General features: G+C 38.5%; 4 protein-coding genes across 4 annotated transcripts; 2 read left to right on the top strand and 2 right to left on the bottom strand.

Annotated features, from left to right (window-relative positions):
- Positions 1-1,904: 1,904 nt before the first annotated feature.
- Positions 1,905-12,285, top strand: lrrc75ba (leucine rich repeat containing 75Ba; the record flags this gene model as incomplete). Its single annotated transcript, XM_079251961.1, has 4 exons — positions 1,905-2,186; positions 4,849-4,977; positions 5,724-5,836; positions 11,679-12,285. The coding sequence occupies 4 exons, from the start codon at positions 1,905-1,907 to the stop codon at positions 12,283-12,285; spliced, it is 1,131 nt and encodes a 376-aa protein (XP_079108087.1).
- Positions 12,286-16,383: 4,098 nt separating this feature from the next.
- LOC306764549 (glutathione hydrolase 5 proenzyme-like) lies at positions 16,384-22,898 on the bottom strand (the record flags this gene model as incomplete). The annotated part of the gene is made up of 12 exons (XM_079251723.1): positions 16,384-16,530; positions 16,630-16,740; positions 16,922-17,028; positions 18,764-18,855; positions 19,116-19,297; positions 20,179-20,309; positions 20,538-20,684; positions 20,920-21,080; positions 21,178-21,364; positions 22,027-22,122; positions 22,203-22,330; positions 22,732-22,898. The coding sequence occupies 12 exons, from the start codon at positions 22,896-22,898 to the stop codon at positions 16,384-16,386; spliced, it is 1,656 nt and encodes a 551-aa protein (XP_079107849.1).
- An 8,410-nt stretch (positions 22,899-31,308) lies between these two features.
- On the bottom strand, positions 31,309-41,562 carry LOC306764404 (glutathione hydrolase 5 proenzyme-like; the record flags this gene model as incomplete). Its single annotated transcript, XM_079251569.1, has 12 exons — positions 31,309-31,440; positions 31,542-31,652; positions 31,834-31,940; positions 34,161-34,252; positions 34,961-35,145; positions 37,325-37,455; positions 38,140-38,286; positions 38,522-38,682; positions 38,775-38,991; positions 39,613-39,699; positions 39,780-39,907; positions 41,396-41,562. The coding sequence occupies 12 exons, from the start codon at positions 41,560-41,562 to the stop codon at positions 31,309-31,311; spliced, it is 1,665 nt and encodes a 554-aa protein (XP_079107695.1).
- A 7,291-nt stretch (positions 41,563-48,853) lies between these two features.
- On the top strand, positions 48,854-50,595 carry asphd2 (aspartate beta-hydroxylase domain containing 2; the record flags this gene model as incomplete). The annotated part of the gene is made up of 3 exons (XM_079251967.1): positions 48,854-49,718; positions 50,151-50,268; positions 50,469-50,595. 3 exons carry the CDS (start codon positions 48,854-48,856, stop codon positions 50,593-50,595), a joined length of 1,110 nt encoding a protein of 369 aa, XP_079108093.1.
- Between the last annotated feature and the right edge of the window lie 2,848 nt (positions 50,596-53,443).

Here is a 53,443-nt window from a genome sequence, read left to right as displayed (position 1 = left end):
TTTCTAGATTTTAGGAGATTTTTTTTTTCTTCCCAAAATACACATACTCAGATTGAGGACACCACTGCTCATAATCAGTATTTTAATCCCTATAAACTACTGGGGCATCCAAGAGGCACAAAAAAGCAAAGCTCATCCTTTTGTCACGTTCTGCATGATTTGCGTGCATTTTTCACAAAGCTGTTTGTTTTACCCTGACACAGGCTTTCTGTTCTGTCAAACCATGAACATCAGATGACAACATAAGACAGAAGCTAGAAAAGACCTGTACAGCTGTTTCCCTGTCTTAGTTTTTATTCTGATAAGTAAGCTGATAATTTGTAACAGCATGTTTTATGAAAGAAAAAAAATAATAAGCCTGCCCAAGGCTGAACTCCAGGTTGGGAATCAGTGCTTTTTAGAGTTTGCAGCACTCCATTACCATTTGCATTTGTAAAACGTCTAAACAGGGAGGAAAGAAAGAAATAACAAACATTGCAGACTCCAGATGGTCAGGTGAATTGGCCAGTGGAGTCAGTGTGTCTGGCTGTGTCCTGAATCAGCTCAGCCATGAAAAACTGGCTGCGATCAGAGGTTTGAGAAGCGGTTGTTGACAGGTTTGTGCTGAGAACTGGCAGATTTGGTACAATTAGACTGACAGAGAGATGACATGGATTTCTTGCAATATAAGCCCAAGAGGTGCCATTCATACCGTATATGAGTCAAGTTATTTCCTATGGCTGTCCAGATTTGGGACATTACACAATGCAAACTTTTGACTTCCTGAAGAAGCTGAGAAATCTAATGACTATAAATATACAGCAAAGACAGTTTTACAACATGTAATAGAAACAGACTGATTTTTATCAACATTGCTTGGAGAGTAAAAGATCTGAAAACACAAATTAGTGGCATTAGGATGATAAGTAAAATAAAAGGCAACAGTCATTCATAATAACTTCCTGGAAAATGCGCTACAGGACAGATCATGAGACATTTTAACAAACAAGGATAAGCCTGAATCATGCCAGAGAATAAAGTCCTTCAAGCTACACGGGGTCTACAAATAGATTAGAGGGTTAAGTAACTCAGAGATGTCATTTCATTTGCTGGATGCACCCTTGGGCCACCTTTATGGTTTTTCCTCTGGTAATCCAACATTAAAACTAGAAAAAACGGTGACATGAATGTTCCTCAGAGAATCATTCGTCTCAAGATGGAAAGAGAATCTGACCATTTGTGCAATGTTAGACAGCCAGCAGAGAGAAGGCTTGTGAGAAATGTCAGATTTGAGCAGCTGTAGATAAAAGGCTAACTTTTATTTCTTTTGACTGATAAATCTAAACCCTCCAGATTGGCCTGACCACTCATACATAAACAAAAACATATTCCCAGAAATATATGCAGCATAGATGCTGCATATAATATAACACTGGCTTTCAGATTCATCCAAGCCTGTCGTGGATTCAAGCCTGGGAGGAGAGACGCTCAGCAGGCACCGGATGATGTGATTGGCTGAACGCTCCACGTACACAAACCTAAACAGCAGCGTAACACAGACACGGCCGGAGGATGAAGCCGGAGCATCTTTCCCATCTAAGTCAGGCGCACGTAGCTCACGGTAGAATCAGAACTGTGACTGTGAATCAGAGAGTGCTGATTGATTTGACTGTTGGGGGATAAACTATTGTGTAGCTCTGCACCGGATCCACAGTCTGCTGACAACCAGGCAAGCCGCGCAGCGCAGCGCCAGACTGCACGGCGCTGTTTTCCATCATCCACTGAGGAGCATCCACTGGCAGCAAGGGGGAAAAATACTGGGACTGATCATGGGTTTGTCCTTTTGGTAATACTGCCACAGGAGCGTCTCAAACAGAGCCTTCATCTGTGGAATAATAACAACAACAACAACAAGAAGAAGAGCTATGGGCTCCAGACTGAGCAGGCAGAGCAGCCTGGACAATGAAAATTTCTCCAAAAAGCGACGCAAGCTTCTGGATAACACTGGAGAGGGTGACAGGAGCGGTCGGGGCGGCGGGGACTTTCTGTTTGCACTGATGCTGAAATCAGACAAACTGCCCGGGATGCTGCGGAGGACCAACCACAGCCCCTACATGAGGAGAGTCGCGTGGATTAAGGAGATACAGAAACTGCTCCGTGATCGAAGGATAGAGCAGGCGACCGACGTGCTCAAATTACTGAGGAAGGTAAGGGCTAAAGCTGCACGGTGAAGTCAGAGCAGTTTGTACACTGAACGTGCACGTTTGCACGCCAGCTATGATGGCCATGACAGAGCAACAGATGAGAAGCTGTTCATGTGTAATCGAGTAGTTTGTCTTCCAGGGTCATCTTTAGGTGTAGTTTCTGCTACTTGCCCTCTGACCATTGACCTCAGCCTAGCTCATCCTTTTTTTTTTTCCTTCTTCCAGATGACTAAACATGTGTGGCTTTGCCTCTTGGGCCACTTCCTCTTGGAGCATTTGTTTTGTGTGAAAAGTAGGCCACTCTCAGAGCAGTGTACCTGTGACACACTCTTTTCAGTGGCGGACACAGCATGTGACTCATCCCACTCTCACTGTGGGTAAACGTGCTCCGTGTTGACATTAGATTTAAAAGGATAGCCTGCACTCTAAATGAGGAAATGGTCAAGCTGCACGCTGTGTGTCATCACATTACCCCAAATTTCACTGTGCCAAGATGGGATCTGGATCTTTCTGCACACATTACACACAACTTCGCAGGGTCCCTTCTACATCTGCCTTTGTTTCTCCCAGAACCAGAATCTCATCTCTCCTCAGGCTGTTCTAAGGCTCTCATTGCCGCAACATGCCCCCCGTTATTGTTCGCCCCTTAATGTTTTTCTCTTTCAACAGCAGCCATTTAACCCTGAAGTTCAGTTTCTAGTGACTTCATTCCAAAAGGTTTTTATTTACTCTTACAACCAGGAAGGTCACAAAAATACGGATCTAGGATATGTCAAGACTTCAGTTTTCCATTGTTTATTTGTTGCTCAGGGTGTTTCTGGGACTTTAGTCTCATTCGTTTGAGGTGTTTTCTAGCCTGTAAACCAACCAAATGCATCTGAAACACAAAGGCATCAAGCCAGAAAAAAAAATACTGCCATGATACGTCTTCATATCATTTAGTGCCATTTCTCTCTACCAAGATAACAACTACAAGCAGGTATTGTAATCGTGACCTAGAAAATGTTGAAATAGGTTGAGTAAACAATGTTGGATCTTCATTAGATGTTTGTTTTTGAAGGCTTTTTTCATCTGCAGTGGCACGACAACATGCAAAATAATAAGTAGTTGCATCCTAAATGGAACGACATCCCTGGGGATCTTACTTGTTTCCTTGCCCTCAAGGCTCTTCTCTGTCTTTTAGCTATCAAACTATCCAGCGTTAATTACTCTGAAGTCTTGACACAGGAGAGAGTGGAACCTCCTTAATCAAGGCAAGGAGATAAACTGGCCAGACTCGGCTCCATGACAGCCACATCACAGGATACCTGTGCTCACTGTCTATAAATGAGCTCTGCTTTTATTAAATGAGCCTTATTTTATGTTTGCATTGCAAGCAGGTAGATGTCTGAGAGATTATGCTTTCTGAATCTGAAAGGCGTTGGATGCAGAATTAATTGCTGTGCATCAGTGAACTGGGTTCTGGGTCTGAAAATGATCTGAGTTGAGCTGCAGATGTGGGAAGGATCCGTGGCTTTGTGACACGCTTGCAAATGACAATTGATCGTGTCTAAACACAGACGGGAGATATTTTTATACCCTGCTTCTCAGAATGGCAGAAGCTGTTTCTTAACCCACTTCTGTGTTTACTGCTGCCCTTGTTAAAAGGGGAGCCCATAATGTGGATTTGCCAGCCTCCCACTCAGACTACCTATTATAATCAATGCTGAACGTGTTGCAAGGCTAAAATATGTGGATGCTTTGTGCATGTGTGTTTATGGAGACGTGTGTGTACTGTATGAAGTGTCTCAAAGCTTTCTTTTCCTTTTAAAGCTGCACAAGCTGTAAATGGCAAGTGCTTTCCATTTGTGTCATTGAGGGAGGACATGTTGATGAGGGCAGGCTGTACAATTTGGTGCACAGAGTTACAATGCTGCCTGTTGCTTGTCTCATCACACGGGAAATGTCTCGTCTCTGCAGTTGCTTGGTCTGTTTAGCTTTTTTTCTTTTACTGCCAACATTTTCTTTATCTAATTTTATGAGGAAAACTGTGATGACATGTGGCCCAAACTGGAGCTTTAGTGCTGACCTCTTTTAATAAGTGTTCATGCAGCACATCAGAAATTTACCAGGATTTGCAAACATTTTGCACCTTAACTGTCAAATATGTTCAATGACAAGAAACCAAACATAAAAGCTTTTTTATTCATTGCACTGATTGAAAATAAAATCAAGCTTCAAGATCAAATTTATTTGCCTATTTCTACAGTGAGATTTTCTACAATTAAGGATCATGTGGTTTGTGTAAAACAAAGTACAACTGGATCTAAATGGTGAGAAGTGGTTTTAACAATATATTCTGTGGCATGTTGAAAGGGCACCATGACTCTGTGCCATGGAGATGAGATTATATATGCCAAAACATCCTCAGAGAGTCCCACAAGCCCTCAACTGTCCAACTGCAGATGAAAGGCCTCCTGTCTCTTTTAATGAATATTTAAAGCAAAACACTCCTTTTATCTCTCCATTTGGAGTCACAGTGCCCTTGACACAGAAGGCACCTAACGTTTCCTTTTTTAGGTGCAAGGCTATACTGTTAGATTCTTGATTGTGTGTGTGTGTGTGTGTTTTTTTCCTTGTCGCTTACTTTTGCTGTGTATGTAATTCCTATTTTCTGCTTTGGTAGGATCTGGGCTTGGAAGGGACCTCACTCAATGACATCTTGTACAAAAATGCTGCCTTCCTCAATCTGGTGGATCCAATCTCACACGAATTACTGCTCAGTTTGGCTCGAGAGATGCAGTGTCCGAAGAAGGTCAGTTGTTTTCTGTCTCAGTTTACACCAATAAATCAATATTGATGTTAGCATTCTGGGAAAAGAAAGAAATTTCTTTAAAACAAGCTTTCTATCTTACTTGAGGTATGTTATTCTGCAGACAAATATTACATACAGGGCTCATGAAAATGAATCCTAAAAACGGACTGTATTGATACATTTTCCTGCCTAAAAACTCATAGAAAACAGAACAACTGGTCAATATCAGCAAATCTAAGCAGCTCATCAAACAGAAAGTGCAGCGCTCTTTGCCCTGAAAATAATTCATAATTCTGTATCACTTGATCACTAACAGTTATCTTGAAGTGTTTGGATGTTAGAAATGGCCACTAGCATCCGCAACATGGCTAATGAACTGCAATAACTGTTTATCTTGCCTCTCCTGTGTGCTTCCTGTGTCTTCCTCGTGCATTCTGCATGTGATTAGATTTTCTCGCTCCAGCAAGGCAACAAAATTGTGTTTTTTTTTCAGGACTAGCTGAATGATACAAGAGTAATAAAAGGCCGCTTTCTCTGTTCACTTAAAAGATATCACAAATGCAGGTTGACAGGCTTCAGAAGGTGAAAGGAAGCTTTTCCTGATTTAAAACTTAGTGATTAAAATAACCGTGAGATTTATTCTCATGTACAAAAGCAGAAACTCTCATAGCGAAAGCAGCAGCTTCGTGGTTTCTTTGTTTTTTTTTCTGTAAACCATCAACACTTTTTTTTTCTCTCTTCGACAGGATGCAGACACTATAAAGTCTTCTGATAAGATTTGTAGACAGCTGATCTACCACCTGACTCCGCACTCAAAGTGGCTGAGACAGAGCATGTCCAGACGGAAATCCCAGGCCTGGTAAGCCCTTCTGTGCAGACATACAGTCTATAATAAATCTGCAGCTCTGCACAACAGAAAGCAACATTGGGCTCAAGCAGTGAAGATTTCCATCTTTGTAGCTGACATTGAAATAGGGCAGAGCAGGCCAGGGGCTGGCCTGTCAGGAACGTCACAGCCGCAGCTGTCTGTGATATCTCCTTTTGTGTGCTACTGGCTTTGCTCTCTTGAAAACTGGCAACAAATGAGTCCATCTGCTTACAGGAGAAAATCAAAGAGATTTTAGAATCAGTTGCTCCTTATGTCAAAATGTAAACGCAGAATTAGCTTAGGGACAAATTAGTTTTTTTTTTTCAATGCTCTAAGTACCAATATTCATAAGCATAAGCATGCTATCAGGATTCTTTCTTGTATAATCGGGTATGCTACAGATGACACGACACATTCATATTCTAGGGAAGAAAACAAGAGAAGGAGACACTGTGAGCACCATGAGATCAGACAGGTTCATTATAAGTCAGTTGAGCTATCAACACAGAGAGACAGGGGTAAAGCTAAGACAACTTTGTAGGGGTTGTGCAGAATCATACACATAGCTTTTGATCTGTAAGAGCTGTTCTTTGTTTTGCTTTTGGACATTTAATTCCACCCAGAAAGGAAAGACACAGAATTTATCTGACACTCTGTATCTCTGAGACTGTGCAGACACATTACATTGCTAAAAATCCAAAAGCCCTTTTTTACTTAGTCATGTAGCCGGCTTCATAAATCAGAAGAGGGATGGTCTGACAGTGTGTGAGACAGCCAGAGCAACATGAATGATTAAAACAAAAATCCACCTTGAAACAGAATATTCAGCCAGAAGATGCCGTGTGGTCTGACAGCTTCATCTACCATTGTGTTCACGAACAAATAGCTGTCAAAGCCAGAGAGAGATGAGAAAGGGTCAGTCTGCTGTTGACTGTGAAGAGGAAATTCACTTCACAAACTCAATTTATTTGCATTTGTTGTCCTTAAAGAGAGAAGTCAACCTCAGGTTGCAGGGGTTGTCTTTCACATCTAAGGTCAGAAGACTGGTGTTATATGTGGCCATATATTAGTGGTAAATATAAAGGTACAGTCAGAAGAGAGATGATGTAGTTGATCATTAATATTGAATAACAGGTAAACAGTTATCATGGCTCTCTTTAAGACAACATCAGTCTACTGTATGAACTGTGTCTTCATAATTAACACAGATATGAGCATCTTTCCTAAATGAAAGGCTTGCAAGTCAGTCATAGTTATTACCTTTTTGGGCTGAATTTTGACTCACTTTATCATCCAACTTTATTTAGCTGCAGGCATCTTGTCTACATCTGTGCAAAAATGCAACAATCCCCACTCTGTGAGGTTTTTCTCTATTCAGAGGAACAGAAGTGTCTCAGTTCTTAGTAATGCCAAAGGATTGGTCTTTCCATCATTATCCAGCATTAGCTTAGTAAACTGACTGCTCCAAATACAGTACTGAAATGCCTCACTGATTTATTATCTAAATCTCACTAATTCTGCTAATCTATATAATTAGTTTATTTGGAATAGGCTTAATTCTTCTCTTCTGTTTTTTCCCCATTTGGCCATTTTAACATTTAATCAAACAGCCTGACTATAGACTTAATAAAAGCCATGACCCAAAATTGCTGCCAACTATTCTCATTCATTTATGTGAGCTTGAAGACAGTCAGCACTGTGTGACTTTTTTGTTGCTCCTTTTCCACATCTGTTCATTCATTTAAAAAAAAAAAAAAAAAAAAAGCCTTTTTTTTTTAAAGCATTCTCTCACTCAAGCAAATTATTATTGTGTTTTTTATGTATATGCACACATAATCTTTATTGTCAGTTTGATCTTCAAGTTGTTTGATGGAATGAAAATACAAATTAATCCCCTGTGCAGAGAAAAAAAGAACAAACTGCTTGAACCACCTTTTTGGGTCATGTTTGTAAATAAAACATCCCCACAAATTGATATCATACTGTCACGACTGATGTGGATTAGATGTCCTGCAGCACACAGGACAGCTGATAGTGTGGATGTGTGTGTGATTCCTTAAAACCGCACAGGTGCACAGTCTGCTGAACAGAATACAGCAGAAAATAAATTGAAAGTCTAGGTTGCATATCTGCAAGCAGATGTGATTAAATTGCTCATCTCACAGAGGGTTGACTTAACCCATGAGGACTGAAACTGATTATAAAGCAATGACTGAACATAAATGGTGCAGCAAAAGACAAGACTGTAAGAGCAAAGTAATAACATCCCAGAGGGAGACTCAAAAAATAAACTACTTGAAAATGAGATTTTTCCTTTTTAATATCAGCTCTCACCATCCACTAACTCATTAACACACGTAATTTAACAAGGCGAAAAATATTATTTTATATTCACACACAGTTGTTATTTAAAAAAGAACTTGCTTTACACTGACAGAATTCATATACTACTTTTATTAATTGACTCAAATGTGAAGACTCCTGAGCCAAACTGAATTCATTCGATCTAAATGTGATTGTTAATTGTTTTAATCTATATTCATTGGTATATTGTGTTGTTATTGGATCATTTCTATCCCTGCAGTACTGAGGACATATTAATTCACATTCAGATTTAGATTTATTTGTCATTTAGCAATGTCAGAAATGATAGAAAGCACAACTAAATTATAAACGGGATAAAAAGACAAACTAAAGGAAAGAAGGACCACCAAAGCAAATATAAATACAAAATTATACACATTTTACGGTTGAAAAGCTCTTGAAATGCATAACAAGAGTATGCAAGAAGTATTACTTCAGTGCTAAGTGTAGTGCAGACAGGGATTTGTTAGTTTGTTTGTATTTTTTTTTTTTTTTATTTATTTTCCTACCTGTTATTTTGGGTAGTCACAGATCAACCTTTTCCTATAGGGAAAAACATGTGTTAGCTCTGTTTTTTTTGTTTTTTCTAACACTTTTCTGTGAACCAGTTCACAATGAACTTTTGCCATCAATGTTGTTGTGGGTGTAAAAACCACATATTGCCATCTCCTCTAAGTTATCAATGCCACTCTTGTTTCCTGGTATCAGATTAAACTGGAAGAAGGATGAAAGACAGGGCGCCTTGGACATCCATTATTCCTGCTTCCTGAGCTCAAAAGGATGAGCCTGTCTGAAAAGAAGAGAGTTTTGTTATCAGAACCTATTAACACCTGCAAGGAAGCCTCTGCCATGGCCATTAGGATTTTTGTGCCTTTAGTGGAAATGAGCTTTCTGTCATAAAAAACTGACTTTGATGAAGATGCAGTGGGGCTAGCAAATGTTTCATCTTTAGCAGCCGATTAAATCCATTCGGCTTGGCTTCATAAGCAGATTTTCTGCTCTTTTTTTTTTCTTTGACTTTTTCCATTTATTATAAAATGCTTGTGTTTATCGTGATTTACCAGCTTTTAAAGTGAAGCAGAAAAATGCTGCCGAAGGCACATCTTCCTTCAACGTGACCAAAAACCACTTCAAAGCCTCACAGGTGACAGGTACTGCAGTGGGTGTCACTGTAAGTGCAAGCACCAGAGGATGCTTTAATTCACACTGGCACCACATCAGCATTACAGGCCACTTCAGTAACAGCTCAAGTTAAATGCACCGGATCCTCCTGGGTGGGCGGAGATGGGCACCAGTAAATGGAAGTGACTGAGAATAAAGGGGCAAGGGAGTGTGTAAATAATGTATACATTTTCATCTGCAATGTAAAGCAATAACCATTGCTATGGGAAGGGTACCTTCAATCTAGACATTATTCATATACTGAAGGGGTTTTTAAGCTTTTCCATGGATTACAGCTAAACAGACAGCAGAGCTGCATGAAATACTATGTGCTCAAAGCTAAAATTTAGTGTTTTCAGACACTGTCAACCTAACCAGATGACATGCAAAACACACACGTCTTAGCCATTCCTCAAAATGTGTAATTCATATCCTTATATAAATATAAAATCAACATTTAAATCTGCATACAAGTACATGTTTTGAATCTTATGTTGCGTAACATAGCAGATGTGTGTTAGTATTGCAGGATGTATTGTGAGTTCCTGTTTCTCACAATAATCAAATCTGAATTAATACAGGTGGTTAATACTACTATCAGTTCATTTCACTTGATTCAGTAAGATTTCCACCAAGATACCCTCAAGTCTGTGAATTTAATGAGCTTCTCTATAAGTAGAGCGCCTTGTGAACAGATGAACATCATGTTGCATGACCCATTTATCTACAGCAACAAGATTTTCTCTGCTGAGAGCTGGGTGGAGATATGTGATCATGGCTATTTATCTGCCTGTCTGAGCATCTGTCACCAAGATTACTGGGCCCCATTTTATGGCACTTGGAGATATTGAATGGGCAGCAGAGTATAGGCTTTAAATTTTGGTGCTGATTTGGGGCTACTTTGCTTGAGACTGTGATTTAGGATGCCAGCGTCGCCTGTGCACTTTAGGATCCATTTTAAGTTGATTTTATTTGCTTTTAAATGTTTAAAAGGTGCTGTACCTCAGTGAGCTCCTCCATCCCTATGCAACCTCTCAGGCTCTCAGGTCAGCTGACCAACATCTCCTGACTGTGCCAAAGATTAAGCAGAAGCTCAGAGGGGGCCAGGCCTTTGCAGTGGCAGCACCTAAACTATGAGCTGCTTTTATGTATTAGACAAACCTCCTCTGCACCCGCTTTTTAATCTCTGCTTAAGACCCATCTGTTTACGCTGGCCTTTTAGACAAAGTGACAAGTTGACATTTTAATCTGATCTTAGTTTATTGTAATTATTTTACTCTTCTTTCTAGTATTTTACATTTCAATGATTTCATTTGTTTTTCATTCTATTTAGTTTATTACTGTGTTGCACTTTGTTGGTTTAGAAGTGCATTAGAAAGTTGCATAGCATTGCATCGCATTACAACTTCAGTGGAAGATGCGCACACAGACTGCTCCTCTAGTTAATATTGTTGACTAGACAGTGTAAAATTCATAATGCAACAATAAGACTAGTCTTTCTTCTATCACTTTATTAAATAGTTAATATGAACATGGTGTCCATTCTCCATAGATTTGTCAGCTGACACCGTGCTAAATATGTAATACTTTACTGCACCCTTGCTGCTATCCACTTCTTCATAGCAATCATGAAAATAACATTTTTGACCTCATGTTTTATAACTTGTCCTTGCAGAGATTCTCATGGGTCCAAAACTAGAATCCAGCACTTTTTTTTTTTGCCACAGGCTATAAATTGCTGAAAGACTTAACTGTGCAGATTTCAGCATTAATTTATTTTCCATTCATCATCTTTAATGCTTTAAAACCTCGCTTAATTTGTAGCTTTACAAGTGTTATTATATTATTTCAGCAAGGCCAACAGTTCTTCATAACACAGAGCAAACTAACAAAGACATTAAGCAAATTAATCTCTTTTCTGTCCACCTCTTTGTAAATACATATATCAAAAAGTGTCCAGAACTCTTCTTCATCTTCTAAAACACAACTTAATTTTGTGTGTTAGGTTTAAACTGGTCTTGCTTTGTGCTCTGAAGACACCTGCGCTCCTTGTCCTCCATGCATCAAGCCCAGATGCCTTGGCTTCTCTGTTTACATGATGTTAAATCCCCATGCTTCGGTCTGCGTCAGCCTCCAAGCTGCACTGATTGCACCCTACTTTATTCTAAACAGGAAGCACAACATGTGGAAAAAATGACAGGCCCTAGTCAACATAAAAAATCCTCTCACTAAAACCTCGTTTTTGCATGTTTGTATTTAGTATCTCCACGAAGTCCAGTAAGATCTTTCTCTTCTTGTTTCCCAACAGTCTCAAGACAACTCTACAGAAAAAGATGTCCAGTGACACCGTGGATTTGTCAGGAATCCCTCTGTCCACTCGTGATGTCCGGCAAGTCGCGTTTTACCTCCAAAATAACAGAGACAGTGTGGTGGCTGTGGACATCAGCTTTACAGAACTCCAGGATGAGAATCTGAAGATGCTCCTGCCTCTTCTTGCCTCTCTGCCCAAACTCAGCACCCTGGCTCTCAACGGTAACCGCCTCACCCTGGCTATTCTTAAAGACCTTACAGAAATGCTCAAAGACCCCAAGAAGTTCTCCAGCCTGGCATGGATCGACCTGGGAAACAATGTGGACATTTTCACCATGCCTCAGCCGCTGCTAGTGGCGTTGCGTCGACGCTGCAGCCTAAAGAGCAGCCTGCCTACCATCTACGAGTACACAGAGGGACAGCCCTACTGTTACCACCTGGAGACTTCTATAGAGGAGCCCAGTCACTATGAAGAGGAAGAGGAGGAGGAAGAAGAGGCAGATGAAGATGAAAATGATGTGGAGAATAAATTTGAGCTGGAGCCATGGGGTTTGGGAGAGAAGCAACTCTCTAAAGAGTTCACCCTTCACTACTGTGAGAGGTGATGGAGTGTTTTCTCCCCGAGGCTCCTTCAACTGTGGTTGAAATGTCGTCCCACAGCACTCTGTTACTTCCTTCGCCTTCTTGCCCTCACACCACGAGCCCAGTCACCCTTCGAGGCACAAGGGAGACCCGTGCCCACATTGTGAACTTCTCGTTCTGACACAGCTACCAAGCTATTCCTAACCATCTCTGAGTTAACCCACATCAGATACAGACAATGAAGCGACTGCCATGACGGCGGACTTACTGTGTTGGTGGATGGTGCTCTTTGGAACGAGGTGCGGTTTCATTGGAGGGGGGCTGGAAGAGTTAATGAACCAGTGCTCTCTCTCTCTCTCTCTCTCTCTCTCTCTCTCTCTCTCTCTCTCTCTCTCTCTTTCTCTCTCTTTCTCCTCCTCTATCACTCTAGCTTTCGCTGTCTTTCTCTCTGTCTCTCTGTGAAGGTAGCAGCTGAGGAGCCAATCTCAAAGAGATGTAGATCAGTTAGTTGGAGGAAGGACCAGCATCCCGGCGGCGGCTGATGCTGAACTGGTGTTAGTTGGGAAACACTGGCTCCCTCTGGGTTCTCTACCAGGACTGAGACTATCTCTGGCAGGCAGGGCCTAGCTCTACATTGTGTGTTCTCTGTTAATCTCTCAACAAAAGCTATGACACAAGTTCAACAGACTATACAGCCGACAACCCATCACGTGACACTGGCAAAACTGCTAAGTCGACTTTTTGCGTTTTCCCCCCCTTTCCAAATGTCCACTTGTGAATGCCCATGCAGCCCTTGTGTAGATGTAAATGAGGACACAAAACATGGTTCTGTTGTGTTTCCATGGGGTGTTTTTTGCACTTTGGTGAACAAAACAATCTTAGAAGACAACAGGTAGAAGTCAACAATGGGTCACTGTCACTGATTGTTTTGGTACTGGCAAGCTGATATTCAACTCTGTAGTTATTGAGCTGCAGAGCTCATTAGCCCAGAGTCTCAGTGTATTTAGGACACTAAGTGTTAATATTGTCCACTGAGTCAGAGCAGTGCTCAAAAAGCCTTTCCTATTGCTATGTATCTTCACCAGTGTGTTGCCGTTTCTTTTTCTTGTTGCTGTACCTCCCCGACCCTGTGTTACTACACTCTTTCATGATTGTTATCTATTGGTTGTAGGCCGTCTGCAGTAGCATAGAGTAATTAAGTTAGACTTAGTAAAACACTGCGACACACTTAAGGGCACTATTGTTTTAACCTTTCAGTTTCACAACAGCATATACTCTGTATATTGTTTCTAACTAGGTATTAGCAAAGCAGAGGCTGAAAGTATACTTCTTTCAGGTGAAATGATTGTTAGAAGGATCATTTAACACCAGATATGTAATTAATGTTTAATGTGTGTTATACGTGTTTGTAAAGCTAAATTGTCTGATTGCTTCAATGACTGTTTATGTTATTGTTTTGCTGTTCTGTCTCTCGTCCAGCTCAGTAATTGTGTTAATGACTAATGACTATGAAACTAAGCCCAGTGACCTCCAGCTGTAACTTTGGGCAGCAGACTAAAGTGGGCGTGTCTGGTAGGATTACACAAATTAACAGAAAATACTTTAATAATGTAATTCACAGTCAGAAAAGACATTGTTTATGAGGAATGCACCATCTGAATGTCCTCTTGGACTTAGAATCCCTGACCGCTTGGTTACGTTTCATGTGTCAATGTCAAACCTTTCCTTGTTATAGCTTGTGTGTATTTGTCTAATGCCAAGCAATGACTGCCAATAAAAGAATTTATTCAATCTGAGAAGTAATGTCTGCTTTATTTTAGCCATTATAAAAGAAATTCACAGAATGGTTGAAACATCTGGGTCACCACGAGAGCGTGCAGCTGTTCCCAGAAGCCAAGCAGCAGATTGATTTGTCCAGATTAAGCTGTAAATAGGGCAATAAAGGAAACCAGCTCAGACCATGCTGTTTGGGATTGGTAGTTGGAGTGCTGTAGTTGTGTATAGGCCAGTGGATCATCTGTGCAACTGTGTGCTGTCAGGGAAATGCCTGAGCTTGCCGCCATTTGCCACGAAAAGGCAGGGTGGTCATCACATGAGGCCCTGCCCATGATCCTCCCTTGGCAACCTTTTGTTCACGCTGCCAGACATGGTAATGTGGCATTTGCAACAGGTGGTTCCTATAAGGTCAGGGCACAGTGTGGCTGTCACACCCCCTGAGGTCCAAATACCATGTGGCAGGGCAATGCAATTCACCCTTAAAAAATCATCACTTTATCATCTGACATTTTTTCCTTCCGATTTTATTTACTTCTCTGTACAAGAAAAGAAAAACTTTATTTCCTCCACTGTAAGTTCTATGCAGACATAGAAAATGCATTAGAGAGAACAATCAGAGACCTCACATGGAAACATCTCTGAGTTTGGGTACACAGTGTAATCATAACATCATTTTAAAACAGGCTTATAGAAGGTTACCCTTAAGTGTCTGTTGTGTTGCTATAGGCTCAAATTGCTGAAACCACCCACCCATGATGCAATGAACAGCTATCCAGACTTCCTATGCATTCTCTATGCACTTGAACGAGCATTACATGTCAGATTGTGTCTCTTTCCTGTAGTTTATGCATTTTCCTCACGGTCATTTGTCTCTACAGCTGCTTGTGGTTCCAGAACTGCATGTTTCTGTTTGCCGGTTACTGACCCCACCAATACTTTTAGTGTTGACAATTGTTTATGCTTCTGCGCTCATCTGTTCTCTTTCCTCTGTAGGTGTGCTGCTGCTCATCCTTACTCTGGTTTTGGCAAAGATTTCAACAGTTTTAGGGGAGTTTTTTTCTTTTCCCCTCTCGTGTGAAGTGCATGTTTCAGATCATTTCAACAAAAATCAACTGTTTACAATATTACATGAAAAGCCCTAACATGATTATATTAGGATTTGTCAGTACATAAATAAAATTCAGCTGAACTGAATCTGAACTATTTAATCTGATTATCTTGCTCCAGTTGTTGCATGTTCTGGCCCAAAGAAAAAAAATCATTATTATAAAGAAGCACAGAGAAGTCACGGACGGTGGAAGCACAGAGTACACCGTAGAGCCGAGGAACTGATTTTCATAACGGTGATCTCAGGTCACTGGCATTGACTGACTGACTGACAGAATATCACTTTAGTGATAAAACAAGCATTGTTAACTGTTAAATAAACTGTACCACCAGGATATTCAAGTTTTTGTCCTTTAATTTATGCAATCTCTTTAACAATAAATGTATTTAGCCCCTCATCCAATAAATCTTATAAGTCACGAATATTACCTTACACAGTAGCCCCAGTTACTTTATGTCCATCAAGTCTTGTTAAGTAAAGCCCAGTTAATACAGATTATTACAGATTATAATGGCTCATTCATATTTCTCTATCAAGTAATATTTCTAAAATGAAAATAGCTCACTTGTGACAAGTTACCCTCTAAATATGAACAGTTAATACATTTTCAGCAGAAAACATTCATTCTGAAAATACGAAAGCTATTTTTAAATGTTCATTTATTATGAAAAGTAAGAAAAAAATAAGGTAACACATTTCAAATTAAGTCAAATTTCAAACAAAGTCAATTTCACATTTGCAGCATTGAACATAAATCTAATGGCCAGAGTTCAGTTATGAAAAATGAATAAATAATTCAAGTACTAAAAGAATGCCAGATACCAGATAAAACAACATATTCACAAATAGCTTGGAATATAGTGCATTTAGGACTTAAAATGACTTACTACTATAAAGCAACTGATCACTAGTGTCCCAATATTTCACAATAGAAACATGTTGCAACAGGCAAAAATGGAAAAGAAAAACTGTCAATGGTAAGGATGTGTAAAAAAAAAAAGATTATTGAATGGATTCATTTCGTTTAACCCTCAGTTCTCTTCAGATACCATGTGTTTACAGAAGCTCAAACATGTGACAGCATGTACAGCTACTGGAACTTGTTTTGCAGTGTGTTGTCAGACAACCATTCAGCAGGACAGATTCCTTCCACTCCAGTTTTTGTGTGTTTTTAAGAAGGTCTTAAGAACTTTCATGACATCCTTTGTATTATTGCCAAAATCCTTGAATATTGGTCTCAGAAACCAGCTGCCTCTCCCAGTTTTCTGGCATCAGACACTGCACAGATGCATCCATCTTCTTTCTCCACAGCGTTAACCACGTTGTAGAATTTTTTTGCTTCTGCATGATTGTGTCCCAGAGCTTTTATAGCCTCAATTATATGCTGAGAGAAGAAGAGGGGAGGGAAATCAAATGATGCAAAAGCAGCACAATGTGTTATTTAACCAATAAAAAATAAAACATAAACCCCTCAATTTATTACCATATCAAAGCCAGGTTCAAACTTTACAGCATTTTCAGAGTCAACAAAAACAACAGGGGCTGCAATTGCATCCTTAAGGCTCCTTCCAAACCAAAGGTGGTTGATGAGCGCCTGAAAGAGAAATACAGTTATATATTGTAATATTATGAATGAGGAAGTGATGATTGTAGAGCAGGTTACGGGAATGAAGAAGACACTTGTAATGACAGTTCTAGCTAAGACAACAGTAAAGGTCATTTGTGCGCAGCAATTAATCTTAATGGCACTTAGCATGATTGCCTTTGACACATACTGAGGCCATCCCAGTCGTGATCATACTCCCACCAGTTGATCCAATCACCAGTATTTTTGACTGAGACTTCAGCACAGCGGGAGCCATGGATGAGGGAGGCTGCTCCCCTACAAACACAACAAAAGGTTTGATTGACAGGACAGACAGCTGTGATTCATACTGATCAGAGTGAGAGGAACAAGAAGACTATGACTATGAATGCAATCAATAGAGGAACTGAATGCAATGAATCAGATAATGAATGGCATCTTTTCTAAAATCTTGATGTCTTCCCTACTTTGTTCAGTATCTCATATCAGACTTTGGTTTACTTGGAAAGTAAAATTTAAATCAAAATCCAAGTTTTCCACTGCTAGCTTTTAAGTCTTTCCAGTTTGCCATGAAGTGCACAAAATGTCAGAAAATTTCCATCCTCCAGAGATTGAAAACTGGGCCTGTGAACAACCCATTCAGGTTAGAATCTGGTCGTGACATCAAAGCTGGATAAACACTGCTTGAAGAGATCTGCACATGCACCATTGATCCTCTTCTTATATTCTAAACAAATTGCTGCTTTGCAGTCAACCACTGCTTTTTCCACTGCTGGAGCTGCTTCTGCTAACTTTGACATTTTTTAAATATACAATCACAGCATATGCTGGCTGATGGAGTCATAACCAAGCCCCAATATCAGCATAGATGCCACTTTTATTATCTATGGCAGTGCCTTCACAACGATATAAAAATCGCTAAAGGCATATATGTATCACACAAACGGCTGTCAAATGAAAGCATCCTACAGATCTGAAAAGTGAAGCCAATACTGACGCGCTCTAAACCAGCTGACAGCTGAATATACTGAATAACCAGGTTATTCCATCAATTTTTTTCTCCCATGATGGCACAGGCTTATTCTAAGACAATACCAGGATTCATCAGACTTCACATATGGATTCATCCAGACTGGAAACCCCTTAAGAACCTTTGGAATGTGCTAGCAACATCTTCGCACAGCGGTCGGACTCTCCCATCATCTATACATAATCTTGGTGAAAAATTAATGCAACACTTCATGGAAATAAATCTTATGACACTGTAGATTGTTATTGAAAAAAAGCTAGACGAAATGCATGCTGTAAAAGTGGTCCAATGAAATATTAACGTGTGTGACCTTTTCTTTTGATGGCAACTGTCGTTTTTTGCCAGGCAGTGTATATTGAGCTGTTTTGAAAGCACACAGTCTTGTCGGAGCTTGTCTGTAATCTGATAAAGAATTGCTTTGGGTTAAATGGTAACGTTTGTCAGCAAAGATGACTAACAGGATGCTGAACAGATTTGACAGGAAAAATACAGGCTGAAATATTAGGAATGAAAGCTTGCTGAAAATTATCCACATATTTAAGAAACTAAAGCTTTCACACAATCACACAGATATGTAAAGGTCTGGGTATTATAGTTGGTATAATTCTTTTAAAAAAATAATTTTAATTGAAGTTATACAGAATATTGCAGACCATATTGATTGGATTATCTTTTCATGTGGTTATTCTCTGTTGATTGCAGGCTGAAAAAAAATGTGTTTAAAGGATCATCGCTTTCATTCTGGAGCCTGAAACTACTACATAGCACTGTACCTGAATATAAATAAGGACCATTTCAACCATTTTCATTCAGCTGACAGTCAACTTCTAAGAAAATACAATGAAGATACAAAAATAGAATCTAATAAATGATATCACTATAAAAAACTATAAAAGAAAGCTTGTTTTAATTCTGGAGCCTGACAGTATCACTCTGTTCGCTACCAGTATCGCTTGGTAGTTACGGAAAGGGACATAATATGCATCATGTTAAAATGATTACCAGGATTTATGCTGTCAACTTTTCCACAGAAGTCAGACAGCTCATTGTTTAGGATGACTCCAGTGCTCGGAGAGAAAACCTTGGAGCCAAAGCTGCCAAAAAAAAGACATAAAATAGGTTATTTTAATCTGGTTTTGACATCAAATTACTCTCTGCATGTAACACACCTTCACCAAACTGAACTCCCAAATGGTGTTGTCATTGAAAGCTTTTTGTTTGTGATGACTGGAGTCTTCTTTACAAAAGTCAAGTCACTTGTTCCTTATTTTTAAATCTCCATAATCTTTGTACTTTCAGACTAACATTGATATGTGTTGGCTGATTTCTGAAGCAGAATCATTCAGATACTGACATGTGGTTAATTGTGCTGGTCACCGATACAGATGATCCATCTGGAGCCAACACAGACACATGTGAGGTGCCAAAGCTGTCCAGATGTGGGGTGATGTTGTAATACTGGGGATCATGTGTCTTATCATTAATCAGGCTCTGTATGTGGTTGGCAAAGCTGTCCTCTGTGACTTTCTTTGCCATCTGTAAGTAACAGAGAGCATTTAAACACACACATACACACACTCAGAGGCACAACAAGCACATAAAAATGACTAAATCAGAACTAAATTTTAAAGGGATTTGCAAGCTATTTTAATAATTTCCTTCCCAGTTTATGTACTGCTTAAAAGAATATTGTTAATATTTAAAATATTATAAGCTTTAATATTATAAAGCTTGAAGAGAATTTAGTTTCACCGTGAAACATCTAATAACAAAAAATGACACTATCTGAATATGACGCTAACAAAACCGATTAAATTTGAGCCAAGCCAAACCATGTGATGACTTTTCAGCCCTAATAGGGTTCATTGGTTCAAAACCTGCAAATTTTACCACTTCATGTGCATCTATCTTAAATAATTATCACAGCAACTGTAACTTGACAATGAAAAAACACCAAAACATTTAGATGTAAGCCAACCAAAATACTAAATGAATTTCTAAAACAGAGTCATGGGAAAAAGCCTTCAGTATTGATTATGAAGCATTTGCTATGAACCTCACTTCAGTTAAAGCTCAACAGATACCTACACATTGGTTATTCAAATAGATTTTAATATATTTCCTCTCTATTCAGCTTTTGTTGCGCAGCGCCACTTCACAACATCATCTCTTAGACACATCAATTCTAGACAGTTCATAATAAAAAACATTGTTAAGGAAATCTTTTACTTGTAACATTAAGCTACTTTATACTATTTTATGCCATAACATGTACACTATTGCTTGAGTAAGGATCCATTTCTCCTACCATCAAACACACTTCAACTTCACTACAACAAAATAATGTTGATTAATACAACAAGAGCATGTATAAAGTAGTGGAAAAATATTTGCTGAGGGACGTTTTTGATACTTACTTCCTCTGAGCCAAACTTTGGATCCCGGATGTGCCTTTTAATTCCATTGGCAAATTTAAAAGCTTCAATATAGCGGTGATAAAACCGTGTCTTTTCTTCAGGAGTCTGGGGAGCTACTTTCAAGTTATATCCTGCAGACAAAAATAATGATTTTTCGTTAAACGGACCATTTTTAGTGTACCCTTTGTCCAAAGATTAGTTAAAATAGAATTACTTTTATTTGCCGTAAACAGAAGTCAGATCATAATCAATGCAACAAACAACAAATAAAAATGTTCATCTAGTTTGTCTTATTCAACATGTAAATGTTTCGTTTTGTGATTAGAGCAGCAGCTCTGATGTCTGTGTCCAACAAGAACCTTTCAAGATGTTGAGGATGAGGCTGAGGGTGATTCCTCCTGCTGGGGGTGGGGGAATGTACATCTGGTAGTCTCCCAAACTGACAACCCACGCATCAGTCACTGTAACTTTATATGATGCCAAATCCTGCAGTGTCAGTCTTCCTCCTGTTCAAAAACATTGAAACAGATGCTTCTTGCTGAGCAAAACTGAACAAAACCAATCTCAACTCCACATAAATCAAGACATATTATGGATTAGAGCTTCCCACTTTGGAGTCAGAGTGATCACTGCCATTCTTTACAGACCCAATTGATTTGTTCATTTATAATTAGATCATTGTGGTGGTAGGCACAGAAAATGCCTGGAAAAGAGAGAATGATGAAAGCTGCCTGACAATACCTGCCTCCTGTATGTCATGGATTAAATCCTCTGCTATTCTTCCAGAATAAAAGATCTCTGCTCCATTAGTGGCAATCTTCTCCAAAGTGTCTGCCAGCTTCTCAAATTTCACAATGTCTCCAGTTTTTAACAAGTTCCCATTTTTATCTAAATATAACTTCCTGAAGAAAAGACATGGTAGAAAATGGTCAAATGTTTTTATGGGGGATTAGGCCTCATATGTTTCAGGCACATAATAAGTGATTCCCTCTTCAGTACCGTAAGGATTGTGTCTCATTCGCATCAATGTGCTGGAGGTATCGACCTTGAACTTGAGGGATGGGGAATCCTTCTCTAGCCAGCTTGATGGTTGGCTGGAAGAGGGTTGCCCATGGCAACTTCCCATAAAGCTTGTGTGCCGTTTCATAACCTCGAATTTCTCCTGGAATTCCAATCCATTGGCTACCTGCATGGAGGGATAAAAGAGCAATCAATGCTAGAAATTAACCAGAATAATGACTCAACCTGATTTAAGATAATGATTTCTAATTCTCATAATGTTCCCCAGCAAACTTGTTTGTCATAATATATAACACAAACCATATGATATTTTGCATTTTTAATGTAGCTCAGCCTTTTGGCTTTACACTTCTGATTTTACTGTTGATCTCTGCATGTTTTTTTTCCTTCTTGAATGTTTTTTTTTGCACTAAAAATGTCTTAATGGTGTACTGTACTAGCAATTTAAATGGGCCTCATTGTATAAAATATGTCAAGACTTGATTATTTCTGGTCTTTCCACCGAGTGGTCTTGGCCCCAAGCTTAGGCTTCATCTCCATACTGGTAGGCCCCATAATGTAATCAAACTCAACTTAATAAGAATCAACACTGAGAAAAGGTATTTCCAGCTCTGAGAAAGGACTGTTAAGATTTGCTGGTTTGGACAAATGACACAAAGTATTGTTTCCTTGTCCTTTTCCAATAAGCCAAATCCCTCAAAAGCAAATGAACTACTTAATAGCAGACAGAGCAGGGGAAAAAAGGATTTTCCCTCATATAATGGGGGGTAAAAAAAAAAAAAAAACACACACACACACACACATTTGACACACCACAGCAGCAGATACCTGCCATCAGCTGAAAGGTCTTTGGACAGGAATTCAGCAAATCAGATTTCACATTTGCAGGTGCGGTCTCTCTGGAGTTGATTATTTTCACTTTACCTTTAAAAAGATTACATACTATAAGTCAGTGTTGTCACTTATTAGAATTATTGGGTTAGCTGCGTGAATATGTATGTTACCAGAGCTGTCCATCACTGTGAACATGGAGCCACCTCCGATCCCCATACTCTGCGGGTTCATGAGGGATGTGCACAAAAGCGCAGCAATGGCGCCATCTACCGCGGAGCCCCCTCTTTGAAGCATGTCCCTGTAAGATTATATGCTTGTTGTTTGCAGTAAACGTTTGTTTTGGCATAATACCAGGTAGGGGGGGAAAAGTTTTGTTTACATTTTGCATTTGAAGATAATTTTCCGGTAAGGCTGACTTCCTTGTTAGTGAGCTATCGTACAAGTTTAAACTTGTTCTACTGAATCCAGTTTATTATCATTTGCCCAGAATATTCTTTTTAAAATTATAAATATAGTTTTGTAAGAAGATGTATACAAACACGACTTGATTCTGATGATCTAAGAGGTGGTAGCATTGGAAGGCATGCGGTTTGACCTTAGTAAAGGATTTTGTGCGTAATGATCGGCTGTACTTACACGTCATTCTGTTTAATTTAATTTATTTTCTTAAAAGCCATATCAAAAGTGTTAATCACTTACCTTCCAATTTCTGAACACTTCTTTGAATCCGCAGCCACCGCAGCTTTTGAGAAAGTGCCATCTGGGCACCTGCGCTTCACGAGCACAGCTATACACACAATTATGGCAACCAAGCAGAGCAGCATTAGTGCGCAACAAGTGTATACTCTCGCCTTTGACCTCGCCATGGCTATTTCTCCTCAGTGTAGCCGAGGAATTATTAAAGTTTTTTCGGACCAGATTATCTCATCTGAAATATGACAATTTAGCCCTGTTAATGAATTGGTGAGTGACTACTCTCTCAGAGAAGGCGTGCTTGAAACCTGCTCCACCTCCTGCATGCGGAGCATGATAAGGAGGAGGAGAAAGTCGTTATAAAAAACAAGCAGTGATGGTTTTCATATTGTTTTAGTTTGAATGTATGCAGACAACTATCCCTCACTCTGGTAATAATTTGCAAAGTATCCATTCATTTATTACCGAGACATACAACCACTCACGCGCACACTCACTCTAAGAGAATATTTGAATTTTTTTTTTTTTTAATTTTACATTTTTCTATATTTATTTGTAAATATATATTTTAAGTTTTTCATTTCGTGTTCAGACTTGAGTCTGTAGGTTTAATAATTAATCTGTGTTTTATTTCTGCAATTCAAATAAAGCCCAGGGGGGCGTAATAGAGAGTTGGGGGACTCGAGCATGACAGTCAGCTTGTGCTCTCTAGAGTTGGGAAGCAGAAAAACTTATTGAACAAATTGCTGCACATTGTCATCAGGTGCGGACTTACAATTATAAAACTTGTCATACACTTATGGTTAGTTACTTATTACACTCATAAATTAGGTTTTTTTTATTAAAATGCTATCGCTAAAATGCCAGCAGAATGCTTACTATAGGCTATTATGTGTGTATCTCAACCACCCTCAGTCTCCAGTATATTGGGTCAGTCTATCGTACTGCACATGCGTAAAGAGGATCCAGGAAGAAAACAAACCATATGAAAATGCACAGCATGAATGGCAAGAAAAAAAAAAAACCAAGCAAAGAATATGAAAAGGAGCTATCCCGAAACAATACTATAAAGTGAACAAAGAAGACGAAAAGAAGAAAGCTGCCCTCAAAGTTATGTGAAGTAATGATGCCTTCTTCCCTGCGCACCAACAACATTGACGTGTGTTGGGTAGGGTCTGCCATGTGAAGATGAATGATTAGTGAATGTTGTATAAAAGACTGTTATTCACCTGTTCAGCCCTCCCTTTATAGTATATTTTAGTTTTGTGCATTTACTTGTAGTTAATATGTTCTAGGTGGCCACCCAAAAGCACTAATGTGTCATTTCTGCACACAACGTGGCTCTGAGAAATATCGTCATGACACGGACATATCGGTCAAATTGATATTGTGCGTATATAAAAGGAAACCACACCCATACACACCGATACATTCATACCCTTAACCTTATCGACATCTCTTATCATGATGTCCATCTGTAAATAAAGGACAAGCTCAACGTTAAATCCTAGACCTGGACATTTTGTTATTCATCTTAACTCATTTGAACATAATAATTGCTGTCCTAACCCGACACCCTGAAGTGACTGCTAATCCACATACAAACTAGTTACAATCCTCATTACAAGTGTGAAATATTCCTGCTATATAAGGAATATTTATTTATTCCATTTAAGACAAGAAAGCCTATTGGTCATTTTAAAGAAAGCTTTGAATTTTATTTCTATTTACCACAGAGGATGGATGGAAATCAATTATTTAGTAGTTGTTTTTTTTATACATTGAATTTCCAGGAAAACTTTCGGCTCTTTCTAAAATCATGGGTGTTTTAGCCTTTATTGTGTTAAGTTATGCATTCAAAGCAGTAAAAACTGTGTAACTTAAAGAAGTTATTAACTAGGACCTCACTGATATATCAGCTGGCTGCTAAAATCGGCCGATGATAGCCTTCTTCGAAATAATCGTCATCAGCCATAATTTTGCAGATCAAATGCCAATTTTTCCTTAATTTCTCATTGAACAGTAAATTCTGTTCAGTTTCAGGTTGTGCAGGATGATATCCTTGCAGCTTTTGTCCACTAGTTGGAGGTCTAACTCCATTCAAACCTCTGCGCTTGCTGCTGTCTTCTCAGTAACATACAGAAGCTGCAGTCAGGCAACATTACAGGAGTGAGCGATCTACATTTTACATATGACAAACTTTGTCATGTCATACATGTCATGTATCATGACCAGTGAGTGCTCTTCATTTACGTTGCATTGCTAACTTAGCTAAAGTTTCTCCCCTTCTGTGGTAGCCTATATAGTACCTATGGTACATAGTACATTAGGTATGGTACCTTATGTGATCTGTGTGTGTGCCTGTGTGTGTGTGTGTGATGCGGTCAGTGAGTTGATCTGTAACTTAAAGGGGTCATCACCTGGAAATTGCACTTTTTCAAGTTAAAACGTGTGTATTGGCGTTGACTGGAAGTGGTAACATCCCCGGAAGCCTTTTTGAAGACCGTCAAGTTTTTCTGTCTGGGGAGCAAAACTGTCCACAAGGCTAAAGTCTTGCAAACGTGTTTCTTTTTTATTTGCCCCCGGGTTTTTTGTCATCCCAGAGAGCTAATTGCGTTAACCCACCTCTGTTCTAGTCCTAAACACACCCCTCTTCTACAACTAAATACACCTGCTGGGCCTGCCTCACTTGCAGTTATCAACAATTTGTGAGAAGAAGTGGAAACAGCGGTCCCATGTCCACTGTTTGGTTGTCTGTTGCTAAAACCAACACCAAAAAGTTTTTTCTCTCCCTTCATCAGCAGATCAAACTACCAGGGACAGATGGATTACATTAATTTTTGCTGATAATGCACCTGCATCTTTGCGGGCTGCGGCCTCTGTTTGGGCATTTTGCAAACATGAGGGAAAAAACCAGGTGAAAATGGCATCAACCCTACTGCTGCTGAAAAGAGGGGCATTTGTAACTTTAAGCGGCTTGTTGTGTAATTTATCTGATGAAAAATAAATCTAGAAATTAATTGTGTTCCAGTTTATTGACAATGCACAGTTGTTGCAGCGAGAGGTCTCTAGAGCTCTGCTTGCCGCTCAGGGTGTTACAGCTTACTTTAGGCATACACAAACAACCTTCGCCTGGCAGCACTAGTCAAAAAAAACTACCACCAGAGGATGATAATAGTCAAAGCTGAAACAGGCCTTGAAACAGAACATTCAGTTTTTGCATGAACTTGCTAAGGCAAGCTTTCTGAACTACTTTCAACTATACAGAATATATTTTGCACTACATAAAAGAACTTTAATAAAGGAGTAGCACATTAAAAATATGCTGTCTGTCCAATTTCCACTGCAGGCTCACCATCAATGCAATTGGTAAGTTTTGCTACTGATATAAAGTTGTTTTTTTTTGTGACTGAGACTTGACTCAACCTCATGCAGATAATGCTAACGCTAATGCTAACGGGACAAGCCTAAAGGTTTAACCTCCTGCTGTGTACAAATGAGCCCCGTGTTTTATTTTCTTGTATCTGCCACATAAATGTTTGTAAAAGACTTATCTATTTTTTTATTCATGCCTGCTACCACACAGTAAGTACAGTATTCATGATGGTTAATTTGTCATAATGCCAGGGTTTTCTTCCAAACAGACATGGCAGTTGTTATCATGTAATCTAACACGGTGACATCATATCGTCTGATGCTGGCATAATTTCATCAGGGAGGATATGTATTTGTATAAAAAAGTGACATCTTACTGCTTTTTCATTTCCAATAGCATCAGATTTGATCACAGAACCATTGCCAATAACCATTAATTTCTCTGATATTTTCAAGTAATGTGTGTAAAACGGGAGCTGTGCAGGACGTAACATCTGCGGATAAATTCTACTGGTAACACAGGTCAGAAATGAGCCTCCTGGAGTCTGAAGCTGGGGAACTGTCTGTGTTCCAGAGGCTGAATTGTGTGTAGTCACCATTTACTTTTTTTCTCCCATAAAGTCCGGTGGTGGAGGGACCTGTATGTTACGGCTGAGATGTGGACCCCCACCTGATTTTATCTGGGCGGTTGCTATGGCAAAAGTCTCTGTGACTATGACGATCAGACTTCTGGCATGCATGGATCTGAAATAAATGTTTTGTTACATTCGCATCAAGCCAAATATTTATTACTTTTATTTTTATATATTTTTATCAACAGGAGGTTTGTGGGGGGGCAAACGTTGTCTGTGTATAGCAGTGTGTGAAATAAAATCAATGTGTTTTTATTATTCTGTTGTATATTTTGGTGTGTGAAAACCTGTTTTGTTTAATATGCTTTAAAAAAGAAAAAAAAAGAAAAAAAACTTTGTGTTGCCTTCGGCAGGAATGTTCTTTATAAAGTTTGATTTAATCTATTGGCATTTGTAGAAAAGACCCTCCCACTCAGTTACTTCTGCCTAGAGACTGATGACTGTTTTGCAGCAGCCAATCAGAATTCGGCTTCAGCCCCAATAAGTTGTATTACGTTTCAGTTTGTTTTTTCTATCTCAGACTCTCAGGGTGTTTTGGTGTGGTGGGCGCACACATATATCCGAAACCTGGAATATGAGCACCTTGAATAAATCCTTGAAGAATAGACATCTGGTTCAGTCCTTCCTTTGGAACACCCTGCAACGGGTCAGATCCATACAGCACCCACTAATTTCCACAGTATTACAATATTTTGATGACTCATTAACTGCAGCAATTTATACCTACGATCTATTCATGAGATGATCTGATATTTTTCTAACTTCTATTTGCAGATTTTAGTCCAGCACATCTCATGCCATGTGTAGCACCAGCGGTATATAGGTAGATGTTGGCTGATAGACTGACCCGGCAATGCAGGCAACAACTGGAACACAGCTGTCATCAAGGACTTTCCACCCTCACTTCAGAAGTACCGGTCTGTCGTCATTTTCATTCATTTTAAATACAGAAAATGATAATTAATCAAACACATATACATTCCGGAAGCTAAGAGGCACTTTTATCACTAGTTTTGATGTCAGTATCTGGTTCTGTGCAGAAAAGGAATGCAGGCGACAGCAGTAAAGATGATGTAGGAGTCTGCACATCTCTTGATACCATAGTTCCAGCCATCCCTGATCCTAACAGCCATCCCTGAAGAAGCCTCAACTCAGTCAGGAGGAAGAGAAAGATTTCTATGGAGACTTGCTCAGTGGTTCCAGAACCACGAGACATCAAATTTAACCACATTTAACCCAAAAAACTCAGCTACTATGTTCACAGAATCAATAACAAAGAGTGAAAAATAAAATTTTCATTTTATTACATTAACAATGAGCATTGATTTTATTTCTGTACACTAATAAAGACAATGTGTTTTAATGAGCTGTTATTTTTTACTTCAGCTTTACATTTTACATTCAAAAGTCAGATGCAGAAATGTGTATTTGTTAAAGTTGTGTATTTACTTTAATTCAATTGCTTTTGTTCTAAGTGACTGCAGCAAAGTTACTATTTGTTATATAAAATGGCAAGAACGTATATAATCATCTTTTAAAGTTATTTGCCTTTTGATCAGCTTTATTTCTGAATTTTTGGGTATAGAAGAGAAACCTCCCTGTACACAATCCTGCTTATAAATGTTTCTTGCATTTTGTAATGAAAACGCATTTAAACAGACAGGCTCCATGACAGGATGTTGGATCAGACACGGGGGAGTTTGGATCTTCATCCTTCCTTCTGAGCACCTGAGAAATTAAAAATAGACATTTTATTTTCTAAGCACAGTAAAAAGTAATATCTTGCTGTGCCCCTGTTCTCTTTCTATTAGCAAAATTTCCACATGTGCAGCTTAACAGAGAAGATGATTAGAACAACATAAAAGATGGTTGGTGATGCTGCATATATAAAACACGGGTCTACATAGGCCTCATCAGGTGTGCTTATCTGTCTGTCTAACTGCCGGTAAGTTTGGTGTGGTGTGTGTGAGTTTGGTAGGGAAATAGATGGAGCGGTCAACATTTTTTTTACATCTCTAACTCTGGATTTTTTTAAAAAGTACATTCATAGTTTAAAAAATGATCCAACACAGAATAAAATTGAGAGGTATTAACATGAACGACATGCCTGCATCCGAGGGCTGCATAAAAAATTTTCTTCCACAAACTTATCATTATGTTGCTTACATAAAGCAAAAAACTTCTGGTCTAAATGTAAAGATAAATCCATCAGTACAGCTGCCAGTCAGAGGTTTGATGCTTTGTTGCATGTTTTGGAACCTAATTTTACAGCAGAGAGGAATTTTTTAGTTAATTGTTTAGGCTATAATTGATATTTTATTTGTTGTAAGAGTCAAACTGCCCCCCCCAAAGAAGAATTTTTTTATTCATTATCTATCCATCTATCTTCTTATCCACTTAGGCCAATTCAGGATCGCAGGAAGCTGGAGCGTATCCCATCATTATCAGCAATCATTGAGCGAAAAGCAGGTTACACACTGGACAGGCTGCCAGCCCATCACAGGGCCATTCATTCATTTATTCATTCATTATCCACACCGCTTAGTCCGATTAAGCGTCACGGGGAAGCTGGAGCCTATCCCAGCAGTCTTTGGGCAAGGGTATACCCTGAACAGGAAGCCAGTCCATCACAGGGCCAGTTATTCATTAATTATATTGTTTTATATTAATTGTCTGATTAAATCAGTTCAAAATGTTTTTCTGTCAAATATAATCAGCTTTAGCCTCAAAAAATCTATATCAGTTGGGCCACATTATTACCACCACCACATTTTACATTAAAATTATTCCTATCATTCCTATAGCTTTGTATTAATATCGTTTTAATGTGTTATATAATTTACTGCTGTAGATGTTTAACACTGAGTTAATTCTAAATAAATTAATTTACTGTTGGGCAGTTTAAGCATTTGTCATATATTTGCATTTTTCCTGTGGCATGCAATCTATTTCATGATACATTTTCCAGCAGGGCCTAGATAATACTTAGAGTTCTGGCTTAAGAAATCCCCCCTCAAAGGATGACTCTTTCAGTTCATCACAAATATCATTAAATCATTATTTTGGGGAAAGTTGGTTTCCACTGAGCAGGAAGGGTTTAAAATATGTAACCAGCAACGATAATAATGTAGAGTAGTGGAGTAGAAAGTGGGATATTTATTAAAGGGCCCAATGCCTGCCTTTGCCTAGGGCCCCAAATTTCTTAAATCCACCAATGATTGTCATACAAGATCAGCATCAAACTACTGCTCTGACTGCTGTAGTCAACAACCATGCTTGTTGTGGTGCATCTTGGGAAATGCTGTCTGCAGTACAAATCAAACAGCAGTCAATGGGAGAGTCATTAATCATACGGAAGGGTTTACTTGAGCAAAACTGGATATTAGAAGATGCTACTTTTAAAGTAAAATAATGTAAAAAACACAACATGTGGGTAAGCCTAAACAAGATGCTGGAGGCTATACCACTGACAGGATTTTTTCCATTGCCAATAAACCTTTTAGACTTAATTATTTTCTATCTATATAAATTGACATTAAGCTAATGAATTTCTAAAGAAGGTATTTTTTATTCATGAAAATCGTGTTTTATTTATACATAATTTTATACAAGTAAATGATCATTTTCATCTTATACGCTAAATAATGCTTAAATATTCTCCATGGAATATTTACAGAGCAGTCAAAATGCAATGTATGGAGCTTTTTGACAAAGTCCAAAGACATTGGTAACAACTTTTCATTATTTTTAAGAGTGTTACTGAAGTTTTAGTTTTTCTGTTTTTGTGCTATAGCTTTTTATACCAGCCTTTTCCACGTTACTTTTAAAGGCGGTGGCAGCGTGGGCTGTCAGATTTTTGTACACACTTCCAAAACCCAAATAAAATAAAAAGGGAATGATGTAGAAAATTACAAATAATTCATTTTTCTTTAAACAAAATAAAATAAAGGTGAATCATTTGTTCCAGTTAACAAAAAACCAACAAAACACCTGAAAATGGAAAAAGATAATTTCATCCTGTCTCACACCACCAGTGATTTCAAAAAAAAAAAAAAAAAAGTCTCCTGACATGACATAAATTACCTGTCTTACCTCACCGTTCTCACACTCATCAAAAAACTAATAACAGACTTTAATTAAAAATCTCTCTGTGTAAAATAACCAAATATACTAAAACATAATACAAAACATACTTTAACTTACATAGCAGCCATTTCTCATAAAAGAAAACAAAAACACATAAATGGCCTCAACACTTATTATTCCAAGACAATTAAGCGTAGAAAAAATTAAGCCTTTATGTTACCTGTAACAAGGGCGTTTTCTTAAGTCCTACCGATAGAACTAACAGGTGTACTAGGCTAGATCTGGACATGGTTTATAAACCATGCTACATGACGGTAACTATTAAATGGTAATCTTGTCCTCCAGATGAACCTGTTTTGCAGTGTGTTGTCAGACAACCATTCAGCAGGACAGATTCCTTCCACTGCAGTTTTTGTGTTTTTATGTCTGTAAGGTCTTCAGAACTTTCATCACACCATTGTATTATAGCCAGTATCCTTGAGTTTTGGTCTCAGAAACCAGCTGCCTCTCCCAGTTTCCTGGCATCAGACACAGCAGAGATACATCCATCTTCTTTCTCCACAGCGTTAACCACTTTGTAGAATTTTCCTACTTTGTGTCCCAGACATCTAAGAGCTACTTGCTGAATAGAGAAGATGGGAGGGAAATCAGATTAAGCAAAGCAGTACAATGTGTTACTTAACCATGAAAAAAAGAAAAAAAAAAAAAACTTTAATTTATTACCATATCAACGTTAGGTTCCAAATTCACTACATTTTCATAGTCAACAAAAACAACAGGGGCTGCAATTGCATCCTTAAGGCTACTTCCAAACCAAAGGTGGTTGATGAGCGCCTGAAAGAGAAATACAGTTACATATTGTAATATTGTTGATAGGGTGATGATGATTATAGAAAGGGCCAGAGGAATGACGAAGACACTTGTAATGACAGTTCTAGCTAAGACAACAGTAAAGGTCATTTGTGCGCAGCAATTAATCTTAATGGCACTTAGCATGATTGCCTTTGACACATACTGAGGCCATCCCAGTCGTGATCATACTCCCACCAGTTGATCCAATCACCAGTATTTTTGACTTAGACTTCAGCACAGCGGGAGCCATGGATGAGGGAGGCTGCTCCCCTACAAACACAGCAAAAGGTTTGATTGACAGGACAGACAGCTGTGATTCATACTGATCAGAGTGAGAGGAACAAGAAGATTATGACTATGAATGCAATCAATAGAGGAACTGAATGCAGTGAATCAGATAATGAATGGCATCTTTTCTAAATCTTGATGTCTTCCCCTACTTTGTTCAGTATCTCATATCAGACTTTGGTTTACTTGGAAAGTAACATTTAAATCAAAATCCAAGTTTTCCACTGCTAGCTTTTAAGTCTTTCCAGTTTGCCATGAAGTGCACAAAATGTCAGAAAATTTCCATCCTCCAGAGATTGAAAACTGGGCCTGTGAACAACCCATTCAGGTTAGAATCTGGTCGTGATGTCAAAGCTGGATAAACACTGCTTGAAGAGATCTGCACATGCACCATTGATCCTCTTCTTATAGGATGTTGGTACCGCACAACAAAATGTTAGTTTGTACAACAAGATGATGTCGTCATTGAGCCACTTCTGGTATTTAAGCCCTCCCTTTCTGTGTAAAGCTGCCTTTTGGTAATATGTTTAGGAATTTGTAAAAGTGTTCTGCCAGCTGTAGATTGTTTCTGCTCTTTTAAAAGTGTTTCCTGAAATGTAAATTTGTTTCCTCAAATAAGAATTTCATTCATTCATTCATTCATTCATTCATTCATTCGTTATCCAAACTGTTTAGTTCAATGAAGGGTCACGGGGAAGCCGGAGCCTATCCCAGCCGTCTTTGGTCAAAATGCAGGGTACACCCTGGACAGCTCGCCATTCCATCGCAGTGCCACACAGAGACAAACAAACACTCACACTCACACTCACTCCTACGGGCAATGGAAACCAAACAACCTAACATGCATGTCATTGGACAGTGGGAGGAAGCCGGAGTACCCAGAGAGAGCCCACACATACACGGGGAGAACATGCAAACTCCACACAGAACGGCCACTGTCCAAGCACCCAGCCGAAGATCGAACTAGCAACCTTTTTGCTGTGAGGCCATGCAGCCCCAAATAGGAATTTGTATTCTTAATGTATTTTTTTTCTAAAATCTATATTTGTTTCCGAAAAATGTAAAAATGTTTCTTGAAATATAAATTTGTTCATTTAATGTATATTTGTTTCCTAAAATGTGAATTTGTTTTTTTTTATTAAATTTGTTTTTTAAAATTTAAACTTGGTTTTTGAAATTAAAATATGTTTTCTAAATTGTGAATTGGTCTTCAAAATGGAATCTTGTTTTCAAATTTTGAAATGTGTTTTTTGAAATATTAATTTGTTTTGCACTTCCCAGCCACCGTACAACGCTGATGCGCTCTAAACCATCTGACAGCTAATAGCTGCGGAGGGCCTATTGACAGCGTATACTGAATAACCAGGTTATTCCAGCAATGGATTTTTTTCTCCCATGATGGCACAGGCTTATTCTAAGATGACAGTGCCAGGATTGATCAGACTTAAATTTTTAGAGTGGTTCAGGGAACATGAGACATCATATTCACATGTGGATTTCCCACCAAGAGTCTAGACTGGAAACCCATTGAGAATGTTTGAATGTGCTATCAACATCTTTGCATAGTGGTCGGACTCTCCCATTATCTACACAAAGTTTTGGTGAAATAAATCTTGTGACACAGCAGAAGGATATTTACATTGCTACAAGAAATGCATGCTGTAAAGGTGGTCCAATGAAATATTAACGTGTGTGACCTTTTCTTTTGATGGCAACTGTGTGTTTTGGCCTGGCAGTGTATATTGAGCTGTTTTGAAAGCACACAGTCTTGTCGGAGCTTGTCTGTAATCTGATAAAGAATTGCTTTGGGTTAAATGGTAACGTTTGTCAGCAACGATGACTAACAGGATGCTGAACAGATTTGACAGGAAAAACACAGGCTGAAATATTAGGAATGAAAGCCTATTGAAAATTATCCACATATTTAAGAAACTAAAACTTTCACACAATTACACAAATATGTAAAAGTCTGGGTATTATAGTTGGTATAATTCTTATAAAAAAAATAACTTTAAAAGAAGTCATATGGAATATTGCCGACCATAATGATTGGATTATTTTTTTATGTTGTTATTGTATGTTGATTGCAACCTGAAAAGAAATGTGTTTAAAGGATCATACCTTTCATTCTGGAGCTTGAAACTACTACACAGCACTGTACCTGAATACAGGACATAATATGCATCATGTTTAAATGATTACCAGGATTTATAATGTCAACTCTTCCACAGAAGTCAGACAGCTGATTGTTTAGGATGACTCCAGTGCTTGGAGAGAAGACCCTGGAGCCAAAGCTGCCAAAAAGACATAAAACAAGTTATTTTGATCTGGTTTTGACATTAAATCACTCTCTGCATGTAAGACACCTTCACCAAACTGAACTCCCTACTGGTGTTGTTACAGAGGCGTATGCAAGTGTTAGTGTGTGTGTGTGTGTGTGTGGGTGCGGTTAGGTGTGAGTGCCTGTGGGTGACACAAAGTTTTAAAATGTACACTTTCACTTTGGCAAATGTTTGGGAGAGGCAGCTGGGTAGCCGTAATTTTTGTTGACCGCTTTTCGCTCTTTGCTTTTCGCTTTTCACTTTTTGCTTTACTCCTTTGTATTTTGCTTTAGCCTTTTGTGTTTTTTTGACAATATTATTCTGTTTATTTTCTGTCAATTCCTCACCATTTGCACGTTCTCTGTATATGCCAAGCAACGCCGATCCATGTAAAATAAACTATCTTAAATGCAACTGGATCCAGCATCTCTTTAGGCCTAAGGACAAAGCACGTCACCAATATTACAGGACCCATCTCCTCTCAGCGGCTTAAGGGAAAGGAAGCCGCAATAGTTGTTGTGAAAAGCTTTTTGTTTGTGATGACTGGATTCTTCTTTACAAAGTTCAAGTCACAAAAAACATTTGTTACTTAATGTTTTAAATCTCATTGATGTTTATACTTTCAGACTAACATTGATATATGTTGGCTGATGTTTGAAGCAGAATCATTCAGATACTGACATGTGGTTAATTGTGCTGGTCACCGATACAGCAGATCCATCTGGAGCCAACACAGATACATGTGAGGTGCCAAAGCTGTCCTGAGGCAGGGCGATGTTGTAATCTTGGGGATTGTGTATCTTGTCATCATTAATCAGGCTCCGTATGTAGTTGGCAAAGCTGTCCTCTGTGAAATTCTTTGCCCTCTGTAAACACTAAAGTGCATATAAACACATACATTCACACACTCAGAGGCACAACAAGCACATAAAAATGACTAAATCAGAACTAAGTTCGAAAAGAATTTGCAACCTATTTTAATAATTTCCCTCCCAGTTTAGGTACTACTTAAAAGAATATTGTTAAAGTCAAATTTCATTATGCGCGAGTATAATTAAGTTTCATTGCTTGTTTTATGAATTTATTTTTTATATAATTCTGTTGAAGCATGGTTGCAAAGCAATGACTGCCTTTCATTGGTTAAATTTCATAGAATTTTTATTTATTATTACTTTTGTCAGATTCAAGTTATTTCTGTGACCATTGTGACTTTTTCTTTCTTTAACTGAAGGGTACCAACAATTATGTCTAGATGTATAATAACACAAAATTAGCATCAAAAGTTAGGCCATCTTTGTTAGTTAGATTCCGTAAGGTTACTCGCAAAAAAAATGGAAATAAGTCATTTATTCTTATAAGAAGCTGTGGATATCTTTTATTCCCTTGAAGTTAAAGTGACCAATGAGGTACAGTTTTTAATTGTCTTTCATTTTCAATTGGTTCGTCATGTAACTTTCATGTAACCTTTAATTTGATATATTTTGGTAAAGTTTACTCTTGCTATGTCTTGTGAATTCCCGTTTTATTTAAGTAACTTCTCTGTTTTGCTTTAAGTTCATTTCATTTAAGTTTTTTTGTATGTAATTTCTTAGTTCTGATGGCACAGTTGGGGGAATTAAGGGTCTTTTAAAGTCAAGTTGAGGACACTGTCCAGCAATAAATGCCTGTGAAAATCAAAGAACAATTTCTAGCTTGATTAAACTTCAAGAGAGGAACATAATGCTTTCCCTAAAAGATGACAATGCTCCCCTCCACAGGGTGAGGTTTATCAGAGACTGTCTCCAGTATTTGGAACTGGAGAGGATGGAAAAGCTCACCTGCTGTTCTGACCTAAGCTTCACTGAACACTTCTGGGATGTTGTTCATACCACAGTGGCCAACGTGGACACACCAGCTGACTTGTCATAATTATTGGTTGAAGAGTGGGAAACCACAGCAGTGACAAAGGCAGAAACCAGCATGAGCTGGAAATGCCTAGCTGTCGTGGCATGTATGGTTATCCCACATGCTGCATAGGACCTTGCTTGTGAATAAATAGCTAAGTTACCAATATGTCTTTTTTCTTTAGAGGTCAATCATCAAATACAACCAAAAAAGAGCCAGTAGAATAAGATGTTTGGTGATAGCAGACAAGATTTGGAAAATATTTCATGGGCACAACCACATAATCCATTCTGCAGTTCCTCTTAGGAATTCATTTTCCTTACCATTGACAAGAGAAATAAACAGACTTACCATAAGATTTATCCGAAGATACACAGTTTACTACAAATAAACAGTCAACCAAGCATAAATATCCATGCTTTTTGTGCTGTTTCTCAACTCCTAAAATCTGACTTGTACTCAGTGTTGTGCTTCTTCTACTCAAGCCAAACAATGTGATGACTTTTCAGACCTAATAGGGTTCAGTGGTTCAACACTGCAACTTTAACCACTTCATGTGCATCTATCTTGAATTATTATCACAGCAACCATATCTTGACAATGAAAAAACACCAAAACATTTAGATGTAAGCCAACCAAAATACTAAGTGAATTTCTAAAAAATTGTCATGGGAAAAAGCCTTCAATATGGATTATGAAACATTTGCTATGAACCTCACTTCTGTTATAGCTCAACAGATACCTACGCATTTGTTATTCAAATAGATTTTAATATATTTAATCTCCATTTCACAACATCATCTCTTACAGACACATTAATGCAAGCTAATTCATAGTAAAATATATAATATATATATATATATATATATATATATATATATATATATATATATATATATATATATATATATAATTATATTTTATATTTTAGGAAATCTTTTACATTAAGTTAGATATTAAACTGTTTCTTTACTTGTAACATTAAGCTATTTTATACTACTTTATGCCATAGCATGTACACTATTGCTTGAGTAAGGATCCATTTCTCCTACCATCAAACACACTTCGACTTCACTACAACAAAATAATGTTGATTAATACAACAAGAGCATGTATGAAAATATGGAAATATATTCACTGAGGGACGTTTTTGATACTTACTTCTTCTGAGCCAAACTTTGGATCCCGAATGTTCCTTTTAATTTCATTGGCAAATTTAAAAGCTTCAATATAGCGGTGATAAAACAGTTTGTTTTCTTCAGGAGTCTGGGGAGCTACTTTCAAGTTATATCCTGCAGACAAAAATGATGATTGTTGAATGGTCCATTTTTAGTGTGCCTTTTGTCCAAATATTAGTAAAAATAGCATTACTTGTATTTGCATGAAACACAAGTCAGGTCATCGTGAAAGCAACAAACATGTCAAAGTGCAACACAAATAAAACCAGTTCGTTCAAATACGATGAGCCTAAATTGACAAAAACGGGCCAAAAAATTGTTGTTAACGACAAGATGGCAGACAGCCTGTTGCCATGACAACAGGTGTTTCATTGACTTTTTTACTTGGCTTGACGTGTTAGACATGTGTACCGAATTTCGTTGTCCTACGTCAAACTAAACTTTTTTTACCCGATTCTATATGCGCCATTTTTGGCGTTTCTAGGGGGCGCTGACGAGGCATTTTTGCATTGGCATGCATACGGTCCATAGAATATTGCTATTTTCGCCAGGCTTGAGGTGTGTGCCAAGTTTTGCAACTTTTCACGGGGGCTAGGGGGGTCAGAATTGACCGAGTTGTGCTTAGAAGAATAATATAGAATAATAATAAACATTTCAACAACAATAGGGCCCTGCCATACTTCGTATGGCTCGGACCCTAAATATTCATTTAGTCTGTCCTAATCAACATGTACATTTTTTTATTTGCTTTATTTTGTGATTAGAGCAGCAGCTCTGACATATTTGTCCAGAAAGAACCTTTCATGATGTTGAGGATGAGGCTGAGGATGACTCCTCCTGCTGGGGGTGGGGGAAAGTACATCTGGTAGTCTCCCAAAGGGACAACCCATGCATCAGTCACTGTAACTTTATATGATGCCAAATCCTGCAGTGTCAGTCTTCCTCCTGTTCAAAAACATTGAAACAGATGCTTCTTGCTGAGCAAAACTGAACAAAACCAATCTCAACTCCACATAAATCAAGACATATTATGGATTAGAGCTTCCCACTTTGGAGTCAGAGTGATCACTGCCATTCTTTACAGACCCAATTCATTTGTTCATTTATAATTAGATCATTGTGGTGGTAGGCACAGAAAATGCCTGGAAAAGAGAGAATGATGAAAGCCGCCTGACAATACCTGCCTCCTGTATGTCATGGATTAAATCCTCTGCTATTCTTCCAGAATAAAAGACGTCTGCTCCATTGGTAGCAATCTTCTCCAAAGTGTCTGCCAGCTTCTCAAATTTCACATTTTTATTAGTTTTTAACAAGTTCCCATTTTCATCTGAAAATAACTTCCTGAACAAAAGACATAGTATGGACAAATGTTTTTATGGGGGGTTAGGCCTCATATGTTTCAGGCACATAATAAGTGATTCCCTCTTCAGTACCGTAAGGATTGTGTCTCATTCGCATCAATCTCCTGGATGTTTTGACCTTGAATTGGAGGGATGGGGAATCCTTCTCTAGCCAGCTTGATGGTTGGCTGGAAGAGTGTTGCCCATGGCAACTTCCCATAAAGCTTGTGTGCCGTTTCATAACCTCGAATTTCTCCTGGAATTCCAATCCATTGGCTACCTGCATGGAGGGATAAAAGAGCAATCAATGCTAGAAATGAACCAAAATAATAACTCAGCCTGATTTAAGATAATGATTTCTAATTCTCATGTTACCCTGCAAACTTGTTTGTAATAATATATAACACAAACCATATGATATTTTGCATCTATCTCAGCCTTTTGGCTTTACACTTCTGATTTTACTATTGATTTTTGCATGTTTTTTTTCCTCTTTGAACATTTTTTTGCACTAAAATGTCCTAAATGGTGTACTGTACTTGCAATTTAAATGGGCCTCATTGTATAAAATATGACAAGACTTGATTATTTCTTGTCTTTCCACTGGGTGATCGTGGCTCCAAGCTTAGGCTTCATCTCCATACTGGTAGGCCCCATAATGTAATCAAACTCAACTTAACTAGAATCAACACAGAGAAAAGGCATTTCCAGCTCTGAGAAAGGACCATTAAGATTTGCTGGTTTTGACAAATGACACAAAGTTTTGTTTTTCTTTTCTTTTTGTGACATGTTCTGTTCACTAAGCCAAATCCTCAAAAGCAAATAAATTACCTGATAACAGACAGAGCAGGGAAATAAAAGATATTTCCTCATATAATGAGGAGATAAACACATGTATGCTTTTGACACACCACAGCAGCAGATAACCTACCTGTTCTTTTTCCTTCACAGGAATTCAGCAAATCAGATTTCACATTTGCAGGTGCGGTCTCTCTTGAGTTGATTATTTTCACTTTACCTTTAAAAAGATTACATACTATCAGTTAGTGTTGTCACTTATTAGAATTATAGGGTTAGCTGCGTGAATATGTATGTTACCAGAGCTGTCCATCACTGTGAACATGGAGCCACCTCCGATCCCCATACTCTGCGGGTTCATGAGGGATGTGCACAAAAGCGCAGCAATGGCGCCATCTACCGCGGAGCCCCCTCTTTGAAGCATGTCCCTGAAAGATTTTATGCTTGTTGTTTATGATGAGGCCAGCTTTAGGCAGGGGCAAGAGGGGGCAACGCCCCCTCAAACTAAATCCTTGTCCCCTCAAATTAAATCCACCAAAAATGGATAAACTACCTAAACCTTCTCTCCCCTGTACACCTAGGTGCGTGCTGGTTGTACAACATTGCATTGCAGGACCCCCTCTTTCTCCTCCCAGTGAACAACCAATCAGCGTTTAGTATACAAATGCATTGACAAGTAGACTGATTGTTGGGTGTAAGGTTTCTCCCCCTCTGCTGCTGAGCTGCTGCAGCAGTAAAACTTCAAGGAAGTGAGGGAGTGAAGCTCTGATAAATACCTCATAGCAGTTTATATTCTGAGATAGGCTACTTAATAACTAATTAACAAAAAAAAAAGTATTATATAACATCTATATGTTGTGTCAACAGAGGATTGTTGCTTTTTTAAGTGTGAGAACCTGTCAGTGGGAGCATTGCTCAATCACACATGAGCGCTGGATGTGTGTGCCCGCTTGGAGCCAATCAGACTGAAGTAAAATGACCATTGCGTGTCAGGTCCTGTCAGAAAGCTCCGCCCAGCCTCTAGTTCTGCATGCTGGTTGGAGGACAATCACAATAACTTTTACTTTGTTGTTTTTTCTCCAACTCCCACTCGTTAACTATTTCAGCTTAGTTTAATATTTTAGTTTATTACCGGTATTTGGCTGTCTAAAGAGACATTTGTTATGCTGTTGGCTGTTAAAAATTTGATGATGGATATTTGTTTTGGGTTTTTTTTCTCATTGTAACGTGTCTATAATTTTCATATTCCGTTTCCCCCCTGAGGGAATTCCACCTTATTGTCGTCAGGGGGGTTGCATGCCTCAGTGACCCTAAGAGCTATACCAGAGGAGGCTTTAGTTTACCCAAGCTGGACAGGTCTTAGGTTAGAGGCTTGTCAAAGTGCAATCTATTTCTTCAATGTGGGACTCTACCAACAATCTTTATAGGAAAACACTTATAAACAACAAAAAGAACTGAAGCATGATGTGCACGAATGATGCCTTGTTCACATTCCTGCTGCCTCCTTCCTTATGTATGCATTCCTAGAGCCAGTCTTGTTCTACAAGTTTATGTTGGCTTAACAAGGTAGGTTATGCAATAGCGTTGTTTTTCACCTATGAAGAACATTTACTTCCTCATTCGTGAGCAATCATACGGGTTTGAATTTAGTTAATTAAATCTAATTTCTTATCATTTGCACAGTCTTCTTTATAATATTATGAATATAGTTTTGTTGGAGGATGTATACAAACATGACTTGATTCTGCTGATCTAAGAGGGGGTAGCTTATTGGGAGGCATGAAAATAGATTTGACATTTTAGCAATGGATTTTGTTCATAATGATTGGCTACCTAGGTCTTCCATATCAATCTGTTTTATTTTGATGTTTTTTGTTTGTTTGTTTATAGCCATGTCGAAAGTGTTAATCACTTACCTTCCAATTTCTGAACACTTCTTTGAATCCGCAGCCACCGCAGCTTTTGAGAAAGTGCCATCTGGGCACCTGCACTTCACGAGCACAGCTATACACACAATTATGGCAACCAAGCAGAGCAGCATTAGTGCGCAACAAGTGTATACTCTCGCCTTTGACCTCGCCATGGCTATTTCTCCTCAGTGTAGCCGAGGAATTATTAAAGTTTTTTCGGACCAGATTATCTCATCTGAAATATGACAATTTAGCCCTGTTAATGAATTGGTGAGTGACTACTCTCTCAGAGAAGGCGTGCTTGAAACCTGCTCCACCTCCTGCATGCGGAGCATGATAAGGAGGAGGAGGAGAAAGTCGTTATAAAAAACAAGCAGTGATGGTTTTCATATTGTTTTAGTTTGAATGTATGCAGACAACTATCCCTCACTCTGGTAATAATTTGCAAAGTATCCATTCATTTATTACCGAGACATACAACCACTCACGCGCACACTCACTCTAAGAGAATATTTGAATTTTTTTTTTTTTTTAAATTTTACATTTTTCTATATTTATTTGTAAATATATATTTTAAGTTTTTCATTTCGTGTTCAGACTTGAGTCTGTAGGTTTAATAATTAATCTGTTTGTGTTTTATTTCTGCAATTCAAATAAAGCCCAGGGGGGCGTAATAGAGAGTTGGGGGACTCGAGCATGACAGTCAGCTTGTGCTATCTAGAGTTGGGAAGCAGAAAAACTTATTGAACAAATTGCTGCACATTGTCATCAGGTGCGGACTTACAATTATAAAACTTGTCATACACTTATGGTTAGTTACTTATTACACTCATAAATTAGGTTTTTTATTAAAATGCTATCGCTAAAATGCCAGCAGAATGCTTACTATAGGCTATTATGTGTGTATCTCAACCACCCTCAGTCTCCAGTATATTGGGTCAGTCTATCGTACTGCACATGCGTAAAGAGGATCCAGGAAGAAAACAAACCATATGAAAATGCACAGCATGAATGGCAAGAAAAAAAAAAAACCAAGCAAAGAATATGAAAAGGAGCTATCCCGAAACAATACTATAAAGTGAACAAAGAAGACGAAAAGAAGAAAGCTGCCCTCAAAGTTATGTGAAGTAATGATGCCTTCTTCCCTGCGCACCAACAACATTGACGTGTGTTGGGTAGGGTCTGCCATGTGAAGATGAATGATTAGTGAATGTTGTATAAAAGACTGTTATTCACCTGTTCAGCCCTCCCTTTATAGTATATTTTAGTTTTGTGCATTTACTTGTAGTTAATATGTTCTAGGTGGCCACCCAAAAGCACTAATGTGTCATTTCTGCACACAACGTGGCTCTGAGAAATATCGTCATGACACGGACATATCGGTCAAATTGATATTGTGCGTATATAAAAGGAAACCACACCCATACACACCGATACATTCATACCCTTAACCATATCGACATCTCTTATCATGATGTCCATCTGTAAATAAAGGACAAGCTCAACGTTAAATCCTAGACCTGGACATTTTGTTATTCATCTTAACTCATTTGAACATAATAATTGCTGTCCTAACCCGACACCCTGAAGTGACTGCTAATCCACATACAAACTAGTTACAATCCTCATTACAAGTGTGAAATATTCCTGCTATATAAGGAATATTTATTTATTCCATTTAAGACAAGAAAGCCTATTGGTCATTTTAAAGAAAGCTTTGAATTTTATTTCTATTTACCACAGAGGATGGATGGAAATCAATTATTTAGTAGTTGTTTTTTTTATACATTGAATTTCCAGGAAAACTTTCGGCTCTTTCTAAAATCATGGGTGTTTTAGCCTTTATTGTGTTAAGTTATGCATTCAAAGCAGTAAAAACTGTGTAACTTAAAGAAGTTATTAACTAGGACCTCACTGATATATCAGCTGGCTGCTAAAATCGGCCGATGATAGCCTTCTTCGAAATAATCGTCATCAGCCATAATTTTGCAGATCAAATGCCAATTTTTCCTTAATTTCTCATTGAACAGTAAATTCTGTTCAGTTTCAGGTTGTGCAGGATGATATCCTTGCAGCTTTTGTCCACTAGTTGGAGGTCTAACTCCATTCAAACCTCTGCGCTTGCTGCTGTCTTCTCAGTAACATACAGAAGCTGCAGTCAGGCAACATTACAGGAGTGAGCGATCTACATTTTACATATGACAAACTTTGTCATGTCATACATGTCATGTATCATGACCAGTGAGTGCTCTTCATTTACGTTGCATTGCTAACTTAGCTAAAGTTTCTCCCCTTCTGTGGTAGCCTATATAGTACCTATGGTACATAGTACATTAGGTATGGTACCTTATGTGATCTGTGTGTGTGCCTGTGTGTGTGTGTGTGATGCGGTCAGTGAGTTGATCTGTAACTTAAAGGGGTCATCACCTGGAAATTGCACTTTTTCAAGTTAACAACTTAGCCCTGTTAATAAATTGCCTAAAGAAGGCATGCCTGAAACCTGCTCTTCCTCCTGCTTACGAGGTGGAGCGTCAGCTTCATACAAGCAGTGATGCGTCATACAAGCATCACTACTTGTATTTGTGATGCTTTTCATATTTCTGAGTTTGAATGCAGCCTACTGACATGCTAACAATCATCCCTCACTATGGCAATAAATTGCAAAACATCCATTCATTTATTTCCCAGACAAACAACCACTCACAAGCACACTCACTTGCTGCATGTGTCGCGTGTTTATTCTTCGCAGGGACATGGCCATGTGTCCCCTCATATCGGTGTATTTTCCCCCTATATCAAAATACGGGAGATTTACAGGAAAAATAAATATAGCTACAGCATTCTTTTGGTGGCAGAGGAATGCAGCTGAATCAGGGGGTGCAGCAGTTGAAGGACTGTCTTTATTAGTAAAAGATAACGAATGACTATTCCTTTAGTGGGTTATTTTTTTTCTTTGTCAAGTCTGTGTGCGTTCATACAATGAGTCAGTATTTAAGTTTTGTGAACTGACCTGTTTTTAATGTTTTAATTATTTGGCCTGATATTGCTATTGTTGTAGCATGCAAAAGCATGGCCCCGGTCCAGTACATAGTAATTTAGTTATTTATCCTTATTGTATTCTCTTATTTCTTTGTTCGCTACTGCATGATGTAGAAGTATTTACCTGCTGGATATGTTTATTTTTGTTCTATGGTCATGAGCTGTGGGTCATGATCGAAAGAACGAGGATGGATGGATGGATGGATGGATGGATGGATGGATGGAGTTGGTTATGAAGTGTTCTAACAGCTAAAAATGTATAGATAACCTTTTATTGTGTATTTTATGTCTGTTTCAGAAACAACACCTACAAGTCAACCCAAACAGTTATTTCCATGTTGAAAGTAATAACCCAGACCAAGAAGGAACTTGTCATTGTGCATTCTGACAGATGCCCTAATAATTAGATCATTAGACTAATTAACAAATTAGTAAAGTAGGCTACAGCATCCTAACCAAGAAAACAATCAGCATCAAACTAATCTGCATTGACTGTTGTAGTTGAAAACCATTCTTGCTGCGGTGCATCTTGGGAAATGCTGTCTGCAGCACAAATCAAACGGCAGTCAATCATAGACATACATACATTGACGCCTCATTTTGCGCTGGAGAGTGAACCAGTGCTGCCGCCATATTGGATGGGTCTCTGCTTTCGAGTCTTTCTGCAGAGTCAACTAGTTTCCCCACATAACTCTTTAAACAATGCGTACATATTACAAACAAACAAAACACTTTTCTACATAATTGGTTCATAAATTATGGTAAAACAGTTATTAAATCTACTACATAGGAAATTTTACTCCATTGATGTGTTTATGGAAAAATGTGATTTTGATGCTTCACAAAGAGAGTTTTAAAAAGGCAATTATCTCCGCCAAGGAAGTTGTGCTTTTACTAGTGTTTATCTGTTTTTTTTTTTGTTATTTGTTTTTGACTGTGTTCGAGATAACTAAAAAAAAAATCATGAACAGAACTTTAGGAAATGTAAAAAGAAAGCTGAGTAAATTTTGGTGGTGATCCGGATCACCGTTTGGATCCAGAAACTTTTTAAAGATTCTTGAACATTGAGCTTGGCAGAGGTTTGCGCTTTCTGAAAGTTTTTCAAGTTCATTTTTTAACTGATTGTACGATTTTAATACAATACTTTTATCTTTCATTTTCAGACTTTGTATAACTGCATCTCTGTATTGATAAATTTATAAATGTAAAAAAGAAAGAGTCAACCATAGTCAGTTTGTGTTAAAGATAAGTCAAAAAGTTATGGACAGACTTTTGTCAAATTTTTAGGTGTTTTTGGAAATGTGAGAAGGAAGAACTGATTTAATTTTGGTGGCGATCCGAATCATCGTTTGGATCCAGGAATTTTTAAAGGCCGCGGTGCAGGTTTGTGCTTTTCTAGTTAAGCATATGGTTGCAATAAGCGGTGAAACATTGAAAGCAGATGGTGTGGAATTATATTTCACAAATAAGATTAAATGAATTTAAAATAATTTGTTGTTTGACCAGATAAAAATACATAGATCAGTCCAAATGCATCAATAAACAATCAAATATGTTTGTATCAAGCTCATTGGGCCCATACATTTATTTATACTACAGCTATGTCTTTGTTAAATAGCATTATTAAAAAAAAATAGTATAAAAGCATGTCTTTTTTTATGTTTGACAATGACCAGTATCATAACAATATATCTGCCTTTTGTAACGAACCAAACTGTGAGAAAAATCTGGTAAAAAAAAAAAAAAAGTTGGTGAATTTATTGTTGTGGTTGGCTCTACACCTTACAAATAAATGCATTGGAGGAGACCCATCCAAGATGGCGGCGCGATGAGACGTCAGCTCATAAAGGCGGCGTGATCCTATGATCGTCTATGTGTATTATGTCTATGCAGTCAACGGAGAGTCGTGAAACATAAGGAAAGGTTTACTTGAGCAAAACAGGATATTAAAAGATACTACTTTTAAAGTAAACTAACCAAAACACAGCCTGTGAGCTAGCCTAAACAAGATGCTGTTGGCTATGCTACTGACAGGAATCTTTTTTCCATTGTCAATAAACCTCATAGAAACCTGTTTTATATATATATATATATATATATATATATATATATATATATATATATATATATATATATATATATATATATATACATACATATATATATATATATATATATATATATATATATATATATATATATATATATATATACATATATATATATGTGTGTGTGTGTGTGTGTGTGTGTAAATTATCATTTATATCTTATATAAATTATCTTAAGCACGCTAAATAATGCTGAAATATTCTCAGTGGAATAATTATAGGGCAGCCAAAACGCAATGTATGGAGCTTTTTCAGAAAGTCCAGAGACATTTGTAGCAACTGTTACTGTGCAACTGTGAAAGTTTCCGTTTTTCTCTAGTTAATTGTGCTTTAGCTTATTATTTCAAAGGACAATTAAGCATAGACAAAATGTAGTGCCTTTATATTACCTGCAGCTAGGGAGTTTTCTCAAGTCATATTGATAGAAGTAACGGGCCTAACCAGATCTGGACATAGTTTACAAAACTATGCCACATGACAGTGACCATTATTTCAATGCTTCTCTTGCATGTCCGTAAAATTAATTAGATTCAAATAAATTTAAAAAGAAATGCACTCACCAATTCTTTTCTTTTGAAAGGTAAAACCGGAAGCGCTCTTATATTCTTTGTTTGCTTCAGACTGTGAGGCTTCCCTGGTTAAGCGTCAGTATTTACATCAACATTTTCTGAAGCCTATCCAGCGCTACTATCCAGCACAGACAGGGAGTCAACCACGTCGGTAGGACCACTTTAATTTCCCCTTGTTTACTGGTGTTTGTTAGTTTCTGTCACCACTTCTTTTGTGCCATTTGGAGCTGTTTCCTGTGATGTTGGCGACTGATATCCGTCCACCGTGTGCACTGCAGTGGTGCGCAGCTTTGCCTGGAGAAACACCTGTGCGCCTCTCCTCTTCTCTGGTCACAGTCATGCATGTTGATTGGGTATGGATGCAAACGGTGCACGAATCAGCGCAACCAAACATCCACGCAGCTGTAGAGTTGGGAACATGAGCTCAGGAACTGCGATCTGTTGTTTTACCGAGGCTCAATGAGCGTTGCAGCTCTCCCAGTATGTTGGCCATTAGTTTGTGTGGCAGCTTGGCCCTGATGGCAACAACTCTAGTAGCCAGATTGGTTGGAAACAACGGAGTGATTGGAAGAATAAGGTAGGGTGTGTGTGTTTTCCATGGTTTTTCGACCAAGGGTTTGATAAGTCTATCCTAATCGGGAGCGAGTGTGCGGGGGTGGTTGTGGGGGCGTCTTGATGCTGTCAGGCAGGATGGAGAGGAGGATCTATTGGAGCGGGATTACCGGACCATTTTTGGTGAGCGCACATCGTGGACTTCTGATCACAGTTGACGCATTGCACTCCTGGCGTTGTGGCTGCTGGTCCATTAGCATTATATAACCATACCCATGTAATGCAGCCTTCTTTTGATACTTAGAATATGACTACATATCCCTCCCTTCCCCCCCAGAGGATCCATTTATGCAGCTCCAGCTGAGCAACCTATGAATGCCAATTATAAATGTGGGTGGGTTTCAGTACTGTTTATGTTTATATAATTCACTGTTCGGTGTGTGCGTGTGTGTGCGTTGTGCTTGGTAATACAAAAGGGAGATGTTTGTGTTAAATGCAGCAATGTGCCAATGACTCATGGTTTTACACAGTGCACTACAGAGTGTGTAGAAAGCGTTATTCCAAACTGTGTTCAGTGGGTGTGTGTGTGTGTGTACATGCGCGCGGATGTTCGCACTCGAAGTGCAGTCATTTTGAAGTCCACAGTGTGTGGGTGAGTTCCAGCAGGTGTGTGTTACATTTGGTGGAAAAGGATGGGAATCTGCTGTCAAGCTGATGTTTAAAAGTGGTGAAAAGAAAGCGCAGTGATACCAATGAGGAATACACCAAGAGTGCAGTTTGTGCTGTTGATATCAGCTCCAGCATTGTCCCATTGTCACATCCTCTTCTCTTCTCACCCCCCTTTTTCTCCTTTTGTCTTTGTTTTTCAGAGAACATATAACCCTAAGGCGAAGTGTCTGCCTGCATTTATCTGAAAGAACAAGCAAGGGAGCAGCACAGCCAGACATCATGCAAAGAGAAGCCTTCTCACGTTGCAGAGAGCTGAAATGTTAGGCCCGAAGAGCGAGAGTGTCAGATCAAATCAGCAGACTGTTTACATCAGACGGGGCCATAAAAGCTGCTTGACACCAGACTCCATAACCCCTTGTATATGGCTTAAGGCCCCTTTCAATCACAATCAAGAAAAGACACGTTAAGTGATCCTTCATCAGCACTTTATATTTCTATCAGATTCAGCAGTCCAGAAACGAGCCAAGATGGAGTGGTCACTAGAGAGTGTGAGGGAGATGGTGGCTGGAGGGATGCAGTCTGTAAGGGAGTGTGAAATCTGTGCTTTTGCCATAGCCATGTGTGTGCTGCTGTTGTTTATGTGGTACTGTTACAGAGTGGGCCGGGACCATGGCTCCAGCCCACTGCGAGGCAGGTATTTGGCAGGGTCTGGCCGGATCGGGGGAGTGGTGGGGGGTTTCATGAGTTCAGACTGTCGTGGCAGAGGGAAAGGAAAACATGGGTCACTGCTAGATGAGCAGAATGGATTTGCATTCTGCCAGTCATCAGAGTGCTTCCGCTGTACCAGCGCTGGCGAGAGCCTGAACCAAAGGCTCTATCACAGCTTGCAGGATTACGCCAAGCGCTACACCTGGTCAGGTATGGGCAGGGTGCACAAAGGGGTTCGGGACCAAGGCCGATACCTTAACAGCCGACCGACTATCCAGCGACCGGAGGTTTTCTTCCTTCCTGACCTGCCGTCAGCCCCTTTCTTTTCCAGAGAAGTACAGAGACATGACGTGGAGCTGCTTGAGCAAAGCTTCCCTGCCCTCCTGGCTGAGTTTGAGAGCATCTACCACCAACCTCCAGCCCGCAGTGGCTCCTCCTTGCCACCAGGGTGGAAAGCCAACAGCACTCCCCGTGGACAGTGGTGGACCTACTACCTGGTGAACCAAGGCACTCCTTTGGTCCTAAATGTCAGGAGGTGTCCGCGAGCCTGGCGAGTGCTGGGCCAGCTGCGCACGTTCATCGCCAACAATGTATTTGGAAATGCCTGCTTCTCTGTTTTGACGCCTGGAGCCCTCATTACTGAGCACTACGGTCCAACGAATGTCAGGCTGCGCTGCCACCTGGGTAAGAAGCATCCAGTGAACTGGAACTGATGAGTTTCGGTGTGTATTTAACTCAGCACAACAGCAGATCGTTTTAAAAGTAAGCATATTTACGCCAGGGAAAGAGCAACAAAGTAAATCAGCTGTTTAAACTGGACTCTGAAATTCTCTGGAGTAAAGGAAGCACGGCTGAAATGTGCCATAAGCTCAAATTATCATTTTTTACTGCACCTGAGCTTTGATTCTAAGTCCATCTGTAGTCAGTCGAATGGGTTTTAAAATGAGTAAAATAAAAATGCTAAGATCATTTTAAGCAGCTTGTTTTATTGACATGAAACGGTCCAGGAACTGTGGATAGGATGGGGTTTGTCACCTGAAGAGGTTGAACAGCTGCAAAGACTGCATGTGAAGTCCGAAATGACACAAAGATAGGCTGATTATTTTTCTCTGTTAGGTCTCAGAGTGCCTCCATCCTGTGAGCTTGTAGTTGGTGGAGAGCCACAGTGCTGGTCTGAGGGTAGCTGTCTGCTTTTTGATGACTCCTTCCTCCACAGGGCTTTCCATGATGGTAAGTAAAGATTAGAACAACTTTTTTTTTTTCCTTTTCGTTTTGTTTTATGTGCATGTATTGCTTATTTCTTTTAAGAAATCAGATGTATTTTAAAATGTGGTAAACCAATAGTTAGGCAAATGAAAAAAACAACTCAGTATATAAAACGGTCTTAGTTCAAAAACACGTCACAATGAAGTAATTGACAATGTGTGCAGGTAGTTCAGATGACGGCCCCAGGGTGGTCTTCATGGTGGATCTATGGCACCCCAATGTGGCTGCTGCTGAGAGACAAGCCTTGGACTACATTTTTACGCCTGGCCGTTTAGAGGACAAGGAAGGGAAGTAGGTGTGAGTGAGAAACCATGTCCAAGTAAAGAGACAGAAGGCATTAAAGGGAAGCCTGTAAAATTGGGGAGCAACTCTCACTTTTTTTCATTTTGTTTTCTGCCTCCTAACCAACTCTCACATTGACTGTACACATATTTTCCAACTCACACAGTATTGCTCAAAAGTCCTCTTAGCAGATGACCAAACATTGGGCCTCTTTTATTAAGTGCATTTCCGATTGTATGGTTGTGTAAAATGCAGTCATGTTCTTTTATTGTCCTTCAGTTTTGTAAGCACAGGTCAGTCCATTTAAATTATGTGAATTAATACAATACGACATTTTAGCTTGAGCCAATGGCATTTACATGTATTTTCTATTCACTTTGAAGCTGTGCAGTTTCTTAAATTATTATAGTTTGGGAAAATCTTCAGAGCAGGGTGTCATCCCTTTAAAGTACTTGGTACAACATGCAAAATACCTGGTGTGTTATTCACATATGCTTCATGAGATAAAGCTGAAATTGTACGCTTAGCTTAGCTGTTTCAGTTTTCAAAGTCTCTGAATGTAAACGTTCATTGGGATGAAGGATGATACTGAACAGCCATCATTTCTCAGTTCTCTGACTACTGGTCAACACTGAAGCCAAACTGTAGAGAGCATTGTGCAACACCTAAAGGGCATAAATGGGTCTGAATTAGTTGTGTAACTGGTGATGTTATAACCACATAATGGGTTTACGAGCTAGCCTAAACTGTTATTTAAAAATCTGAGTCACAGAGTAATCATTTATTACCTGGATCCTTCCTCCCAGGCCTTAAGAAAGCCTCATGACAACATTTGTATACATTTCCACAAGGGCTAAAATATTTAACAGTTTCACTTTTTATACTTCTCAATATATTTAGCTGAATTTTATTCCGATTGTCGGGAAAAATGCACAATTTTTTTTTTTTTTTTTAAACATCTTAAAAACTTCAAATAATGTTTATTTTTATGAATGTCTGGCCTTCCTACTAGGAGAATGTTCATCTGTAATCTGTGATTGTATCACTCGTTATTATTTTTCTTTAATCACAATATAATTAAAGATCATATGAATATATAATTTCTCTCTTCTCATCTACATACTGTTTAAATCTCTAGCAGGGACATGAAAATATAATACAGAATTAGGTTAAATATAGTCAGGATTCAAAACTGGCTATTTCTGTGTGAATATCTAAACAAAATTATCTGTAATAACAGTAGCAGAACCTTTCCTGTGCTCATCAGTAATAAATAGATCTTTCAATATGTATTTTGATAACTGAGGTCCAATGTCAGTCACGATTTGAATGTTTACAGACACAGCTCATGTCTCTGTCCTGACTCCTGCTGGTGTGGTAGTTAAATGTGCTCCCCTTTGAAAATCAGTCTCGCTTTCATATGACATGGTTAGATAAGCACATTTCTAGGTCAGATTGTACGTGTTGGCCTGTGACACCGGGCCAGACACCAGAGACGAAGCGTTTTTGGTAAATTTACTAAACTCTTGTAATTTGGTTGCATTTGATATCAGGTATTTCTGTAAATAAGGTTGAAGTACAAAAAAAATAATTTAAAAAAAAAAACCCTGAATGGTCTGAGATGTTTGAAACCGACTGTCCTCAATGCTTTAAATATTGTGTTGTCTTGATTTAGAGCTAAAGTGATTGCAAGTCCTCCTCCAATTCAAAAAGGCAACCATTGAAGTGTTTTTGATAGATTTAATTAGTATATTATGAAAAATGTTTATGAGATACTCTGTTGTTTTGTGGTTATTTTGTTTCAGTCACTGTAATTTTGCAGCACAGCATGATAGTGATTATGAAACATCACAATCCTTAATTCTCACAACAGCGCTACATGAATACACTACACGTGCACAATCTAAAAGGTAGTGAAACTGAATCTTCTGCTGCTTTACTCGTCCACACCCATCAGTTTGGTTATAATGTTTACAAAGGTGTGATCATTTACACACTGTTTACAACATCAGATGACACTGACACTCACGTAGACAGGTCCATAATTGGGTTTAAAATCAACAGTGCTGCTAATCTACCACAGGAAACAAATTACCAGAGCACTGGCTTTACACACACTGTATGATAGGGTGACCATTTTGTTTACATTTGAATTGAGGATTTGTTCTTTAACACATTCTTGTGTGGATTTTGAACAGTATTTCTGTACATTTAATAAATGGTTGAGTATCTTATTTAATCTTCTTGTGTCAGACTTGTTATTTTTACACAAACATTGCAGATCTAAATCTAGACTTCATTGTGTGTGCATTCGTTCCACTGTGCTCTGCTAGAGGAAGCTTTTTCAGGGAGATAAAGATGTCTGGAGAAATTCAACTCCTCTATTGATTATGCACTTTCATTACTGTGGTGCGTTTGAAAGTGTATAATCAATATCAGAGTGGCTTTTCAACAGAAGACTTTATTCCTCAGAAAAGCTTCCTTCAGCATAGTGTAGCTGAACAAATGCACACATATATAGAAGGCTAATGAAGAAAATAAATTATGAGACCTCTTTTAATCTAGATGCAGTTTTCTAGTGGCTACATTTAAAAGCGTAACAGTGCAAAGATGTGTTCACTGTTGTGTTGTCTTTAAAAAAAGCTGTTATCCATTTGCTTTCACTAATAACTACAAGACCCAGAAGCAATCACTGGCTTATTGATTAAAGTTTTTGTTTGACCATTACCAAATAAAAACAAGAATGTAATTGCATTTTGATCTCTTGACTGTCTTGTGCATACCCATATATATATATATATACACACATATATATATATATATATATATATATATATATACATATATATATATATATACAT

The sequence above is a fragment of the Telmatherina bonti genome (assembly GCF_933228915.1).
Source record: "Telmatherina bonti genome assembly, chromosome: 13".
NCBI lineage: Eukaryota > Metazoa > Chordata > Actinopteri > Atheriniformes > Telmatherinidae > Telmatherina > Telmatherina bonti.
This window is presented reverse-complemented; position numbering and strand designations above follow the sequence as displayed.